General features: G+C 47.2%; 5 protein-coding genes, 1 long non-coding RNA gene and 2 pseudogenes across 11 annotated transcripts; 7 read left to right on the top strand and 1 right to left on the bottom strand.

Annotated features, from left to right (window-relative positions):
- The first annotated feature begins 1,990 nt into the window (after window positions 1-1,990).
- On the top strand, window positions 1,991-4,267 carry LOC136464802 (putative F-box protein PP2-B12). The gene is made up of 3 exons (XM_066463754.1): window positions 1,991-2,371; window positions 2,477-2,598; window positions 3,286-4,267. The coding sequence occupies exons 1-3, from the start codon at window positions 2,081-2,083 to the stop codon at window positions 3,887-3,889; spliced, it is 1,017 nt and encodes a 338-aa protein (XP_066319851.1). The 5' UTR covers window positions 1,991-2,080; the 3' UTR covers window positions 3,890-4,267.
- A 2,662-nt stretch (window positions 4,268-6,929) lies between these two features.
- On the bottom strand, window positions 6,930-8,318 carry LOC136464801 (uncharacterized). Its single transcript, XR_010761278.1, has 3 exons — window positions 8,045-8,318; window positions 7,791-7,888; window positions 6,930-7,017 (listed from the first exon to the last, which is right to left on the bottom strand). It is a non-coding gene; the product is annotated as an uncharacterized lncRNA (long non-coding RNA).
- A 14,066-nt stretch (window positions 8,319-22,384) lies between these two features.
- Window positions 22,385-29,228, top strand: LOC136464799 (F-box protein PP2-B11-like). 6 transcript variants are annotated; one of them, XM_066463752.1, is made up of 5 exons: window positions 22,385-22,569; window positions 27,241-27,310; window positions 27,398-27,783; window positions 27,894-28,012; window positions 28,504-29,228. In XM_066463752.1, the coding sequence occupies exons 3-5, from the start codon at window positions 27,454-27,456 to the stop codon at window positions 28,964-28,966; spliced, it is 912 nt and encodes a 303-aa protein (XP_066319849.1). In that variant the 5' UTR covers window positions 22,385-22,569; window positions 27,241-27,310; window positions 27,398-27,453; the 3' UTR covers window positions 28,967-29,228. The 6 variants fall into 6 exon arrangements, with proteins under 6 accessions (XP_066319849.1, XP_066319850.1, XP_066319847.1 ...); XM_066463753.1 differs by having other exon boundaries at window positions 27,241-27,315; window positions 27,419-27,783; XM_066463750.1 differs by having other exon boundaries at window positions 27,241-27,315.
- A 3,041-nt stretch (window positions 29,229-32,269) lies between these two features.
- On the top strand, window positions 32,270-34,522 carry LOC136466282 (putative F-box protein PP2-B12). The gene is made up of 4 exons (XM_066464673.1): window positions 32,270-32,306; window positions 32,415-32,560; window positions 32,653-32,795; window positions 34,063-34,522. Exons 1-4 carry the CDS (start codon window positions 32,270-32,272, stop codon window positions 34,520-34,522), a joined length of 786 nt encoding a protein of 261 aa, XP_066320770.1.
- Window positions 34,523-42,884: 8,362 nt separating this feature from the next.
- On the top strand, window positions 42,885-44,053 carry LOC136466280 (glutathione S-transferase T3-like; annotated as a pseudogene).
- Window positions 44,054-46,911: 2,858 nt separating this feature from the next.
- LOC136464800 (F-box protein PP2-B10-like) lies at window positions 46,912-48,336 on the top strand (annotated as a pseudogene).
- Window positions 48,337-51,196: 2,860 nt separating this feature from the next.
- On the top strand, window positions 51,197-53,469 carry LOC136464797 (putative F-box protein PP2-B12). The gene is made up of 5 exons (XM_066463746.1): window positions 51,197-51,545; window positions 51,643-51,770; window positions 51,920-52,412; window positions 52,512-52,630; window positions 53,219-53,469. The coding sequence occupies exons 1-5, from the start codon at window positions 51,252-51,254 to the stop codon at window positions 53,376-53,378; spliced, it is 1,194 nt and encodes a 397-aa protein (XP_066319843.1). The 5' UTR covers window positions 51,197-51,251; the 3' UTR covers window positions 53,379-53,469.
- A 996-nt stretch (window positions 53,470-54,465) lies between these two features.
- Window positions 54,466-56,506, top strand: LOC136464798 (putative F-box protein PP2-B12). The gene is made up of 3 exons (XM_066463747.1): window positions 54,466-54,955; window positions 55,075-55,193; window positions 55,723-56,506. Exons 1-3 carry the CDS (start codon window positions 54,662-54,664, stop codon window positions 56,216-56,218), a joined length of 909 nt encoding a protein of 302 aa, XP_066319844.1. The 5' UTR covers window positions 54,466-54,661; the 3' UTR covers window positions 56,219-56,506.
- The last annotated feature ends 13,155 nt before the right edge of the window (window positions 56,507-69,661 follow it).

Genomic DNA, 69,661 nt, shown 5'->3' with positions numbered 1-69,661 from the left:
TGGTGGAGGCGCTGGAGCAAGGAGGGCTTGTGTTGCTGCTGTTCGTGGCTTGGAGATGTCCATCTCCCTGAGCACAGCCATCACCTCCTCCCCGAGGCTGAGCTCCTCGAAGCTCTCGGCGGCCTCGACCCTCTTCCCCTTCCCCTGCTGTGAGCTTCACTCCGCGGCCCTCGAGGCGGGCCTCGGGACGCCAGGGGACGAGGCGTCCTTGAGGTGGTGGAGGCGGAGGCGCTCGAGGAGGAGCTCGTGCCGCGGAGGGGGAGCGGGAGTGGAGGTGGGGCCGAGGGTGGGGGCGGCGGTGGAGAGGGCGGCGCGGAGGAGGCGGAGCTGGAAAGGGGACGGACGGTAGAGGAGGAGGCAGCGACCCGCGGCGGCGGCGCCGACCATCGCTCGACCCGCGGAGGCAGAGACCCGCGGCAGCCTGGCGCTCGGGATGGAGGGAGAGAACCGGAGAGGGAGATTCGGAGAAGAGGAGGAAGAAGATGACATATGGGGCCCGCGTGTCAGTGACAGGGGAGATGAAGTATACGTTTTCATATACGTCTGCAGCTGGGCCCAGGCTATGTCCATACGTAATCATTGGCATATTTGTGGGAAACGAAGAATTGTAATGACATGCTTCAAAATAGACGAATAGTAATGGCGTTCTTAAGAAACGACAAAGTTATAATGGCACAGATCCAATTAACCCATTTATAAATTGTTTATCCTGCATATTGTGACTAGTATGCATTGTTTAATGTTTCGAGATGGTTTTACTTTGACCATGAGAAAGCATGTTTTTATCAACAGACTACCTAATATTGTTTGACCTTTTCCTAATCTGCTGGTCATAAAGAGTTACCGCGGAATCACACTTGGCAATAAGATATAAGATGCAGATAACATAGGCTGAACAGGAATCACGTACATTTTGGACTTGGAAGCACGATATATTCTGTGCGGATAAGAGGAATCCATCTTTAGTTCTAGTTCTGACTCGACAACCACGCTGCTCCATCGAGATCATATCGTCATATTGGGAAAGACTGATCGCATTTCGATACCAAAAAAAAAAAAACATTTCGTCTGCCGTTTCGTTTGCACCGTCCTTTTTTTGCAGTCAGACGACAATTTGTGTTAAATGTGAGGTCTTGTTTGGATGCACATGTATTCATCTTCATCCATGTGAGTTGAAGTGGAATTGAACTAAATTATATTTCATTTCAACACATATGGATTAGGTGGATACGCATGCATCCAAATAAGAGCTAAGTAAAGAAGAGTTGCCATTTTTTTTTGACTATACTAGAATAGAATTGCTGCTCTGAAATATCCACGTATATGTGCTGAGGTGTGAGGTCTGAAGCCAAGCATGGCCCATGGGAACTTTTTTTTCTTATCTTGAACTGGAGGAGCAGGATCTAGCAAATACGTGTTTGGTTGAGGGGTCAGAAAAAAGTGCCTTTCTTGGAAGTTGTATAATAAACGGAGAAACAATACGGTCGAAATAAGCTGATCTAATTTCTGCGGTTTAGTGGTTATAAATGAGATGAGAGTAGTTGTGGAGAGAAGCGCGGCTAGAAGAAGAAAAAAGCAAAAATATATGTTCTTTTTAGATTCAGCTTATTTTTGACCATAAACTGCTTACGGTATGTAACAAACAGACCTATATACACTGGATAAAATCGGCGACCAGATTATATTACCACGTGTCAGCAACCCATGGAGCAAGAAGGTCTCTGGCCTGCAGATCGAAGACGGTGTGGGGCCGACGAGATCTCGGGCCGGAAAACCCACACGCTGAAAAAGGAGGTCACATTTCCGGTTTAACAAACGGCGATCCGAGTCAGCACGTACACAGCGCAGCCGGCAACGCCCCCGAGCGGACTGGACCCAGCGAAGCAACGGTTCAAGTCGACTCCACCCGCTCGCGCCCTGCTGGTGAGCCTTAGCCCTTAAGCTTGCCCCTTATAAGAAGCTAGCCTCGAGACCCGACGTACGTGTGATCACGGTTCACACCACCTCGGCGACAAACGGTTCACCGACGTGATCATTGATCACGGACACATCATCGTACGAGCTAGGAGGAGTTGTGTGCATGGCGACGGCGGAAACGGCGGAGATCTACCGGCTGCCGGAGGAGTGCGTGGCGTACGCCATCTCGATGACGACGCCCAGCGACGCGTGCCACTCGTCCGTGGTGTCGCCGACCTTCAGGGCCGCCGCGGACTCCGACGCCGTCTGGGCGCGGTTCCTGCCGCCGGACCACGCCGACGTCCTGGCGCGCGCCGACGAGCCGGTCGCCGTCGCCGGCTGCGTTGGTGCGTCGAAGAAGGAGCTCTTCTTGCGCCTCTGCGACAGCCCTGTCCTCCTCGACGGCGCCACCATGGTACGTACCAGTACCACCACTACGATCTATCTAGATTCTGCGCCATGCATGCATTCGATCGATCGCATTGTTGCTAATTGCGTGCGTGTACGTGTGTGCAAGCAGAGCTTTGGGCTGGAGAGGCGGAGCGGCGCCAAGTGCTTCATGCTGTCGGCGAGGGCGCTCAGCATTGCGTGGGGAGACGATCCTTCGTACTGGACGTGGACCGCTAGCCCACCAGGATCCAGGTGCATCTCATGCCCATGCACATCCCCGGGCCCCTTTTTCTTTCTTCCTTCTCGCAGTGTATGCTTACTTGCCTCGTAAGTAGCTTAGCATGGCACGACGCACGCTGCATGCGTGCTGCTCTCTCTACGCACAGTTCATCTCGATTCCACACCCACTTATGGCCTTTGTTTCGATGTATGTGTATTCACTTCGATCCATATATATTGAAGTGGAATAGAATGAAATTTAGTTCACTCATATGCACTTTAACACACGTGGATTAAGATGGATACATGCGCATCTAAACATGGCCGGAATGTGACTGTCGTAACTCGTAAACTTTACTCTAGTACATTTTTAAAACTTGACCAGTATAGATATCGCATCCTTCGGATGTGATGCTGTATACGCATACGCCACGGTTTAGTTTAGATTGGTATACTTTTGGTTTTACACACACGTGTCACCATGCATGCCTGCACACGCACACTATTCCAAAGGTCCTGACAAAGCACGTACGTACTCCTAGCTCGGCAAGCGACACGAACATAGCTGCATAGGAGTTACTTTGGACGACTGCGCGCATGCATGGTTGCATCATCATCACAAAATAGAAGCCTAGTTAGCTAGTACGTACGTACGTTCTGCACACAAACTATCAAACTATGTGACCGACTGACCGTGTGTCCGTGTGATCAATCGATCAGGTTCCCGGAGGTGGTGGAGCTCGTGGACGTGTGCTGGCTGGAGATCACCGGGAAGCTCAGCCTGTCGCTGCTGACTCCGGGGACCACCTACGCGGCCTACCTCGTCTTCGCCATGGCCGACGACGCGTACGGCCTCGAGTGCCACGTCGGGATGCCGCCACCCAAGGCCACGGTCACCGTCTCCTCTGGCGGCGGGACGACTGCCAGCAGCAGCGGCAGCAAGACGGCGACGGCGACGCCGGCGCAGGAGCACGCAATCTGCCTGCACCACATGCAGGGGGAGGAGGAGGCCGCGGCGCACCGGCGGAAGCAGCAGTACGTGCGCCTCCGCAGGGGTTACGGGATCAGCGGCGGTGCCCGGAAGACGACGGTGCTGACGACGACGCGGGAGGCCGACCCTGACATCAGGTGCCCCCGGCGGAGGGGCGACGGGTGGGCCGAGGTCGAGATGGGCGAGTTCGACGTGGCGGGCGACGAGGGCGACGCGGTGGTGGTGGAGGTGACGGTGCAGGAGGTGGATAGCCGCCGGTGGAAGAGGGGACTCGTCGTGCTGGGCATCGAGATCAGGCCCAAGCAGCACACGGCGGGGATGCTAGCGCTATAGCTGAAGTGGAATTCATCTTTTTTTTTTCCGGCAACGCTATACGTCAACCGTATGATTTATTTGCCACTGGTCAACCGAATTTTTCAGCGTTGGATCGGACTCCGGCCCGAGAGCTGCCGCCCGATCTACCGCCTGCGTCACGCCGCGCCCGCCCTTCGAGCGTTAGATCTGGCCCGAGAGCTGCCGCCCGATCTACCGCCTGCGTCACGCCGCGCCCGCCCTTCGAGCGTTAGATCTGATCGATCACGTTTTGTCTCGGGTGGACTCACAGATGCCACAGCACGTGTGCAGCCCGGGGTACGGCCCGCGTGTCGGCCTCCCCGCCGCGACCTTGTCGGCGATGATGATAAAGCAGCTGCAGCAACTCATGCCGACGCAGCCGCAACAGCAACATATGTGGCAGTACCATATCTCGCAGTACCATAGAAATTTGTAAAGAATTTATGAATAATTTGACATATATTTCTTTGATGTCTGGAATCCATAGAAATAATTTATAATTTTTTTAAAAAATTTTGACATATATTTGTGTTATTCCTAACTTACATCACTCTGTCGAATAAATTACACTGCAGAAATCATTGTAAATATAGTAATAAGACTGTGTAAATATACCTAGAAGACGGTGTAAGTGTATGAAAAAAGTTCAGTTAACAGGAGAGACCAAAATAACTGAATGTCACCTAAACAGATTTTTTTTTTAATCTCTACTAGGGAGAAATTAATTGACAAATGCCGATCAATTAGGTCCAGATAGGAACAGCTGCTAGCCGATGTGCCTAATCAGCATCAGGGTAGCTTTCGAACCTGTTTTCTTTTCTGGACAGACAGCGTGCATGCAAGTGCAATTTTAAAATGACCGTCCATTTAGCTTCTCTGATTAATGCGCATGGTGTATTTGCGTCAGTTGCTTGTATGCAGGCTACGTAGCTCCTGCTGTCATGCTGCGTAGTCTCCGGTTCTCTAAAGCAGGTCGTTTTGAACATTGATATGATCTTTAAGAAATGATTTTAACTATAACTTTTTGTTATAAAATATTTATAAAATATAGTCAATATATATTTTTATGAAACTACATTTCGAGATGAATCTACTTACATCACTTTTATATTTTTAAACTCAACCCAAAAAAGTTATTTGTAGTCAAAGTTTAAAATGTTTGACTTAAGACAACCTCAAAACGACTTGCTTTAGAGAACCAGAGGGAGTATACCTTTTGCATTTGTTGGGCCCATAAGCCGGTGATAAACTTAATAATTAACTAGGTTTATTGTCGTGCGTTGCTATGGAACAGCTAAACTTTTGTACTAAATCCAAGAGTTTGGTTCATGCTTTGGCATCTCAAAGAACTGCACAGTTGTTTGACAGCCAACAGGGAAACATGAAGCATAAGTAGAAATAGCTCAGTGCAACATACACAAATTCCTACTTCTTTGAAGATTAATGTACCTTGTCAACAAGGTTGATAATTCCATCATTTATTGCACAATAAATTTTGAAGCTTTCTTTAAGAACCTATACAGAAGCAGGATTCACTCAAATTGTGTAAGATTTCTTTATACATTGAATATGTTGGAGCTTAGGGACCTGAGAGAGTAGGGGTGGAAGACGAGAGGTCTGGGCTTGAAACCCTGGCGACGAACTGGCGGCGTCGTGCTCGGCGCCTGGCTGGAAGCTTGATGACAATAGGAGATCGTGAATAGTAACGCCCGAGGGCCCAAGGTGAGATAAACTCAATCTCAGGCTATCCTTTATTCCTTTAGATTGTTTGATACTTATAACAACTTAATAACAAACCTTTCCTAAATCTAAGGGCTGACAGCCCTGACTTAACAAACTCCAAACCAACTAGGACTCTTAATAACTAACTCCTATAGACCCGGCTGGGGCCCAAACTGGCTCCCACGCCTTGCCCTGGTGGCTGGCCGCACCCTAGTGCCTGGCCCGGCCCTTGCTACCTTAGCCACTCATCTTGTTACGGCGGTGGTACACCTTTTCCACCATAACAGAATAGGTCATAAAGTGCAAGACATAGCCAGACATATTCATAAGGCCAGTCTCAATGGAGTTTCATCAGAGTTTCATGGGCATTAAATAGGCTGATGTGGCACCGTATTGATGAAGAGAGAGATGATAAGAGTTTCATGGGAGTAGAGAGAGTTTCATGGGGATGAAACTCTTCTACACTATTTCCAAAATATGGATGCATTGGTAACAGGACCATGAAATCCCCATTGAGACTGGCATAAATGACCAGCTGGCCCGTTAAACTAAATGTAAAAATCACCTTGTACAAGTTGAAGCAAAAAATGACAGAAAAAACAGAGCTTACCTGAGCCAGAGCATATTGCACCAGATAATTGTTATTTGCAGTTTCTTTTGCCTAAATACAAAAGGAAAAGCAGTGCCATGTTGGCTTAGTTAAAAAAGAAAAATACAGACCAAAAACCTAAATATGTTTAAAAAATCGGTTTCTTTCACTAATCCAACTTATTTGTTGCAAGGATAAGAAAGAATCACCCGACAGCCAATAAATCGATATAATAATTGCTGCAGTGCTGGCAATTGGTCCGGCAAGTCCTGAGAATTCAATTCCCTAGTTCTACTGTGGTCCTGAAAACAAAAAGTTTAATTACATGATGAAGTATCATCAGCAAGTAATATAGCTACAAATAATGGATAACACCGCAGAGCTTTGGTAAAGTGTTAATAAAATGAAATAAAAATACTTGATGAGCATGTCAGAGTCCAGACCTTTTCAGGTCCTTGAGCTTGCTTTGATAAACGCTCAGCTTCAATGTCACACTTCAAGGCCCTAAAACATTCTAGTTTTTTCCTCCAAAAATAAACCGTATGTGTGAACCCATAAAAAATAATCCCAAGCTAGATATAATTCCAAAATATAAAGGCAATAGATTAGAAGGAAATATGGAAGAATATTAACGATCCAAATAAAACATCAGGTTAAATTTAAATTGAAGAAATACAGACCAACTGGGCTAGAATCATCCTTGAAGTTTGACAACTATAAAATCCACTCTCTGAGTAAATGTTAGAAACTCTTCGCGGAATGCAGGATCACCTTCCCGAAGAAGCCTATGGATCACTACAAGTGTCTTCAGAGCAACCTAAATAACACAAGAAGAACTCATTGTTCAAATTAGACCTATTCAAGCATTGGGTTGTGCCATCTCAACTGAACTCCATCATACAATTCAGGCAAGACCAAGAATTAACCATTAAAAAAAGAGTTTAGTCTAAGGACATAACACTACAAGGTGTCAAACGGGCTTCAGACAATCAACAGAAAAGAAGGAACCCTACAATTTAAATCATCAATTCTTAAGCGACCACAAAAAGTGAAGAATTGTGTTAAATGTAGAATTTTCACTCTGCTTTTGTAAACAAGCTTATTATGCTATGCAAAGAAAATCCTCAGTTGCGTCTCTTTCTGTTTTTTTTTCCCACGTCCAAATTAACTGGTACATATACACTAAGCCACCAAAAGCACAGATTATAAACGTCTAACTTGTTTTGCGATTCCGGACTCAACATGATATACTATTATATAACTATACATATGAGCTCGAGCTCTCAAGTGTGCAATGACCAAGGTTCGGGTGCCCAAATCAATAGCACTGTACCCTCACTAACTGCGCATGAAACTTGGGCATTTGACGATTGAGCATTTGTCAGCATTCAATTACACAGTGTGATTATGTTCAAAAAAAAATTACACAGTGTGTTCACATTTTTTAACAAACGAAATTACATTCGAGACTCATCGACCACCCAATACCATTACAAGATTGGCACCAATTTAGCAGCTAAAGCAACCATCAGAGCATCGAATACATAGAGCAAATCAAAATAATCTGAACCGGAGTGCAACAGTGCTTACAATCTAGTTCTTGGTTTTAGCGAGTCGCCAGGCAAGCGCATGGATGCAGTAGGCGACATCCGCCCGTGGCTTCGCGATGGACGTCGCCGCCACAATCTCTGCAACACCGGCACCGACAAACCCATCAGACAACAAACTCAAACCGAGCAATGCTGGAGAAACCATAGCACTCGACGATCTAGCTAGTTCTAGAAATCAAATTAAGCGAAACAAAAAAAAAAAAAGTGAGAATATAGGAGGAATCCACGACGCACTGCGCAGGTGGCGCTCCTTACGGGCTCTCCACGTGGTTGGTGGTCCTCACGATCAACGGCGCCGATGGTGGGTGGCACGCGACGTCGGGTGCCAGGTATCTGCGACGATGGTGCGAGGACGCGGGCCGGTGGCGGCGGCGCGGCCTGACGGCACCGGTCGACGTGGTTGCGGCGGCGCAGTGACGTCCCGTACGGTGGCGTCGGAGACGTGTGGCGGCGCAGGGACGTCGCTTGGTTTTCGGCGAGGCTGAGGGATCGGGAAGGAAGGAGAGCGCGGCGCACCAGGTGCATGATTGACGTCCCTGTTTTTTTTCTATAGATATTTTAGGGTACTTGGGAGGAACCGGTGGTTCCTTCCGTCAAAACTAATTGCCGCAGATATTAATTAGGGAAATTAATTAATTGTAATTAAGGATAGTTTAGTACTTTCCTGATCTCTAACTGCGTCGCGACTCCAGATATCGCTGCTCCATGCGCCGCTACCTCGCCGCCCGCCTCCCAGGTCGCCCTCACCGCCAATCGAGTCGTCGCCGCCCTCACTACTGCATCTCCCTAGGGTCGCCGCCCGCCTCGCCCTAGGCTCGCCGCCGCTTAGAGTACAAGACAGACGTCTCTTACTAACAGCTGCTGGTGGAGGCGAAGGAGCAGCGGCTGCGACTGGGCGTGGAGGAGTTCGCGGTGGTGGAGAGGGAGAGGGCCGGAGACGAGGTCGTTGCCATTGCTGGGGTGCGCGAGGGTGAAGCGGCGCGAGCGAGATGGCTGGAGGCGGGCCGGCGCTGTTGTAGGGCAATGCAGCGACGGCGCTGCTACGGGACCGTGCCACAGCCCACAGCGATCCTGCTGGCCGAACACCCGCCCGACAGCGCGTAGCACCGGCGGCACGGCGCGCACTGCAGCTACACCACGTCGCTGCCGGTGTCCAGCACCAGCAGCGCGGGCGTCGGCGGCGTGCCCACGCCCACCCAAGCGAAGTACTGGCCGCTGCCCTGCGCAAGGCCGGACACCACGGCGTACTCCGTGCTGTCGCCGACGGCCTGGGATGTTTCTGGCAGAGGTGCAGAGCGGCAGCAGAAAACCAATCCATGGCCACGGCTGCCCACGAGACGACAGACGGTGGCAGCAGAGGCTCCGGCCACAGCCAAACGCGGGCCGAGCAACAGCTGCGTTACCTCCGACCACGGATGCGCGCAGACTGAAATGACACGGCAACGAGAAGGCCAAGGACGCGGTGACCAAGCGGCGGCGGCAACTGAATGTCGAGACCACGGCCACGACGCGCTGATATAGCAGGCTAGCTGCAGGTGCATGCATCGTTGTTCCGTTGGCCGCTCATGCCGGTGACGGCGTTCTTGACAGCCTCGACGTCGGCTTGCCGCGCGACATGCTGTGCCTGTGCACCGGCCCTGGTCGGCTTGCCGCGTGACATGCTGTGCCTGTCCTTACGCCGTTGCGCGTGGCCCAGGCCTTACCTGCTGCGCGGCCTGCATGGCGCACGGCGAGGCCGCGAGGAGGAACACGTCCAAGAGGCCGAGGCACGCCTACTCCGGGAGGAGCATGCATGTTCGCGTCAAGGAGAAGCTCGCACGGGAGAAAGGGGCGGGAAGTACAATTCTACCCTTTTAATTTATTTTGTAAATAATTTCTGACCTATGTGTTTTTTTATTCCGGACCCACATCATTCTGGTCCTGGCCTACCACTTAAGTTCCTCCATGTTGGTTCTTTTTATTTAATAGCCATTCGATCTATCCAAATGAATGGCTCTACTTTTTCCGAGCACCATAAAATTTCACTATTTTTTTCCTACCTGGGAATGGAGCGCGCGTTGAAATATTTTTTTCGCATGAACAGCGGCAGGCTGACGTCGCGATTTTTTTATCGCACAAAGATGTGTCCACAGTTTTACTCTTTTTAGTTGCCATATATATAGAGGGTTGCAGTACTCCTATTCGCATGCGCAGTTGATGTTATAAGTCATTTTAACTTTCTCAGAGAATCAAAGCATCTTGAGTTTAACCAAATTTATATAATATAAAATAATAATATTTATAATATCAAATAAGTATAATTAGACTCTTTATTGATTATATTTTCATAGTATATCTATTTGATGTTATAAATCTTTGTAATTTTTTCTATAGTTTGGTCAAACTTGAGATTCTTTGGCTCTCAAAGAAAGTTGAAATAACTTATAATTTTGGACCGAGGGAGTACCTCCACCTAAAAAAAATCAATTTCTACCAAGTGCTTATCTTGATTCAGGCATATAGTTAGAAATTCATTTATGTTTTTTGTGACTGAAATTAATTTATGTTAGGACAAAAGGAGTACTACCTTGTTTACCTATGTGCTCCCTATGTACGAAGGTGGTCCCTGGTGATGATCTCCGTGGAGACCAAAATGAGAGATTAATGTTTTACTAATCGAATAATCTTTGTAATAATCTCACTATTTCTTACTCCATCTATTCCTTTTCATACCAATACTATAAATTTCCGTAGTAACGTGTGGGATATCATTTAGTTTTCTAATATGGAAGTCACAAGCGTGGTAGCTTTGGAGTGAAGGGTGTTGGAGTTGGTTGACCTGAATCTAGGCGACATTATTAAGGAGTCGGGCATCACTAGCTACGTGAAGGTGCTGCTGCTCTGTGTCTAGGACAACGACACTAATCGGCTGACGATGGATGGAGCCATTACAATGCTGCCAACCAAACACACCTCCACAGCACTCCAGACCTGAGCCATTACAATTGCCCCTGTGAGCACGCCTTGTAGGTTAGAGGTTCGGACGTGCGGCCACACCACGAACATCAATGGCATAACTGATCAGTAGCATGTAGGAGGGTCGCTAATAATGTGATGAAAGTTACCAATACTATATGATATGGCCTATGCTTAATTGGTCATATACACGACATAGTTAGCACTTCTAGGAGACATACCTAGTTAAAAGCAAAGGGTTGAGGAGTGGTAGATCTAGCGATGGGGCGCAAGCCCCCCTCCCATAGAAGTCACAAGTATCTCAGCTCTGGAGTGAGGAGCCAACACAGGCATCAGTCGGACGATCATGTCGGGGAGGAGCCCGACAGATCCGTCCCTAGCCACCTACGAGTTCAAGCTCTTCCGGGGCGGGCTGCCGGAATTCGCCCTCGTCTAGGGCGGTGTCGACAAGTTGTACACGAGCGTCCCATAGAACGCCAAGATCCACACTGGCGTGCCGTATCTCAAATCGAACGATGACATCACATTTAAGGTCCGTAAAGATGTAAAATTTACTTTAAAAAAGTTACTAATACTGTAACTCCTCAAAAAAAGTTACTAATACTGTATGAATAGAATAATCACAACTGCAGACGCCCTCTTTGCCGAGTGCTGGGGCACTCGGCAAAGCCAGCCAAGCACTCGGCAAAGGCTTTGCCGAGTGCCGCACTCGGCAAAGGTCTCTCGGCAAAGATTTTATCGGAAAAAATTTCTTTGCCGAGTGCCAAAAATTGACACTCAGCAAAGTCTTTGCCGAGTGCCAAGCCCGCACTCGGCAAAAAAATAACTGCCGTCAACATTTGACGCCGGCTTTGTCGAGTGCCTAGGGACTGGTGAAAGGTCCTTGTTTGGTTTTGGTAATTGAGTGACAACCTAGGTGGACTAATTGTGTTTATGTGAGATACACAGGTGATTAGTCCACAGGTATATGTGTGTGAGCAACATATGCCATAAAGGTGAAAATGGCTTGGAGATGTTGCAAAGCTCACACATGTGATGATGAAGGAGCTTATTGCACATGAAACATGACATTGAGTCATGTGATCAAGGTGGAGAAGATCAAGACAAGACTTGGCTTGATGGACCGGTTGCAAGCGTGAAGGGCAAGTCGAAGGAGTGATGGATCGCGTGGCGGTGAAGCTTGAGCAAGACTTGGCGCCGATGGACGATGGCAACGGTGAAGAGCAAGTAAAGTCAAGATCGATGAACCAATATGATCATGTGATGATATGAAGTGGATCATATCATTGTTGATCGTGTTGGTGCATGTGTTGCATCGACATTGGAGAAGATGGAATGGAATGCGCAAGGCAAAGGTATAACCTAGGGCATTTCATTTCACCGGTCATAGGTGTGTAGAGAAGTTTATGACCGGGTTTAGGATAGATGGCCGTACTATCAAGAGGGGCAAACTTGTTTGCATATCGGTCATCTAGTGCCACTCGAGTGATCTAACTTTGCATTGTTGCTAGGATCGAGTGGCGTGGCAAGTTGAGTGGCTAACATCCTTTGGGAAATGATTGTGAAAATGCTAACACACATACACATGTTGGTGTACACTTGGTAGTGTTGGCACATTTACAAAGGAGGTGGTGTTTACAGGGGTGAGATGGGTTTGGGTCCCTCTCTCCCTCTCGCTGAGCTTGCAAGGCGGGATTCGGCGCTTTTGGGAAAATGGAATGCCTATTTTCTATTGCGCCGGATGCAAATTCTGGTGGTTAGCACATTGGTGCAAGGGTAAAGAAGTTAGAAGTGAAAACGTGTTGGTCGCGAAGATGCCGGCGTCGGTCAACTGACCGGACGCTGGATCTGAATGCACCAGACGCTGGCAGGCTGCGTCCGGTCGCACTGACGTGGAGTGTAGCAGTAGCTGGAGAGTGACCGGACGCTGGCTGCGTCCGATCGCGTTCGACCGGACGCGTCTGGTCATGCTCGGGAGCTTACTGGAAACGACCAGACGCTGGGGGTTCAGCGTCCGGTCAGTTGAAGCTAGAGCGTCCGGTCAAGTCAAATGACCGTTGGAACCGGGACACGTGGTCGTCTGCGAGCGACCGGACGCTGAGGTCCAGCGTCCGGTCAACACGACCGGAGCGTCCGGTCGGCCCGACCGTTGCCCAGTGAAGGGGTAACGGCTAGTTTAGCCCTTGGGGCTATAAATAGAAGTGGCCTTCGGTCATGGCTGGTGTGGAGCACCTTAGGGGACTTTGTGTCCATGCTTGAGAGTGCTTGGGAGCCCTCCATCACACATATACTTGATAGTGATCATTTGATTGTGTGAGTGAGCGATTCTAGTGCGATTGCATCGTGAGGTTGCATCGAGTGGCACTAGGTGATCGAGTTGCAAGCCGGTGGTGCTTGTTACTCTTGGAGGTTGCCACCTCCTAGACGGCTTGGTGGTGGTCTCCGTCGAAGCGCGCAAGAAGCTTGTGCGGCGCTCCGGAGAAGTGCTTGTGAGGGGCATTGTGCTCGCCCCGCGGGAGCCGCGAAGAGCAACTCTAGTAAAGCGTGTCATTGAGCTACCCTCACTCAAGGGGTAGGTTCTTGCGGCGCCCGACGTGCGGGCTTAGCGGATGATGCTAATTAGCCGCCGAACCACCAAGTGAGCGGTCGACACAACGGGGACTAGCGTGTTGGCAAACACGTGAACCTCGGGAGAAAAATCATCGTGTCAACCTTATTCTTCCCTTTGGTTTGCATCCCCGTTACACAAGCTTGCAATTACTTTTATACATATTAAGGTTGTGTAGTTGCTCTTGTAATTAGATAGCTTGTGTAGCTTGCTAATTACCTTCTTGCTTGTGTAGCATAGAAGTAGCTCTCTTGCGTAGCTAATTTGGTTTTAGTAACCTTGTTAGTCACATTGCTTAGTTTGTGTAGCTAAGTATTTGCGCTCTCTAATTAGGCATTGGTTGCCTTGTTATTGAGCATTGCTAGTGAGCATCGTTAGCTTTGTGCTTTTGCTTACTAGCATGTGTAGGAGCTCCCTTGTCGCTTAAAGTACTAGTGGCCTAGGTTTGTGTAACCTTGCTCCTAGAATTATTTAGGAGAGCTCTAGCTAGCCCGGCACCTTTGTTGCATAATTGTTATCTTTGCAAGGTGCTAGTGAACATATATAGTGGGGTATAGTCTTGGCTAGACCGATAGTTTTAATTCCGCATTTGTATCGGTTAGCCGACGCAATTAAGTTTTAGAAAAGACTATTCACCCCCACTCTAGTCACCATCTCGACCCTTCAACTGGCACTCGGCAAAATTTGAATTTTTGCCGAGAGCCAGGGCTCAGCACTCGGCAAAGAAACCATTTTTTTTAAAAAAATCTTTTTAAAAATAGTCTTTGCCGAGTGGTACCATCTGGCACTCAGCAAAATTGACCTCTTTGCCGAGTGCCAGGCTGTGGCACTCGGCAAAACTAGGGAAGTGGATGTTTTTGCAGCATTTTTTTCCAGCTTTGCCGAGTGCCACACCCCTGGCACTCGGCAAAGACTTCTTTGCCCAGTGTTGGCACTCGGCAAAGCTGGGAAATTTGCAATTTTTTTTGTTTGTTGCTTTCCTTCGAAAGCAAACACACAAAACTCATATATAATACATGAGACAACACACAGGCATTTAGCATCACACAAAACGCATACATAACCCATCACATACATCCATAATACATCACAAGCACATCCAACATCCATCACAAGCACATCCTCCTGCATAATCCATCACACGCACATTCAATGTGCAAATCCATGACAACATCTAAGAAGTCTTCATCCAACACAAGTCCTAGATCAAGAAAAGTCAATAAAACATGAAGGGGCACCACCTACTGCCACTGATCCCAATGGGAGCCTGAAGGGGCACCTCCGTGCAGTGGTGGACCTGTCCAGCCAGGGTGTGTGTGTTGAGGCGAAGGAGTCGGGTTCGAACCCGACGACTGTTGCACAAAGGAGAATTGAATTCATTAGTATCTACACAAGCTAAAGGACTTGATCAACCATATATATATACTCACCGGAGTGCCTAGAGCCAGAGGAGTAGAAGGCACAACTGGAGCGAGCAGCGACTGGGGCACCACCACACCCGGGAGAGTGGTGCCGAGGCTCGACATGAATGAGAACATGTCCTGCATCCTCTACGCCTCGGCCGCCCTCTCAGCCCTCAGGACCTCCCACTCGGCCCTCTCGGCCTCCCTCTGGGCCCTCTCCCTCTCCCTCTCGACCCTCTCGGCCTCCATCTCGGCCTCCATCCTCTCCACAGTGGCCTGCAATATTCAATCACCAATGTTTAAACAATGCAAATGCAAGGTACATGTGTAAAAGTAATGAACGGCGAATGAAATAGAACTAACTTGGAGTGCCACCATCTGTTGTAGTGTGCTCGCCTGCCGAGGTCGAATGGGGACGGAGGAGCTCGTGCTCTGTGCTCGGATCTGGGCGAGGTTGGGCACAGAGGTCGAGTCGACCATGTTGGAGGCCATCTAGTACCGGCCGTGCTGCTTCCCTCCTCCAAGCCTCATCACGAGGTCGGTATCAAGGGGCTGGGTGGCGGGGTCGAAGTCCTCCCCATGCCGCTTGCGGGCCGACGAGGCATAGTCGGTGAACTTGTTGTGGACGCTCGTGTTGCTGTACGCCTCGGGCCCGTCCTCCGGATTGTAGATGGTGTCCGGGGCTGTCGCCTTGCCCTTGTGTGCCATGGCGTACGCCATGAACTCGTTGTATTCCTGGCCATCATGCGACTGGGACTGCGAGGAAAACACAAAGACGATTAGAAGTAATGAGAATTGAGCGTTAGAACAAATAAATAAATAAGTGCGTAGCGTGTACCCAGGCCTGGGCGTACAAACTAAGGGGCGGTTGCCTTGGTGGTGCGCCGGCCCACCCATCTGTAGGCGGCACTCCTGACGGAGGGCGTGCCTCTCCCTCCACTCAACGGAGACCCACTTGTCCACGATGGCCACCCAACAGTCTCTGTGGGTGGCGCACCAAGAAGGGCACATCTACATGCCATCAAATATTGTATTAGAAATGTTAGAATATAAAATGAAGGCTACCTATTCTTCATGGAATGAGTTAGTAACAATGTTTTATAACTTACTACGAGGTACTGCTCCTTGGTGAGTGTCATGGTCCTGGCCTCGCTCTTCCCCGGGTACCGACCAAGGACGTCGCACGAGTGGTTGATGTGGCACTGCAGCCTCGCCTCGTAGTACAGGTCTGTGACTCGGCCCCTGCATGCCCTGTCCTGCACCTTCGTCACCCAGGCGGGGTCATGCCCCTCCTCCAACATGAAGAAGTCCTGCATACAGACATCATGTGTCCTTTCATTATTTCAAGAACATCTAATGATTTCATAGTATTGAGCAGTGTAGTGTGATGTAGACTCACCTAGAACTCACGCCTGATCCGCTCCTGTATGGTGCCGTACACGGCGTCCACGGTGGAGTTGAAGTGGTCCCACGTCCAGGGAGGCGACTCAACCTAGGCATGGGTGACCAAACCAGGGTAGTGCAGGCGGATTAGGCCACCAAGGATCCCATTGCACTGCCGATGATCGCCCCCGGACACAAGTTCCCAGTTCCTACAGGAGTCAGTAAGAAGAATTGTTAGTCCGTAGTTCGGTTTTCAGCATATGAACAAGAAGAGATGCAAAATGAACGGATACTTACTTGTCGCCCTTGGGATGAATCACCGGCCTCCTCTGAAACGAGATCAGCCACGTCGGGAGCTGTGAGGACCCACGCAAGTACGGTGCAAGGGCTTCTGCGCTGAAGACATCATATCATAGAACGCCTTTGCGCTTTCCTCTGGCTTCTCCTCCAATCCTTCACCGAACCGTGCCTGCTGAATGTCATCCATCTAGTCTGCTACCCCGCCATCTCCATCATAATCCTCGAGACGCTGTCTCACCACCTCCTCTCTAATACGATCGGCTTCACCATGGTGGATCCAGCGGGTATAGTTTGCCGTGAATCCATACTTGATAAGATCTTCCCCCACGAGCCTCTTAATTTTTCTTTTCTTGTTGCCACATCTGCTGCACGGACACGACATCCAGGCTGACCCTTTAGCAGCCTCGCCAAATGCATGCTCCAGGAAAGCATTGGTCTTGGTCATCCATTCTGGGGTCATACTTGCGTGGCCCGTGTACATCCACTCGGTTATCCATCCTCTAGCACATGCATATGTAAGCGAGTAATAAAAACTACAGGTAAATCCACAAGGCGTTCCTACTATACATCTAATAGGTGAAGGATAGGTCCTAATCCCACCCGAGGATGCGTAGATGAGGTTGGCTTCTATGGTCCGCTCCTATCCAAGACAGAATATCGACAGCACCTCCCCGCTGTTCTCTCGATACACGTCCTGGCAGGGAGATTGTGTATCAGGAGAACAACGAGGAGGTGGTGCCGAAACTCTGTCTCGGACAGGAGTGGGCCATGGAAACCAACCCATCTATGCATCCGTGAGCTGTCCAAAAAATGTGGACAATCCAAAACAGGTACGGAATTTGGTATGCAAAGATCTGCATACCAACGATCGTATCTCTTTCGGACGGAAGACGCCTAACTGGGGTTACACGAGATACAAGTATGGAAGATGGGTTATACCTAGGGTGTCGGTGAGGTCAGGCTAGTGGGGTGGTGGCGAGTCGCTGCAGTGGCAAGGCGACGCGGTGCAGGCAGAACCGCAACGCCAACGAAGACGATCGGGGTCGCCGAGTGCCTCCCAACGGTCCTCGTCCTGCAAAGAAAAGGCAAATGGTTAGACTCCATTGAAAATTTCGGCAGCACCTCCCCTGCACGGAGAGGTTCCCAAAACCTGCAGAAAACATTGGCACGAAGGCCAACAACAACATGTATACCAAACATAGGCACGAAGGCCATCAACCACATACATACAACAATAACTACTACTAACACTAAAACTATGAACAACAACTACAACTACTACTGTCACTACGACTTACTAACTAATACTAACACTACTAATTAACTACTACTACTAACACTACTACTTACTAACTAATACTAACATTAGGGCATACCTTGCCAGCGAGAATGCGAAGACCGAGGGTCGGCGACGACAACGGGGACGACCGCTACGGCGTGAGGGTCGACGAACCGTGGCGGCACCTTTCTTCTCCTCTCTTCTCCTCTTCTCCTCTTCTCCCCTTCTCCTTCTCTCCTCCCTTCTCTTTCTTCTTCTTCCTCCTCCCCTTATTCTCCTTCCTCCTTTCCTTCCTCCTCTTCCTCCTACCTCCTCCTTCCTACTGCAGGCGCGCGGGCCGGGGAGCCGGCGGCTGCGGCGCGGCGGCTGCGGCGGCGGCGGCGCAGCGGCTACGGCGTGGCGGCGGGATGGCTACGGCGCGCGTGTGTGTGCGTGTGTGGTGTGTGCGTGGTGTGTGTGCGTGTTTCCGTTTTTTTTAATATTTCAAACCTCTTTGCCGAGTGCCAGATCCGGGGCACTCGGCAAAGAAAGTATTTTGCCGAGTGCCCCCGATCTGGCACTCGGCGAAATAAAAAATTAAAAAAAAATCCTATCCTGGCTTTGCCGAGTGCCTAGGGCTAGCACTCGGCAAAATATTCACTTTGCCGAGTGCCAAACCTTGGCACTCGGCAAATTTTTTTTTGTTTTTTGCCACCAACTTTTTTTCTTAGATTTGTATTTGTACCATGAACAACATGTTCAAATTTGGCATAATTTCATTGTTGTTTGCTATATTTCTTCACTTTATTTTGTTTTCTTGCAATTTTCCGGAAAATGTAGGTTTGAACTGCAGGTGCATCGAATAATAGTTTTGATCCATTCCAAAAATGTTATTCTTGTTTGTTAGTGTCACTTTATGCTAAATCTAGGAACTGTCTCCAAATTTCGATCAACGTGCTCACGGGGCAACGTCGCGAACTTGCGTGTGAGTGGTTATTTAATTCTATAAAATTCAAATGAATCCTGAAAATCATGAAACTTGACGGGATGTCGTGATATCACATGCATATGTGGTGGTAAAAATTTGAAAACGTTTGGAGGACGTCATCACGTATGGTGTCCTGGTTTGTGAACACCATACGTGATGACGTCCTCCAAACGTTTTCAAATTTTTACCACCACATATGCATGTGATATCACGACATCTCGTCAAGTTTCATGATTTTTGGGATTCGTTTGAATTTTATAGAATTAAATAACCACTCGCACGCAAGTTCGCGACGTTGCCCCGTGAGCACGTTGATCAAAATTTGGAGACAGTTTCTAGATTTAGCATAAAGTGACACTAACAAATAAGAATAACATTTTTGGAATGGATCAAAATTATTATTCGATGCACCTGCAGTTCAAACCTACATTTTCCGAAAAATTGCAAGAAAACGAAATAAAGTGAAGAAATATAGCAAACAGCAGTGAAATTGTGCCAAATTTGAACATGTTGTTCATGGTACAAATACAAATCTAAGAAAAAAAAGTTGGTGGCAAAAAACAAAACAAAAAAAAATTATTTTGCCGAGTGCCAAGGTTTGGCACTCGGCAAAGTGAATATTTTGCCGAGTGCTAGCCCTAGGCACTCAGCAAAGCCAATATTTTGCCGAGTGCCAAACAGAAGGCACTCGGCAAAGAGGACGGCGTTGGGTACCGTTATCCCCGAGCGCCTCTTTGCCGAGTGCCCAACTTTGCCGAGTGCTGGCACTGGGCAAAGTTTGGCTTTGCCGAGTGCCTTATTTAGCCGAGTGCCAGACACTCGGCAAAGCCCTATTTGCCGAGTGCCAAGTTTCGCCGAGTGCGGCACTCGGCAAAGGTGACCTTTGCCGAGTGCCCGATATTTGGCACTCGGTAAAGATTTGAGCACTGGACAAAATCCCGGTTTCCTATAGTGAATATGATTTGTGATTGATTGGGCACAATACAATTAGCACCTGTAGAGGTGGGGGCACAAGCCCCCCACACGTCCACAATAATTATGGAGCCCCTTCTATTTTTAGATATGAAAAAGATTAAGAAGAAACTCTAGAGGCCGAAGATGACTTAAGCGCTTATATTCTATAGGTTTCTAGATCACGTAATACATGTCGGTGATTATTAACACGTTTATGTTCTGCAATTTATCGGAGGCTAGAAATGGCATGCATGTTCAAGACATAAGTAAATAATAATTACCTTTTGTTTTTACGAGTTTCATGACCTATCTAATCATGTGATGTGAATTACGTGTCAGAATATCACAAGACCCCCCAAACAATACAGAAGCACTTACTTGCAAAATACTAATTAGATTGGAAAGACACGTATGCATCAAACTAGTATCTTCATTCGTCAATATGGAGTGCTTCGTTGTGCAGAAAATTCTATCTCTAATAATAAAAGGCAAAATTTTAGGCATTTTTTTCGTCCAGCTCATTCAATTTAGCCCGAACAGTCCGGTCCACTCGGTCACGCGCCAGCCTTGTTGCTCCCCCCGTTGGCCTATTCCTCTCCTCGCACTTTGGAACGGTCCGCTCCGTACCGCGCAGACGCAGAAGATGGAGGAGTCCGCCACCACCGGGATGCGCCATCTGTTCGAGGGGGTCCATGCTGCCGCCTTCTTCGAAGAAGCCGGCATCACTGTGTTGACTGTAGTACATGGCGTGGCCGTAAGCTTCATCCGTACAGCGAAGGCGCCGCTCCGCCGATCTACGTTGGTGTCGTTGCCCCGTCGCCCCGCTCCCGCGGAAATTGTCTGCGTCGTTGCCCCGCTCCTCACGCAGAACCGAGTCGGTAATGGGGCTCCTCCCGCACAGCCTGCGTATTCTGCATCTCGGGCGCCAACCACGACGTGTCCCGCGCGGACGCTCCCATGGAGTCCTCGTCGCGGTTCCGTCTCCACACCCCCCCCCCCCCCCCCCCCCCCCCCCCCCCCTCCCCCTCCCCGATCACAGAGGAACAGAAGCAGCATCCGCGTCCACGTCGGGGATGAACTCGACAATGAAACGAAAGCAGAGTCCGCGTCGGGGGCAAGCTCGAAATTCCTCCGCCAATGTCTCAACACCATAAATCCCTCGAGTCCTTTGCCTCATATACAATCACGGTTTCAATCTGCGCATGTTGGTTTTTGGTTTTCAATTTGAATTATGTAGGAGAGAGTCGCGCGCGAGGTCGGACCTCGCGTGGGACTGGATGGCCGCTCCTGGTGGTGGCCTACTGCGGCGGCGAAGCAGCAGCAGCAGACCAAGGCGCTGACAATGTGACGGTGGCGCCGACAGCTGGGAATTGAACGCGCGAGGAGCGGAAACCTGTAGCGGCCATGGCAGATGGCGGTAGACTAGGAGCGGATCTAGCACCATGGCGGAGAGGGCTCGAGCCCTTCCTAGCCCTTGGAGGCCCCCTCAACCCTTTCTATAAGTTTAGGAGGGGCTCCAGCGCGTTCCGGAGGTTCAAGACGGGGAAGAGTTGCAACTTGGGCCAGCGAATCAGCGGTTGGGCCAACGAGGCCTCTATTCTGGCCCATTAGGGAGTAACCCTCAAGCCCAAAGCTCACGTGCTCCCTCCTAGCCAGCCGATTCCAGAGTCCCCACCGAGGCACCCAGCTGCTCCGTACGCCTTCTTGTGTTTAGCTCTCTTTTTATTCACATTTTAATTCTTCTGTATTTACCACAATTTTTGTGCACAATTTATGATTTTAATTCTTTTGTGAAGGACTCAAAAATTAAAAAAACTCACACTTTTTTTATATAAAAAATGCATAATTTGCAAGTTGCACAAACATCTCTTACGCCTAATTATTTATTAATTCATACACACTTATATTCTATTTTATTGTAATTTTTCATATATATGAGGTAGAGTGGGGGAATTCTCTCTCGTATCTTTGTCGCTCTGTTTTATGAGTTAGAGTGGGGAATTCTCTCTCATATCAGGGCCACGTTGAAATTTGAAATGCATTGCATTGGATTTATAAAGGATTGACGATTAAAAGACTATGCTAATAATCTCTCTGTTGTAAATTATAAGTCATTTTTGTCTTTTTTAGGTAGGAGATTAAAATTCTAACTACCTTTGCCTCAAACTCATGAGCCGTACTCATACGATTTATAGATAGCATATATCCAACCAACAAACGTAGTCTTATTCTAAAGCGTATTATAACAAATAATACAAGATATAAATCCCGTTGCAACGCACGGGCATATTTACTACTAAAATAAAAAGACTCCAAGCATGGGTGACCGGCATACAGTTCAGCTTGGTGATGTCTACCGCCTCGCTTGGTGAGTTGCCCGATTTCCTCCGTCCCCAGCTTCATACGTCGCCCCTATATTTCCTCGTCCGCGCGCTTTATACCCATCCGACGAGTTCTTCCACTCACTCACCCGAACATCTCCATCTACGATGACTACGCAGTCGCAAACCTCGTCCACACCTCCACCTTGGCATCAGAGCGGACGATCGCGCAATAGCAACTTGATCCCGCAGACCACCGCCGGCACGTTCGTTGGCGGATCGATCAGCGTCCAGCAACACCAGGCCCGGCCCTGGGGGGTTTGAGCTGTGCCCCTGCACTAGGCCCTCGAACCAAAGGGGCCCAACTCCGTGCGTGAGAATGGAAGCCTGGGAAGGGAAGCCTGAAGCCGTCCGCTAGATCCAGTGTCCGTGAAGCCGCATCGTTGCGCCCTCGCCGTCGCCACAACCTCGCCGCTCCATGCGGCCTCGTCGCGAGTCGCCACCTCGCTGACAGCCGGCCGCAGCCACATGATTCCGGACGACGCGAGTGACGAGTCCATACGTGAGGTGTTTCAGACTTCCCATTCAGGTACGTATGTTTGCCCAATCGCTCCTAATCCTTTTGTTGATCTCAATTTCATATATTTAATCAATGTTTAATTTGCTTTTTCCTTCAATTTCTATTCTTTGGAACACAAGATTTGAGACGCTTGTGCACACGCTGTAGCTAGGGCAGTGTGTGACCTTACACTATTTAGTGAATAATCGTTATCTCAATTTCTCAACTAGGTAATGTACTAACTCTGTTGATTTTAAAGTTGAATCTAGCACGGCATAATTTTGGTAAATTACTTGCTAATTGTTCTAAAATTTCAGTGGCCTCATGTTTCTTGAAAGCAAACATTTGGCAGTGAGAGAAGAGAAATGAAGAAATGCATAGAAGAGTTGATACAATGATAGAGACGGTATATATTATAGCTATATTAGAGGGCCCATCTTTATGGCTCCGCTCCAGGTCACCGATTTGACAGGACCGGGCCTGAGCAACACATCCATTCAGACCCATGTAATTTGTAACCATTTCAATCATTTAGATCCATGCAAATGACTTTTAGTTAGATTGAAATTTTCACAACTAGAAAGAGCTAGAATTCAGACCCATGTAACATAGTGCTTAGGATGGCTTTCAAACCTTGTTTGGCTTTGTGAGCGTGAGCACTAAACTATTAAGGGATATGAAATTAGAATACTCTAGATACATGTGAACACATGCCATTCAGGGGAGGACAACGCCAGTAATGAAAATTCTTTAGCAACAAGTGCTATAATACTGACCAACCATTGTTTGTATAGGACATTTCTGAACATCTATTAGAGTGCGTAATGAAATCTGGCCCAGCTCGCTATACCCACGAACCGACGCCCCTCGGGTCTAGGTCCAACAAAGCCCGCAACATATCCCGGCCTTAGGCCTAACTCAACCCAAAAGACTAGCCTGATAGGTGATGGCTGCCCTGCCTTATAATGTTGTGCCCCCACCATCAATTACCGATGTGGGACTAAACCTAACAATCTCCCCCGTCACACATTGGACCCAACTCTTCACATCACACAACTAAAAGGTCTTTGTTTGGTTTTGATAATTGAGTGACAACCTTAGGTGGATTAATATGTGTTTGAGTGAGATATACAGGTGATTAGTCCACAAGTACATGTGTGTGAGCAACATATGCCATGACGGTGAAAATGGCTCGAAGATGTTGCAAAGCACACACATGTGATGATGAAGGAGTTCATTGCACATGAGACATGGCATCGAGTCATGTGATCAAGGTGGAGACGATCAAGATATGACTTGGCTCGACGGACCGGTTGCAAGTGTGAAGGGCAAGTTGAGTGATGACTTGGCGCCGATGGACCGAAGCAACGGTGAAGAGCAAGTGAAGTCAAGATCGATGAACCAATATGGCCACGTGATGATATGGAGTGGATCATATCATTGTCGATCATGTTGGTGCATGTGTTGTATCAACATCGGAGGAGTTGGAATAGAATGCGCAAGGCAAAGGTATAGCCTAGGGCATTTCATTTCACCGGTCATAGGTGTGTAGAGAAGTTGATGACCGGGTTTATGATAGATGGTCGTACTATCAAGAGGGGTAAACTTGTTTGCATATCGATCATCTAGTGCCACTTGAGTGACCTAACTTTGCATCGTTGCTAGAATCGAGTGGCGTAGCAAGTTGAGTAGCTAACACCTTACAAATGATTGTGAAAATGCTAACACACATATACATGGTGATGTACACTTGCTGGTGTTGGCACATTTGCAAAGGAGAGAAATTAGTGAAGAAAAGGAGTTAAAAGCGCTGGTCACAGGGTGACCGGACGCATTCGGTATTTACCCATGCTCGGGCTCTGTTGGTGGAGTGACCGGACGTTGGGTCACTTTGTGACATGACGCACAGGCGGTGAGTTCGGTCGTGTCTGACGATAGATGACGTGAGCAGTTTCACGAGCGCAGCTAGGATCTGACGCGGTGGCACGTCCGGTCGCGTGCACCTAACGCGTTAGGTCGTGAAAGTCCCGCTCGGCGAGCTTACTGAAAATGACCTGATGCGCACCCGCGCAGCGTCAGGTGTTCTAGCGCCGTGTCCGGTTAGGAGTTGGCTGCGTGGGGGGAGGGGGGGGGGGGGGGGGGGGGGGGGAGGGGGCAATCTGACATGGCTCGGGTGCGTCAGGTCATGGGCTTGGCGTGTCTGGTCGTCTTTGACTATTGGCACGTGAAGTTACCGTTGAAGATTGGGTGGCTCTGGTTGAACGCAGAGCAACATGTGGACGATTGGGAGTGATTGGATGCTAGCTAGGTGCGTCCGGTCATTATGACCGACGCGTCCGGTCATGTCGAAAAACGCCCAGTGAAGGGGTAACGACTATTTTAGCCCTTGGGATTATAAATAGAGCACTTGGCCAGCCTTGGGCTGGCAGCTAAGCACCCTTGAGCCTTGGTGGCTTGTGTAGGTGTGTTTGGAAGCCCTCTAACTCACTCTTGCTTGATAGTGTTCATCCGATTGAGTGAGTGAGCGATTCTAGTGCGATTGCATCGTGTGGCACTAGGTGATCGAGTTGCAAGCCGGTGGTGCTTGTTACTCTTGGAGGTTGCCACCTACTAGATGGCTTGGTGGCTTGTGACTCCGTTGAAGCATGCGAGAAGATTGTACGGTGCTTCGGAGCACCCATGGGATTGCGAAGAGCAACTCTAGTTAAGCGTGTTATTGAGCTACCCTTACTTTCGAGGTAGATTCTTACGGTGCCCAACATGCGGGCTTGGCGGGTGATGCCAATTAGCCGTCGAACCACCAAGTGAGCGGTCGACACAATGGTGATGTAGCTTGGTGGCAACCAAGTGAACCTCGGGAGAAAATCACCGTGTCAACATTGTCTTCTTCATCTTCTCGGGGGTTTGCTTTCCGTGAAACACAAGCCTGTGTTACTTTCACTTACATTGTGCTTGTGTAGTTACTCTTGTGGCTAGCTTAGCTTTAGTAGCTTGCTAGTTGCCTTCTTGCTTGTGTGTCATAAAAGTAATTCCCTTGAGCGGCTAATTTGATTTTAGTAACCTTGTTAGTCACATTGTTTAGTTTATGTAGCTAAGTAATTTATGCTCTTTAATTTGGCTTGTGTAGCCTTGTTATTGAGCATTGCTAGTGAGCTTAGGGGCTTTGTGCTTTTGCTTCACTAGTTATGTAGGAGCTCCCTCGGTTGTGTAAAGTACTAGTGCATAGATTTGTGTGACCTTGCTCTAGAATTGATTAGGTGAGCTCTAACTAGCCCGACACTTTTGTTGACTAATTATGATCTTTTTAAGGTGCTTGTGAACTTAGATAGATGTGTGTAGTCTTGGCTAGACCAATAGTTTTAATTCCGCATTTGTTTCGGTTGGGCGACACGATTAATTTTAGAAAAGGACTATTCACCTCCTCTCTAGTATGCCATCTCGACCCTACAACAACCCCGTGTAATCTCCGGAAGACGTTATCCACGTCCCGAGTCCAACGCTCATATCACACACAACCCGTGTGACCTCCGAGACGTTAATGGGCTCCCCCGTCACCATGTGACCCGTGAGATTTTTCAGGTTTTTTTTTGACTATGGGCTTCGATACCACTTGTTAGAGTGCGCAGCGGAATCTGGCCCAACTCGCTATACCCACGAGCCGGCACCCCTCGGGCCTAGGTCCAACGGAGCCCACAGCATATGTAGGCGTTAGGTCTAACTCAACCCAAAAGACTAGCCTGATAGGTGAGGGCTGCTCCCCACCTTATAATGTTGTGCTCCCTCACCATCAATTACCGATGTAGGACTAAACTTAACAATCTCAAACTAATTTGAGGCATCCCCTTGTCACTGGTCATGAAAGAATCTACACACATATGTTTCATAAAGGATAAAGTTGGTCATGGGAATGGAAACTTCATAAAATGGCAGATGAGTGGCCACAACTCCAGCACAACTTGTGCTGCGCAAGGCTGCCTCCCTTGAACCCTCACGAGCCCTTGTCCTACATCCTTCCGCTGATCGACCACCATGACTCCAGCAATGTCTGGACTACTAGCTAACACATATATATGATTGCTTATTAGCTACTTGCACACAAACTGGAAACGGACTAATCAACTTGTGTGTATGCATGGATATGACACATGGGGGCTCTTCTTTTGTAGCTGCTCGGTCAGTGAGATGCCAAAGAAGCCCCATCCTTGCTAATAACCGAGAACATTGAAAATTTTGGTCTAGCCTTGCTCAGGAATATTAAGTACTATACACGCTGAGCATTATGTTATAGGCAGTTCTTAATTATGTTTCTATTTTGTTCTTCATGGTTCTTTCTTAGAGCTTAATTATTTCTTACCGTAGGTAGACACTTAGGGATTAGAAGTGAAAATAACTGCAGACAAGTACATAGGGGTGAGAACGTCCCGAATCTTGGAAGAATATTCTCTAACCTTGCTGCCCTCAAACCAAACACTTGTAAAAATATGATCGTCCAATTCTTGACCCAAATGTCAGCTAAGAAGATGGGATACGATCAATATCTCCAGACCTAGACAACCAACACAATCATATACAGGGTGAGCCCTTTAGGTCACTTTGGAATGCAGTAATTTTCTTTTCTGGATCTTATATTTTTCATATAAAATCAAGCTAATTTATGTGAAATTACTTCGCTATTTTTTCTACAAAATTTCTGTGTTCCAGAGAGTGCCGAGACAATATTGGGCCTAAACTGACGGCGCGGGCGAGACGGCCCAACTTTTTCATCTAGTCGGTGAAGTACAAAACCCGCCCCACGTCTGGTTCTTGCTGGTTTCATTTCAATCTTCCCCACCCCCTGATTTTTTGTAGCGATCCGTAGCAATCCCCGTCTCGCTCGCAGAATCCGTTTCTCAAATCCAGCAGAGAAGTCAGTCGATGGGGTCGGCGACGGGCACCTGCGAGATCGCGCGCCTGCCGGAGGACCTCCTTTCGGCGGCGCTCGCCCTCACCACGCCGCGGGACGCCTGCCGCGCCGTCGTGGTCTCCCGCGCCTTCCGCGACGCCGCTGGATCCGATGCCGTGTGGGCCCGCTTCGTCCCACGGGACCTCCCGCCGATCGCTGCCGGGGAGCTTGCGGGCCCCGCGCCGCCGTCCAAGAAGGAGCAGTTCCTTCGCCTCTCCGACCGCCGTTTCCCCCTCTTACTCGCCGATGGCCTCAGGATACAGCCGGTTCCCAAAAATCCTCTGCTCGCCTATGGCCTCAAGGTACGGCCCGGCCCTGGACAGGCCACATGTAGCAGTAGGGTTTCCTTCTCTTGTAATCTAGTTCTTCAATTGATCATCTGATCGGCTAACCGGCCTGTTGTTGTGTCCAGAGCATGTGGTTGGACAGGGGGAGCGGCGCCAAGTGCTACATGCTGCTAGCGAGGGGCCTGCACATCTCGTGGGGCGACACGCCGTGCTACTGGCGCTGGACCAATCTCCCCGACTCCAGGTTCGCATGGCACAACCAATTTCTTCTGTATCTTGATTCCAATTCTCACGCAAATTGTTCGAGCATATATATGTCATGTGGCGAATGCCATTGCATTGTACTGAAAATTCACCCTGTTGCTGTTGGTGGTTTTGGCTTGCAATTTGGATTAGAGACTTGTTGTGAGGTAAAGTGCTAATTGTTTTCGAGGATTTAGAAAAAAAAAATCAAGTTCTAGGGCATGGGGCTTTTACAGATCTAGATAGAAAAATCTGATTATGAAAAGGTTGGCCTCATAGCTATGTATTGACTGGGTAGCAGTCTGTTCTTACTTCTTAGCAGCAGCAGCAGCATGGATGGTGCATAGGCCCGGCAACTTAGTGTCCAGGGTTCAGGATTTATCCCAAGTTTTGCATATGCACCATCCTTGTTATATAATTGTACTTGATTATCAATCATCTTATATCGATTGCTCTTTCTTTGAAACTAAGTCCTTTGTTAATCTGGCACAGGTTCGAAGTTGCTGTACTCCTGTCTGTTTGCTGGTTCGAAATACGTGGTAAGATACACAGCAAAATGCTTTCTCGAGACACAGCTTATGCAGCTTACATTGTGTTCAAGATACCCGTTGGATCCTATGGGCTGGATTATCCACCCCAGAAGGCATCAATTGACACGGTTGCGGGAAAGAAAATAATTCGCAAAGTCTGCCTCCAAAGCTATGAAGCTAGGCATGTGAACCGTCAGCTGCCCTTGACGCCAGAATACAACAAGAGCTACCAGCTTGGGCATGGTAGAAACCCGGTGCTCCCTCAGGAAAGGACTGATGGTTGGATGGAGTTGGAGATGGGCGTGTTCTACAACAAGGAAGGTGATGATGGCGAGGTGCACTTTAGCCTCCTGCAGACATCAGGTACTTCGAAGGAGGGTCTTATTGTCCAGGGCATTGAGATTAGACCCAAGAAACTAGGCTAACGATTTGTAGGTGTAAGAGCCATCTTGTGGGAATAAATAAATGGACAGAAGAAAGCATGTAATCAGTACTCAGTGTTCACCATATGGCTAGATGGTATTGATTGTATCATCTTCATCTAACCATAAACATATTATGCGGTTTAAGGATTCAATACTGTGGCACACTAACTATAGCTTGATCTTTGATCTGTTTGTTGCAAAGATCGTAGCTCTTCCTTGTTTTTTTACGACACATATAGATAACTCAAATTTAGAGCTGTAAAAAAAAAGATAAGTGACGTGTATCAGAGATTGAGCATGCCATTGCATTTCCTACTTTGTGGTTGTGGCTGCTGTTGCTGTGTTGCATCATGTTTGCTGCTACCGGTTAGAAAGAAAGAAAACTGAACATGTGTGCATATTGCAATACATCTCAGAGCTTGTGGTGGTACCGTGATAGTGATATTTGCCGGAGCTGAGGCCGTTTTTTCATCAAGGTGAGACCGTTTGTTTCATCAAGCAAGTGTTTCAGAGTTTGTGGGAAAACGAGAATAAAACACATATATGCTCTTATCATCGAAATCCTAGGGAGAGTAGCATCGTGGCAGATTGCCTACTAGAGCCCTCCGGCCTCCTCCCTTGGCCAGCCTATAGAACCTACAGCCTACAGGCTTCGAGTTCCCCGATGCCCATGCATGGTCGACACACTGAGGCCAAACAGGAGAAGCCATCTCTAAATTCCTCTATGTATTTCTTCCTCAAGCAAAGACCAGATGGTTAAGATTCACATCACAAAATGCCGAAGTTAAAGGCTGGTAATAAGCTGGCGCTGTCACTGGCATAGTACAAATGGTGTGTATTTCTCTCTACATGGAAAATTGTAAACGCATTATGCATTACGCAAGATTTCTAGTGGCTTGGTCGATTTGGAAACACAGGTGGCGTTGCCTCTTTACTGGCACCAACCCTCTTCAATCGATAATACTCTCGTATGGACGTCTGTCCTTATCTACTTATCCCGACACCGCACACCACACACGCCCACGACGCTCTCCCAACAACTCACTGTCGTGACGTGCTTGCTCCAGCCCGTGACGCGCTTGACGGACGCCGCGCCAGCGCCAGCTCGCTGCCACCCCGCCCGCCCGCGCTCCCTCCCTCCCCCCTCAGCGACCTCCATTGCGACCCCGCGCTCCCCAGCGACCCAGCTCCCGCTCCCTCACCAGAGACAAGGACGACAGCGGCGGCGGCTGCTTCAACGAGGTAGGTAGTTCCTCCTCTAGATCTGAGCCTCCTCCTCCTCCTTTGGATCTGAGGGACGCGGCGGTAACTAGGGTTCCGGCGAGCTCTGGGGTCCTATTCCCTCCTCCCTCTAGCAAGCTCAAAGGTGATGGGCCAGGGCTGGAGCAGCCTGCACCTCGAACTCATCCCCTTGCTGTTTGTACGTCCTTGCTGTTTCTCCGTGTTGCAATGGGATTTTTGTGTTGTTGCAACAGATGATTTTCGAATGTTGGAATGTGATTTTTGGGTTGTTGCAACAGATGATTTTCGAATGTTTCCATTTCCACGTTTTAGGGTTGATTTTGCAATGTTGCAGTACTACTGTTTGAGATGTTGCATTACATAATTTTCGATGTTGCAGTACATATTTTTCGATATTGCAGTACATGTTTTTCGATGTTGCACCATATAATTTTGCGATGTTGCAGTATTTATATTTCGATGTTGCACAACATAGTTTTCCCATATGTTTGCGATGTTGCACTTGAAGTGTTTCGTGTTCTTTGGGACAGAGGCGCGGTGGGGGAATGGGGACCGGGGCGAGGTGGGGAACAAGAACAGGGGCGCGGTGGGGAACGGAGATAGGGGCGCGGTGGGGAACGAAGACAGGGACACGGTGAGGAATAGGGTGCTGTGGGGGGGGGGGGCAGGGGTGCTATCTGGGACCTGCGTCCGGACGCCGCCAGGGGGGCGAATGTCTGGGCGCTAGGTATGCCATTCTTCAATTGGTTTGGTGCTCCAAGAGGTAGATAACATCAGAGCTGACTATGGAGCCAGTGTGAGGGGTGGTCCGGTTACAGGCGCCTAACCACATTTGGTGATCTAGGCCAGAAGATGAGCTACCAAGTGGCATCGGCGCATGCATAGCTGTTGGCGGAGGTGGGACACAACGGTGCTTGGACCTCACGACGACCTTGGGGGAGGCAGGCGACGGCTCGATGCTTCAGTAGAGAGAGAGGAGAGAGAGATGACAAGCTTGTGACTTGTGAGTGAGACTGAGAAGGGAGAGGGGGGGTTCGTAAAGTGGGCAACGAGCCCGCGTCCAGTCTCCATGGTGGCATGGCCATGTCGGTTCTTGGCACACGTGCATGGCATGTTTTGGACCAATGGTGCACGAGACAAGTAGATTTAGGACCTAGATGGTAATTTTTTAGTTCGAGGACCTAGATGGAAATTCACCAAAAGTTTAAGAACCCACAGTGCAATTTACTCAAGAAAAAACCTTCCCAACAGAAAGAAAAAGTGCCCCTGAGAGTATGGGCTTGGAAAAGTAGGGGCCACACCTAAAATGGAGTAGTGGCCCCATCGGAGTTCTTCTAAGTGCATGTTTGGTTGACCTTTGCTAAGGGCCTATACAGGCTTTCCTAATGTAGCGTGGGCTTGTTTGGTTACCTAGTGGAGGTCTGAAGCCTTACCTGTTGGGTTTGTTTCCAAAGAGCACCACAAGGGCAGCCCACTTCAACGCAAATTAAGTGGGCCCATATACATAGTGTCGTGAACAAAACTAAGGTTTGGTGCTAGGGTTACCATATTCTTCTCCTCACTGCACTGTCTTGTCTCCTCTCGCTCACTTTACCCATTGTCGCTGCCACTCTAGGGTTTGTCACCTCACCGCAACCTAGAACAAGTCGGTTGTCAAGGCGCCGCCTCCATTGCAGGTAGGGTAACCAAGGGTTGGTGGAGCACTCTACCCCTTCCTCATATATCTTTTGGTTCTTGCTTGGTAGACTTGTTTGCAGTACTATAGATAGTATGGTGGCTTTTGTTTTGCGGTACTACAAATGGTATGGCGTTGATGTTTTGGATGTAAAATTGATTTGGTCTGTTGTTGTGCGCATGGATTGAACTGGCATTCATTCATTCTTGTTTGTTGTTTCGTAAAATGTCGTATGAATCATATCCTCCTCCGTCTATAAAATTCGCTCTATGATTTCTAACTCACTTTTTACTTTTGCGTTTTTAATCCCTATACGGCCCATTCCCCCAAATCGAATTTATCGAACACGGAAACAAAGCAAGTAAGTAGTGGAATTGATGGACACGATGACGGAATCAGTCGCCACCGCCACTACCATTGCCTGTGAGATTGTGCGCCGGCCAGTGGACCTCATCTCGGCGTCGATTGCCCTTACTGGGCCATAGGACGCATGCCGCATTGCGGTTGTCTCACCGGCCTTCCGCACTGCAGCGGACTCTGACATTGACTGGAACTCCTTCCTGCCGTCCAACCTCCCACTGTTGGCCCTTAGGGAGCTCTCTCCACTGGCACCGTCCAAGAAGGCATTGTTCATGCGGCTCTCCGATGGCCCAGTCCTCCTTGTCGATGGCCTCACAGTACTACAAGAACCACTTTTGTTCACGTCTAAGTTTTATGCAGTATGTGATTCTAGGATGACTGACTAATCTTTGGTGTGGTGTGTGTTCAGAACATCTGGCTAGACAAGGAAACCGGCGCCATGTGCTACATGCTGTCTGCAAGGAAGCTAAGCATTGATTGGAGCGAGGTCCCTATCGCTGGCTATGGTTGGATCCCTATCAACTATCGCTGGATCCCTATCACTGGCTCTAGGTTTGCTCTCTCTCAAGGTTGCTTGCCATTTCTGAAGTTTTGATGTGAATTGTGAGTGGTTGATTTAGTTATTATTTAGTACTTGTTCGCACTCAAAGTTGGCCAACTAAGGCTAATTCTGGGAAAATTGGCTTATGGGGTTTTGGACTGTCTGAAAATGCAAACTGGACTTCACTATTGCATTCATCTTGCCAAGACAATCAAAATCCATATATAGAAAGTTTTTGGAGTCTAGATTTGGGATGTTCCACTCCACGAACTCTAACATGGAGCAGCTCTATAAAAATATGGAGTTTCTGGAGTACCCCTTTAGGTGCTGCACAAAACACCTGGAGTTGGCCCACGACTTCACTTTTTTTCTGGAGAAGAGTTTGTGGAGTTGTCCCTGTTTGGCTAGTAAAGTTGGGAGCGAGCATTTCCAAACATGTCCTAAGAGCTTCCTCCAACAGTTTCCAAAATATCACTCCTAAAAAATAGAAAGTATTTTTACATCAGAAATCCCAAACTATTTTCTAAATCACATCAACCACTTTTATACTTTCTTTCTCTATTGTACATTAATTTGCATTAGGAATCTTGTCCTACTTATTTTTCTTCCCCACCTCCTTCCACCTTTAGATTGGTGTGATGATATACACACGCGTATATATCCACATGTGGGGGTCTTTTTTCCCAAGTGCCAAGATATTGGAGGTGGCTTTGGGAGTTGTTAGAGATGAGTTTTTTTTCAATATTGCCAAAATTTCTGAATTGGGAGACTATTTTGGTTACTCTTGGAGATGCTCTAAGTTTGAATTGTATTTCTCATGGATTTTATAGGAATTTTTACTCCCCACTAGATAAGACCACCCAACCTATAAATATAAAGGGCCACGATCGATTGAGGGATCCAATCACACCAAATCAACCTATGTTTTAACTTCTTTACTCATTATGGCTTTTATCCCTTAAACCCTAATATTGCTCTAGTTCTCGATTACTCCCTTAGTCCTAAAATATAAGGCACGATTTGACTTGGTGTCGTCTTCAAAATCATACTTTATACTTTGATTGCTAATTTCTATTATAATATATAATTTATGGCAATAATGGTTTGAACATTAGAAAGTATTTATCAATATAAATCAATGTAATCATTTCTGTAGTATAAACTTCCATATGATTAGATTAATTGTTCGTCAAAGATAACAAAGTTTAAATATTCAAATACGTGCATGGCTTATATTTTGTGATAAGAGAATTTTAAGCTCTGTTGATTTGTGAACAGGATATTCTCGGATGCGGGCAAGTGCTGGCGTGGCAGTCCGTTGGAAATACATGGCAAGATCAACAGTAGCATGCTGTCCAAGCACACAACGTATACTGCTTACATTGTGCTGGGGGTAGACGACGGGTGCTGCTGTTTTGGTTCATGCCAGAAGACGCCTGTCACTATCAGCCTCGGAGGACGCACGCGCGACGTTCTCCTGGATAGCCACGACCTCGAGCATCTGCATTCATGGCAGATGAGGCGTGGTGGTATTTCCAGGGCGTGTGGTGCACTCCTTGGTGATCCAAGGTTCTCTAGCCAAAGGGCTGATGGGTGGATGGAGCTGGAGTTGGGTGACTTCCACAATGGTGAAGGTGACGACGGCGAGGTATCCATCAGCCTTGTGGACACGTCATTCAGGAGAAGTGGTCTCATTGTCCTAGGCATTGAGATCATTGCTAAGGGGCAAGAGGCTTGAGGGAATTGAGATCACTGCTAAGGGGCAAGAGGCTTGAGAACTTTATGCAGTCAAATAATCGGTAGTAGAGAGGAGTCAGACTTTGTAATTCTTAATAATCTTTATTCACAGCAGGGTGTTGGAGCTGGTCACATAATTGCGGAGGTTAAGAATAATAATGGCACTAGTTGGAACCCTTTTTCTCTCGCTGCAGAAACAAACATATGGTTTTATTTGGAAGATATTCATTTAACAATTAGCCTTTTCAGTGGATGTTTTTTTTTATATTCTTTCAACAATCTTGTATTCTTAGCAACTCCAACATATGTGGTATCCTTGTTCTGTATGCTATATTTGGAATTTTACAACAAAAATTGAGCTCCAACGGGTGTGCTATATGGATAGCAAACGTGCTATCCCTGGAATTTCGCTCAGCATAGATAGCACGCCGCGCTCGCTAGCCATCTGCCGAAATCGCTCGCCATGGTGCCTGCCCGCGCGCGCAATCCTTCACACGCTCATGCTGAACTTTCCCATCGCACGCGCAATCCTTCCCGCGCTCGTCCTCGATTCGGTCCTCAGCTCCATCGCCCCCTCCCCCTCCCCCGTAGCCACTTTCCCATTGTGGGGATCACAGGCCCGGCCTGCTTGATTCGGTTCCCAGTCGTCCATCGCCTCCTCCCCTCCCCTTCCGCCGCCGCCGCCGCCCCATTAACCGCCGGAGCTGTTGTTTGCTTCTGTTAGATTGATCTCCTGACCAATAAGCCCAACGGCCTATTGGGCCTTGGTCTCGCGCCCTGATCGGGGCGCCCAACCCTACATGGTTGGTGGGCCCCCGTCGCACTGCGCTATATAAAGAGGTGGGGGTCGACGGCTCAAAGCACGAGGTTCGCCGTGAGCCGCAAACCCCACCGACAAACCCTAATTCCGATCTCGAAGAGGGCGTGCAGCCAGCGACGGGAAGCCGCCACCGTCATCACCGTCATCCCATCGTCACTGCACTGCATCACCGTCTCCACTGCGTCGCCTCTCTTCACCGACCGTCGCTGCCCGTGCGCAGCCTACATCGACGAACCTGATGGAGGCTACTGGATCCTCCACCCCTGCGGTCTCAGGTTCGGTACCCTTCTCTTTCTCTCCGTAGACCGTTCTACATGTCCTAGGATCTACCGTTTTACATGTTATACCGAATAGAACAGTCAAAGTCTAGATCTATGATCCTACAGTCATTACAATGGTACCAAAGCCACGGTTTAGGTATTGATATGGCTAGGGTTTTGATCTAGAACGGATAAATCGATTAGAAAAGGAAAAGATGAAAAGATCCAGTGCGGATCTAGAAAGTAGAAGGGGCTTCGGCCGACAAAGGGTTCGGTTGAACCCTAAAAACTTGGTCCTATCGGATCTAAGAAAAGCAGTGGGTTCGGTTGAACCCTAAACTCGAGGTTAAAGAAGAACCCGAAGTCGATTTGGGGAAAAAGAAGAAAACAGTTTCATCCCCAATCCTAACGCTAATCGGGAAATCGTGCAAAATCCGAATTAAAGAAACCAGAAAAGGATCCCAATCTCGGATCGGATCAGAAAGAACCCTAACCCTAGAAATGAAACCCTAAACCTAGATCGGGTTTTGGGGAAGGAGAAAGATGAAGAGGGGAACCTACCTGGTCCTCCCGACATCGCCGTCGCGCGGAAAGCCACCACCGTGCGGGCGGTGATCACCGCCGCCATGGTTGGTGAGCGGACAGAGGCCCGGCTCGGCCGTGGCTCAGGACAGCGGTCCAAAGCCGCTCGACGGTGGCACGCTCTGCCATGGGCGAGCGCGCGCACCGGCGAGGGGCTTGGCACCGGTGTCGTCTTCCCTTCTTCTCCGGTGACGAGGTGGCCGCGCGCTTCCTTTCGTCCTCGCTACCATCGCCATGGGAGAGGAGAGGAGAAAGAGAAATGGTCTAGGGTTTTTCGGGGGGGGGGGGGGCGGCCGGCCGGGTTTTTGATGCCCCGAGCTGTGCGCTCCACCGCTCGATCGAGACGGACGGCCACGAGCGACTGGGCCAGCGCCGTAGCCTAGGCGGGATAGGGCGCAAGGCCGAAATCCCAGCCCAGGCCCAGGTTGCGGCCTGGGCGTGGGGGAGAGAGCGCGCGCGGCTGGGCGCGGGGGTGCGCTGGAGCGCGCGGATGGGCCGTGGCAGCTGGGCCGTTTTCGCTGGCGCGCGCGCGTGTGCAGGCCGTGGGCCGCGTGTGTGTTGGCTGGGCCGAAATGGTCAAATGAATAGAAAAGTCACAGTTTTTGTTTTTCTTATTTTCCAGAAAACAGTTTGATCAATTTGAATTGATTTTTTTATGATAATTTTCTGTACAAAATTTATCCAACGATATTTTTTGTTCAGTAAATAGTAAATTTGCTTCTGGAAAATAGGAAAAAGATTATTAAATGTTAAAGTTTCCGCTGCGTATTTAAAGATGTAATTTTCATTATTAAATTCGAACCAACGGGAGAATTTAATTTTGAAAATGGATATGTTTTAAATTGATTATAATATTGTTGTTATTTTGACCAACGTTGATTAATGGCAATATTATAATGTTTTTGTTATACATTAATTCTATTTCTGCCCAACGGTGATATAGAATTAGTGTAGAAAATAATTGTATGTTTTAATTTTGACCAACGTTAAACTAAGGCATGCAATTATTGTTGTTATTTCTATTCTCACCCTATTTGAATTATGTTTTCAGGAGGATACAACTTGATGAGTTGTATCAAAGAGATCCCCACTCTAAAAGGTGATAACTATATTGAGTGAAAGAAAAAGATAGACCTGGCCTTTATCCTCGCTGAGGTGGACTGGGTTGTCACCACACCGTGCCCCAAAGAACCTATGGCACCGGTGAGGGAGACAGATGAGACTGATACTGCATGGCAGAACAGAGAGCGGGATTTTGCTCCCGTAAAGATGTCCTATGACCTTGAGCATAAAAAATGGGTCACTGCCAACAAGAAGTGTTTGGCAGTGATAAAGAACACGATTGAGCTTGCCATTGTGGGCTCAATTCCAGACTGTGACACGGTCACAGAGTACCTAGATAGAATAAAGAGTCAGTTCACTGGCTCTTCAAAGACATATGCAACCCAGCTAATCAAGCAGCTGGTTATAGAAAGGTACTCTGTTGGCGGCAGTGGCATTAGAGAGCACATACTGAGAATGATCAATCTGGCATCTAAGCTCAAACCAATGAATTTGGCACTCAAGGATGAGTTCCTTATTCATTTGATTTTTGCTTCTTTGCCCAAAGAATTTGACACATTTGTTGTTAATTACAACATACAGCCTGAAAAATGGGATTTAGAAAAGCTCATTGCCATGTGTGTGCAGGAGGAGGAAAGAATAAAAGTTTCACAAGGTGGTTCTGTCAACTACCTAAAAGATAAGAAAAAGAACTATAATAACAGCTCTTCCTCCAAATCATCTGGAAAAGGTCCCATGCAACAGTCTCAGAACCAGCAATTCCCAGTGGCTAAAGACCAGTGTCTCCACTGCAAGAAGACGGGACATTATAAAAAGAATTGTCCTGATTTCTTAAAGATGATAATGAAGAATAAAGGTGAGAACATTATTACGTTCGTAAATGAATCCTTGTATGTAAAGTTTTCAAAATCTACTTAGTGGATTGATTCAGGTGCAACTATTTATGTTGCTAATTTATTACAGGAATTCCGTTCGATGAGAACTTTGCAAAGAAGCAAAAGTTTCATTAAAGTCGCAAATGGAGAACAAGCAGATGTTGAGGCCGTTGGTGATCTTCCATTAGAGCTTGCTGATGGCTTCATAATTATTCTTAGAGATGTTCTTTATGTACCTTCTTTGCAAATAAATTTGATTAGTGTATCAAAGTTGGACCATGATGGTTATGATTGTCATTTTGGAAATGGCAAATGTCAGATATTGTTTAATAATAAATGTATTGGTCTTGCCTTCCGACAAGACGAGCTTTATTTGTTATTACTTCGTGAAAATGTTAATTCCGTATGTGATGTGAATGAAAATGTATCCTCATCGAACAATGGAAACAGAAAACGAAAGAGAGCTCAAGATGCGTTGTCGAAATTATGGCACTGTCGTTTAGGCCATATTTCGAGGGAGAGAATAGAAAGACTAGTTAAGAATGATATTCTTCCTCCATTAGAGCTCTCAGAGTTAGAACAATGTAGAGATTGCATAAAAGGAAAGTATGTAAAGAAAATTAAGAAAGATGCCAAACGAAGCGCAGGAATTCTATAGATTATTCACACAGACATATGTGGCCCTTTTCCTGTGAAAAGTGTGGATGGTTATGATTCATTCATAACATTCACAGACGATTACTCTCGGTTTGGCTACATTTATCCAATTAAAGAAAGAACAGAAGCGTTGGATAAATTTAAAATATTTAAAGCAGAAGTTGAAAATCAGCATGATTTAAAGATTAAGATAGTCAGGTCTGACCGTGGAGGAGAGTACTACGGTCGGCATACCCCATATGGATAAGTTCCTGGACCTTTTGCAAGGTTCTTACAGGAGAATGGTATAGTCGCCCAGTATTCAACACCGGGCGAACCTCAGCAGAATGGAGTAGCTGAAAGGCATAACCGTACCCTAATGGATATGGTGCGTAGTATGATAAGTTACTCCACTTTACCCACGAGTCTGTGGATGGAGGCGTTAAAAACCGCCATTCATATTCTCAATAGAGTACCAAGTAAGTCGGTGCCCAAAACACCGTATGAGTTGTGGACAGGAAGAGTACCCTCACTTAACCACTTGCGTGTGTGGAGAAGCTCTGCTGAGGCTAAAGTTTTTAACCCAAACATTGGGAAGCTAGATCCCAAAACAGTGAGTTGCCATTTCATTGGCTACCCAGAAAAATCAAAAGGTTTTCGTTTCTACTGTCTTAATAGACATACAAAGTTCGTGGAAACGAGACATGATGTCTTCCTAGAGGATGAAATGATTAGGGGGAGCATGGCAGCTCGAGAAATTGACCTTGAAGAGAAGCGGGTATATGCACCCACTCCGATTATTCATGAGCCATTTTTTGAACTACCTGCTGTTGCTGCACCAACAGTACAAGACACTGTAGTGCCAGCACCTGTTGTTATCCCGCCTGTGGCAACAATGAATGATGATGAGGAACCTGTGGCTCAGGATCCTATAGAACCTATTGCCACACATGAGGGGGAGCAACAACAGTCTCAAACAGAAAATGTGCCAATTGAGGAGGCCCCTAGAAGGTCTCAAAGAGTTAGAAAATCAGCTATTCCTGCTGATTATGAAGTGTACAACACTGAAGAATTTCAAATGGAGGGTGATCCCACCTCACTTGAAGAAGCCATGAAAAGTGATCATTCATCAAAGTGGCTTGAGGCCATGGAAGATGAGATGAGATCAATGAATGCAAATAAAGTTTGGGATTTGGAGATAATTTATAAAGGAGCCAAAACAGTAGGCTATAAATGGGTCTACAAAACAAAACTTGACTCTCAAAGGAATATAGAGAGATATAAAGCCCGACTTGTGGCAAAAGGCTTTACATAAAGAGAAGGGATTGATTACAATGAGACCTTTTCTCTAGTCTCATGTAAGGATTCCTTCAGAATTATAATGGTATTAGTGGCACATTACGATTTGGAATTACATCAGATGGATGTAAAGACGGCATTTCTCAACGGAGACTTAGAGGAAAATGTTTACATGGCACAACCGAAAGGTTTTGTCATGGAAGGAAAAGAACGTTTGGGATGCCGCCTAAAGAAATTTATTTATGGATTAAAACAAGCTTCAATACAGTGGTACTTGAAGTTTGATCAGACAATAAAGAATTTTGGGTTTAAAGATAATGTTGAGGACAATTGTGTCTACGCAAAGTTTAAGAATGGGAAGTTTATCTTCCTTGTCCTGTATGTGGATGATATCTTACTTGCTAGTAGTGATGTCAGTCTACTACTGGAGACAAAGAAGTTTTTGTCCTCAAAATTTGATATGAAAGATCTTGGTAAAGCTTCGTTCGTTCTAGGGATCGAGATTTACCGAGATAGAAGTAAAGGGGTATTAGGACTGTCACAAAAGGCATACATAGAAAAAGTCTTAAAGAAATTCAGTATGCACAAATGTAGTCCCTCACCTGCTCCCATAGTCAAGGGCGACAGATATGGGGATTTTCAATGCCCCAGGAACCAATATGAGATCGATCAAATAAAAGTGGTTCCATATGCTTCAGCTGTCGGAAGCTTGCAATATGCTCAAGTGTGTACGCGCCCTGACTTGGCATTTGTTACCGGGTTACTTGGCAGATTCCAGAGCAATCCTAGAATAGAACACTGGAAATTGGTAAAGAAAGTCTTGCGTTATTTGCAAGGAACGAAAGGTCTCATGATGACATATAGAAGATCTGATTCACTCCATATAGTGGGATATTCAGATTCTGATTATGCGGGAGATAATAGAAAATCCACGTCTAGATATGTGTTTACTCTCGCAGGGGGAGCTATTTCATGGAAAAGCTCAAAGCAAACCATCACTACATCGTCCACAATGTATGCCGAGTTTGTAGCGTGTTATGAGGCAACGGGGCAGGTGAACTGGCTGAAGAAGTTCATACCCGGTTTGAAGGTGGTTGACGACATCAATAGACCACTGAAATTATACTGCGATAATAATCCAGCAGTACAGTATGCTCACAACAATAGGTCAAGTGGTGCTGCCAAACACATTGACATAAAGTATTATGTTGTGAAGGATAAAGTCCGGGATCAAATGATAAGTCTTGAGCATATAAGTACCGAAAAGATGCTCGTGGATCCGCATACAAAAGGCTTACCACCCAACGTGTTCAGAGAACATGTAGCCGACATGGGTTTAAGGGAAAGCCTATGATTCCTGGACTATAAAGGGCCCAAAAGTTAAAGTAACTATTTCAGATCAGAGACGTGCATTGTAGCTGTTAAATCTATCGGCGATTGACCGTGACGATGAGACATGCTCTATGCATCATCTGTGAAGAAATGAGTAAGGATAAAAGGATTAAAGTTTAAAGTTTAAAGATAAAAGTAATAGTGAGATCAAGGGGGAGAATGTTAGATTGATCTCCTGACCAATAAGCCCAATGGCCTATTGGGCCTTGGTCTCGCGCCCTGATCGGGGGCGCCCAACCCTACATGGTTGGTGGGCCCCCATCGCACTGCGCTATATAAAGAGGTGGGGGCCGGCGGCTCAAAGCACGAGGTTCGCCGTGAGCCGCAAACCCCACCGACAAACCCTAATTCCGATCTCGAAGAGGGCGCACAGCCAGCGACGGGAAGCCGCCACCGTCATCACCGTCATCCCATCGTCACTGCACTGCATCACCGTCTCCACTGCGTCGCCTCTCTTCACCGACCGTCGCTGCCCGTGCGCAGCCTACATCGACGAACCTGATGGAGGCTACTGGATCCTCCACCCCTGCGGTCTCAGGTTCGGTACCCTTCTCTTTCTCTCCGTAGACCGTTCTACATGTCCTAGGATCTACCGTTTTACATGTTATACCGAATAGAACAGTCAAAGTCTAGATCTATGATCCTACAGTCATTACAGCTTCCCCTCGGAATCGGCCTTTTCCTCTTCATCGTGATGTCGCAGCATCCTCATGGAGAGATTCCGCCGTACGTGCGCCGGGGAGATCCCAACTGCGCTGCCCTATATTCACTCCCCATTGCTCCGTACATGCGCCGGGGAGCAGGACTCACCGGTGTTGCCTTGGTTGGAGAATGCGACGCAAGCAAGCCAGCGACAACGAGTCCTTCCACCCAACAGTGCTGCTGCTGCATCGAATCCATTCCTCGACGTGTGCTCTGGTGAGTCAAGTTTGCAGTCTGTGTTGAAATCATGAGTTCGTCAGCTGAACGTTCTAAATCGTTCTGTCATCAGTAAGGAATTAGAGCTAAAGTGCGTCTGTTCAACTGAAAAATTTGTGCAATTTTCATATAGTAGTACAGCGTCTTTATGATCACTCATCTAATTGGCAGTGCATGAGAAGAAAAAATTGCTTATGACTGTTTTTTACACAATATATTAAGCTGCTTGTTTACAGAAGAGTCAGGCAACGATCTGGTCACACACCTTCTCAGACTGCAGAAAATTATTAGCCTATAATTTGTAGTACATCTGGGCAAGCACATCTTCTCAGTCTGTAGAAAATTATTAGGCTATAATTTGTAGTACATCTGGGCAAGCACACCCTCTCAGTCTGCAAAAAATTATTAGGCAATAATTTTTACTACATCTGGACAATGCACCTTGTGTTTTGTTCCTTGTTCAGTTCATTGTGTTTTGCTTTTACAGCCGAAATAGATTCAGGGAGACCTTTGACCAACATGATTATGGAAGGTTTCACTTCAGGTGTAGTGTCTAACAATATCCCACCTCATAATGAAATACAACCACACGATGAGGTCCCTGCTGCGGTCAAAGGAATTAAAAAAGGTCAAAAAATTTTACTGTTAAAGAGGACGAGATGTTGGTGTCAGCATGGCTAAATGTGAGTTTGGATCCTGTGAGAAGAGTCAATCAATCAAAAGATACCTATTGGAAAAGAATACATGATTACTTTTATTCACACAAGGATTTTGAATCTGATCGCACACAAAGCTCTCTAATGAATCGGTGGTCTAGTATACTACATGAGTGCAATATATTTGCCGGCTGTGTTTCGAAGGTAGAGGCCCGAAATCAGAGTGGTGCATCTGTTGATGACAAGGTTAGATGACCTACCTTCACATGCTAATTTCCTATATGTACAAGAATGACGACCCATTGCACATGACTTTTCAGTACATACATTGCTGGAAAAAGCTCAAAGACCACTCGAAGTGGACGGATAGGCGCCAGCCAACTGGACCTCAGAAACCATTCAACAAAAAACAAAAGACCACTGCCAGTTCAACTCCTGCTACTGATGCACCAGACCCTGTCACTGGTACTGTAGCTGAGACTCAAACCACAATAACCACAGTGGAGAGGCCTATAGGGACTAAGAAAGAAAAGCAGAAATTAAAGCAACGTTCGAGCATTGAAGCTTTGGATTATTTATTGACAAAGAAGAAAGAGGTGGATGGTGAGATGGAGTTGAAGAAAGAGGAGAGGGAGTTGAAGAAACAAGAGATGTGCCAAAAAGCCCTTGCCTTGCAGGAAAAAAGGATAAAACTTGACAAAGAAACATTTTATTTCGAGTGAGACCAAGAAGAAAAAAGAATTATGAATATTGATATGGGCACCATGTCAACAAGACTGCAACACTTCTACGATGATCAACAGAAGAAAATAGTTGCAAGACGGCTTGGAAATTAGTAGTACCATGATCTTCAATTTTTAGATTTGGGCATAGTGTGAGACATGTCTAATTTTCTAAAACGTTTTAGTTCACAGCATATCGGATTGATTAATGTTCTTGCATGAACCTTGTTATCTATATTATTCTGTAAAGGAGTTGCTTTTGACGTTTGTACCATCACATATATATGTTGATACATGAACAATGTATCTACTCATCTGATATCAAGCAAAGCAACATACACGATGATGGGTCGGAACACTTACAGGGTAGCAGTAGCCTGTCACCACCAAGATCAACGTCTCGTGCTGGTGACGCATGCAATGGCGATGTTGCCGCCAGGAGCCCAGAACGCACGGAGTCTTCTATTCACGCGAAGGAGCATAGCCGCCAGGATGTTGCTGCGGACGAGTCCGAAGGAATAGGTCCGTGGAAAGTTTCAAGCGTCAGGAATAGGTCCGTGGTAGTTGGTGACATGGCAATTTTTTAATATACAAGATGAGAAATAGCAAGTCCGTTGGAAAACTTTTTTTTAAGTTCTATATTTTACAAAAGAATTAAACTATGAAATTTGGCTATTTATTTGAGCACATCTGTTGCATTGTTAACTGGTGGCGCTTCTGCATTCTTTTTTTTTTTTAAAACAAAAAAGATGATGAGAATGAGAAGGGGCGCGGCTCTTGCTGCCGCGAGTGAGCGACCAGAAGTAGTGGTATTGTGCCCCAACGATTCCCAGTGCTGCTTGCACTCGTCAAGAGTGCACATCGGTTGCATTTTCTTTCAACAATCTTGTACCGTTGCAGAAACTTGTTAGCATGCGTCTGCAACACAGTAGTAGTACTAGTTAGCATCTGCTTGCAGGCGTTGCTCCTGGTGGCCATGGACCAGGTGACTCAGTGAGCCGCTATAGATGCCCCTTCTTGGCCGACGATGATTACGTCCTGGTGTCATTCGTCTTTTTGGAGGCATCGTCGAAGAAGCTCTCGTGCCTTAGTGTTGGGTCTTCTCACTTTTCATTGTAATTAGTGGTTGTGCTGTGCCACCTCTCGCCCTTGTGATAGGGTGTCTTGTTGTTATTGTTGTTGTTGTTGTCATTGTCATCCCTCTTTCTCATGGATTTGCCACGATCTCACCCTTGTGGTGGGGCTGCTGTTTTGGTTTAGTCTGGTTTTCTAAAATTAATTGGACAAAATGGTTTTGCCTCGTTTTCCCTGAGGCTGTTGATATCAATATTTCAGGTGGGGATTATCTCCTCCCGCGGTGACAGTTAAAAAAAAAACAGGTGGGCCTGAACTGATGGACGGGGATTTTTTTAGACCAACCAAAGCCCTTGGCCCTGCTTATATTGAAAGCATAACGTTTTGCTGAGATTACCATCTTACAAAGTTTAGCACTTACACAACCATAAGAAACAACGAAAGATAAGCAAAAAGCAGTAGTAAGGAACTAAAGAAAAAGCCACTCTAAACAGATAGCTAGACGAGAAGGTTCACCACGCATTCCACATGTCTGTCTTGCGTTCACTCAGACAATCAGGTTCACCACGCCTGCAGGCCTTCTTTGGAGCTTCTTCATAGTATCCTCCATCTTCAGCATCTCCTCTGGCTTCAGAAGCTTCTTCCACTGTGACATGAAACCCATTATCTTGAGAGCAACGACTTTAGGAGATTTTATTAGTTGGTTGTTAAAAACCCAGCCATTCCTTGTTTTCCACAAACTCCAAACCACACTAGCTAACATAAAGAAAATAGAACTATCTCTAATAGGGCCTAAACCAATCCCCATCATATCTTCAAAGTGTTGAATCAAAGCTGGTCTCTCAGACCACCTTATGCTAACCCTAACTCCGACCCAGATAACTTGGGCAATATGGCAGTTGAAAAACAAGTGATTTCTTGTTTCCAATCCCACAATACTAACCGTTGCCCTTCCTGATTTTGAGTTGATCATATTGTGCCAAAGCACGCATAAGAAATCCTGATTTTTAGGGGAAGTTTAGTTTTCCACAACTCTATCATTCTTAGATCAATTTCACCACTGTTCTTCATAAGCCTGTACAAAGATTTAGTTGTGAATTCTCCGGAAGCCTCCAAGGCCCAGCCCAGATCACCTCATCTTCCTCTCCTGGGAAAAAAGCTAACTCCAGAGCCTCCTGAAGATCATCCCACTCAACCACTTCTTCATTACCTAATCTTCTTCTTAGATCAAGATTCCAGTCCACCTCTCTCAGGTCTGAAACAGAAAAATCTTGTTGTCTGCTGATTCTGTACAGTCTTGGAAATTCAATTTAGAGAGGACAGTTGCCTAGCCAGATGTCATGCCAGAATCTAACCTTCTTTCCACTACCCACCTTCCATCTAGCTCCTTTCTCATACCACTCTCTAGCTTTTTCCGAACCTTGCCAAAATTGAGAACTTCCTCTTTGTTTACTTTGACAGAAACTCTTGTCCTCAAGATACTTTCTGCGCACCACCTCTAGAGCCATGTTGTTTCCACCTTTGTCCAGTTTGAAGATCCATTTAGCCAACAACACATTGTTCATGGCTCTGGTATAAAAAAAAAAACTAACCCATTTTACCATGTGGTAGATGGACGGGGATTTGATCGGCAAACAGCGGTGTGGGCCGAAACTCGTATCAGAAATGACACAAATCGAACGGCCCGCAGCATGGTGGGCGTAGCTCTGCTTCGGCGTGATGGACGAGACGACGACGCTTCTAGCTCCAGAGTCCAGACGTGTGCAGCGGAAATCCGCTCGGGCGATCGACGAGTCGGCGAGCACGCGTGCATCCCGAGAGCCCTGACGGCGACGGGCAAGACGACTTCCGCTCGGGACCCCACATGTCAGCGCCTCACGCCCTGCATGAACATATTTCCCCTCCGATTCGAATTTGGCTGCTGTTGTGTTGTACGTCCTATAATCGAATTCCTTCGCCATGCCCGAAGCTAGCGTTTGTCTGCGTCCGGCCGGCCCAACTATATTCTTCCATTCCATTAGCTAGCTGTAGCTGCAGCCCTGTCCTGAGTTCCCTCACATCGTTCAGGACTCACGAGTCGCGTCGGGGGAACCGATGGAGTCGACGGCGCCCGCCCGCTGCGAGATCGCGCGGCTGCCGGATGACCTCCTATCGGCGACGCTCGCCGGCCTTCCGCGCCGCGGCCGACGCCGACGTCGTCTGGTCCAGCGTCCTGCCGCGCGACCTGCCCCCGCTCGCCGACGGGGAGCTGGAGCTCCCCGCCGATCCGCAGTCCACCAAGAAGCAGCTCTTCGGACCCCGGCAGCCCCGTCCTCCTCACCGACGGCCTCATGGTAACTGCAACTCCTCTACTCTACTACGTCTTAACTAGGTGCTCGATGGATGGACTTGTTTGATCGGTTATTGTGGTGCGTTGCAGAGCATGTGGCTGGACAGGGCCACCGGCGCCAAGTGCTACATGCTGTCCGCCAGGAAGCTGGGCATTGCTTGGGGCGAAACTCCGCAGTACTGGCGCTGGATCCCCATCAACCTCTACAGGTTTGCATGCTATATATCTCGCTCACAAATCACATGTATGTCAGCTTTCCATATTTCTGAAATTCTGAAACGCACTGTCAGTAGGCGTTTAGTTCGCCAGTGCTTCTTCTACGGAGTATATGTTCGCTTGGCTTATAAGCCGTACTTTTTCAGCCAGCAAACAGTATTTTTCTCTCACAGTAAATCAGTCAATAGTACTTTCAGCCATGACTTATCAGCCGAGCGAACAGGGCATCGATGAATGAACTAGGTATGCTTTTCTTTGTGCTAAGCTACAAAAGCAAAGTGTACTTCTATTCACTCACAGTCACAATAGAGCAGTTAAAGTTGTGTTACTGAATTGCACTGTCCATGCTTTTGTTCTAGCCAATTTTTTGGGGGATAATTGCATTGATTGATAAAATTTAAATAGTTGAACAAGCTCGGCTAGTGCCATGCCATGCCATGGAATCACTCGTTTGCATCCATTGCTTTAGCCAACAATGATGTTGCTGCTAATCTGTGACAGGTTCTCGGAAGCTGCTGAACTCCAGTATGTCTGGTGGCTGGAAATACGTGGCAACATCGATAGCAAGATGCTCTCCCAACACACAACATAGAGTGCTTACATCGTGTTCAGAGTAGCTAAAGGGCGCCGCGGGCTTCATTTCCCATGCCTGGAGACGTCTGTCAGCCTCGAAGGAAACAGCAGCAGGTCGACGCGCCGCGTTTGTCTCGACGATGGCCACGATCGCGTGGATACTTGGCCATCGATGCGTGGCGACATTCCTCAACAAGACGCACTCTTTCCTCGAGAGAGAGGTGATGGTTGGACGGAGGTGGAGGTAGGTGAGTTCCGCAACGGTGAAGGCGACGATGGTGAGGTTTCCATCAGCCTTATGGAGACGTCGGTCGTGAAGAGGGGCCTTGTTGTCCTGGGCATTGAGATTAGACGCAAGGAGCAAGTGGTCTGATGAGAACCTTGATTTTGCGAGTAAATAATGGATTGAGAAATCAACTATGTAACGTCGTTATTATTCGCAGCGGTGTGGAGCTAGCTGATCACATTGTCGAGGTTAAGAACTACTAGTACACCAGAACTAAGGTGTTTCTATTATGTTTGTCTACGCTTTGTCTCGCCGCCAAAACAAATGTAAATAGTCATGGTCTAAGAGATATTCATTGAGCAATTAGCCGTTTGCCATTGATGTTTTTACACATTTTCTTTCAACAATGTCTAGCGTTGCAGTAACTTGTTAGCAACCAATGCGTCTGTAGCACAATAATTAGCATATGCTTACAGGGGCCGCTCACTGGTTGCAGTGGATCAGTGACTCAGTGAGGGGCCAGAGCCCGGAAGTGGGCTGAAACTGATGGGGATTTAGGTGAGCAAAAGGCCTTTTGACCCCTCAATTTTTATCGTCCGATTTAAATACATCTCCCCTCTATAGCCATCTGTAAAACCGGTTTTTCCTACCTCTTTTAACTTTTAAAATTATCTGTTTTCAACCCAGAATGGTTTTGATGATGGTTTTTTCCGACGTGACGCCACATCAGCCGTCCTATGTGGGTCACATTAATTAAGACAGAGATGAATCGGCGCTGATAGTTCAAGCGCTAAATCAGACTTTTTTTTTGCCAACAAATATTTAAAAAAGTTAAACTTTCATTATCATTCTGATTAGTGTATGTTGACGACCATGTGAATTTGAGGACAACACAGACATCATGTAACCACATCGTATTTAATACTCCTTTCATTCTAAATTATAAGATCTTTTGATTTTTTTAATACATTGCTTTACTTTATATCTAGAGTTTATATCTAAGTGCATAGTAAAATATCTGAAAAAGTCAAAACATCTTATAATCTAAAATGGATGGAGTACTATTTAGTATGAACATAAGTGTCAACTCACTCGGTCATGTTTGTGTCACTTGATCCTAACCGTAAAAATGTCATGTTCGTGGTCATTTCAAGGTTGGAGTTAGACTTTGTTAGGCAAATTGGTTCTCCTTGTTTCAAAGCACACCACTTTGTGTTGGTGCCCACAAACTATTTCACAAAATAGACCGAAGAAGCGTCTTTGAAGAATATGACGCACAAGGAGATTTATATTTTTTTTATTGAACATATTATTTATAGATTCAACATACCTTAGCTTTAACTATGGATCAAGATACTTTGTTTCGAAATAGGTGTATGAGTTTTCCAAACCATACAAAATTAAGTTGCTCAATTCATTTCCATATTACACTCAGGCGGTCAGGCCAATGGTCCGTCTCGACGATGGCCAGAATCATGCGGAGACATGGCTGTCATTGTGCGTCGACATTCCTCAAGATGCACTTTTTTCCTCGAGCAAGAGGAGATGACTGGATGGAGGTGTAGGTAGGTAGTTCCACAACGGTGAAGGCGTGGTGAGGTTTCCATCAACCCTTATGGAGACGTCAGTCGTGAAGGCTGGCCTTATTGTCCTAGGCATTAAGATTAGACCCAAGGAACAAGTAGTCTGATGAGACCCTTGTTTGAGCCATGACAGGCTGTGGCGGGCGGGTTGTTTGAGGTTGGGGCTAATGCCCGGATGGCAACGTCTGCAGACGCCACTTCCTCCTTGGAAGCATCCTCTTCGTGCCTCTTTTTTCTGCCTTGATTGTGTTTGCGGGTGAAAACCATTACATGTTGGTCTAGCGTCGTCGGTGTCTTTGGTGTCGTCTCCTTCGTGAAGGTTTCGCTATGCTACTCCAGCTCTGCCATCCAACTCTTGCTCGACCATGGTGGTGCATTTGTGCGACAACCGGCTTTGTTAGTGGTGCTCTACATCTTGTTGAGTGGTGTCGTTGTGGCTCTAGTTGTTAGCCAGTTGTTGGTGTTGTTGAGTTGCTAGTTGGGTCGTTTTTTTTTTACCAAGTTGAGGTGCTAGTTGTCCGGTCAGTGTATCAAGTTGTATGGGGATGAGTGGCGCACTCTTCTCAGTCGTGTGGTTTTTGTCCGGTCAATGTATGCATTTAAGACCCTGGTTCGAGAACTCATGCTAGAATAGATAGAAAAAAAAAATCCATACCCTTAATAGTAGGTGGGCCCTTAAATCAAAAGATAGAGCCTGATTTAAGGGCACCTATTGGAGGCGCACTATACTATTGGTTTAGGTCCAGTTTTCATATAGTGGAGTTTCTCCAAAGTTTGGCATTCAGTTCAATGCTCTTAAATGACATGAGTTCAGCCCTATGCATAGTCTTTATTTCATCTTATAACCGCAATAATTTATACCGAAACATTTATGATGCATTTCAATAGACCATATTCAAATTCATAAATTCAATGCGACAACTAAAATTTAAAAATTGCAACAAACAAATCACACCAAGTTGTCCATCACAGCACAAGCAAATTGCACACGCCGCGCACATAGTCCTAGACACCACCGGTGCCATGCCTCATCCACAAATGCTCCACACTCGACCTAGCAATAAACCGACTGTCAATAGCGTTCCTCCACAATCCACGTTGTTTATTCGCGCAACACCTTAATTAATTAGCCTAGTGCCTTTGCATTGCTTAGCAGGGAGGGCATGACGACATCGCAAGAACTCCAACGGATTAGCCGTGAACTGGAACGTGATGAGCCGACCACGCGTTCTCCTGTATGAGGATCTGACGATCGAATATTTTTTCCCCGCCTTGGAATTCCTTTCTTTGGGTCTCCATTCTCCAACGCGTCTCGCGTTCGTCGGCGTCGTCGCAATTCAAGTTCCAAAAGCCGTGAGCAAAGCGTGGAAGCCCGCATGTTAATTTCAACTATAAATCCGCCTTCTGTAGTTCTGTGCAATCCATTCGATGCATCCCACGAGACCACGACCACCCACATCGCTCACCCCAACCGAAATCGACCCAAAGCGGAAGGAAGAACCGATCCATGGAGACAACGGTGGCGGCACCGGGCGCCCCCGCCAGCTGCGAGATCACACGACTGCCGGAGGACCTCCTGTTGGCGTCGTTCTCGCGCGCCGGGCCGGTGGCCGCCTGCCGCGCCGCCGCTGTCTGCCAAGCTTTCCACGCCGCGTCCGACACGGACGCGCTCTGGGCCTGCTTCCTGCCGCGCGACCTCCCTCCGTTCGCTGACAAGGAGCTCTCCCCACCGCCGGCGTCGAAGAAGGCGCTGTTCATGCGGCTCTCCGACGGCCCCGTCCTCCTCGCCGACGGCCTCACGGTACGCAAGTCCGCCGAGCTTCTATTGGCATATATATAAGGAGTACATATACACATATATTCGTTGATCGGCTGCTGGTGTGGTGTGGTGGGTTCAGAGCATGTGCCTGCACAGGGAGACAGGTGCCTTGTGCTACATGCTGTCTGCGAGGAAGCTGAGCATCGCTTTGGGTGACAGTTTTCTTACTCCGGCCCACTGTCGCTGGATTCCCGTCACCGGTTCCAGGTTTGCTATTGATCTCCCTCACATGTTGGATCGATCCGCACAATTTTTTTTAACAACCTTCGATTGATGCGATATTCATGCATGGATCAGAACCAATTGATCTAACTAGTTCTTGATTGCAAATCTTATCCCGTGTTAATTTATGACAGATTCTCAGAAGCTGCTGAACTCCGACATTTCCGGTGGTTGGAAATAGGTGGCAAGATTGATAGCACGATGCTCTCCCAACACACGACATATGCTGATAATATTGTGTACAAGGTAGAGGAGAATAGGTGGTATGAACGGTTTGCTAACATTTTTGGTGCCTCAAAGTTTCCTAAAGAAAGAGATGATGGTTGGATGGAGGCGGAGATGGGGGAGTTCCATAATGATGAAGGTGAATACGGTGAGGTTTCCATCAGCCTTAGGAAGTTGCCATATGTGAATATTGATCTTGTTGCTCTGGGCATTGAGATTAGACCTAAGGGCCTCCTCTCCACATCGATCGACCGCAATCGTCCGGCTATGTGGCCAGCCTTCCACGCCCCATGTCATCTCCCACTACTTGCTGACGGGGAGGTCTTTGAACCGCTGACGTCCAAGAAGGCGTTGTTCTTGCGGCTCTTGGACGGCCCCGTACTCCTCGCGGATGGCCTCACGGTATGGGCCTTCGCTTCTGCTTGTATCTATTAGTTTTATGTAGTAGACGATTCTGGGACAATCAGCTCAACACTGATGCATTGCATGTGGTGTGTGTAGAGCTTATGGTTTGACAAGGAGACCGGTGGCATATGCTACAAGTTGTCCGCGAGGAAGTTGAGCATTGCATGGGGTGATAATCCGACCTATTGGCACTGGATCCCTATTGACGGCTTTAGGTTGGTTATCTTGCTCACACAGTCATATGTTAGCTTGCCAAATCTGAAATTTTGATATGAATCATTAGTGAGCATTTAGTTATTACTCCTTCAGTTTCGGAATGATAAATGTAGCTTGTAGAATGAAATCAACATATAGTTTAATAAGGACATAAAATTGTATAAATATATTTGCATTCAAAGTGTTTCTGAAATGATATTGATTCTTTTGCAAACGACGACATACTGTACGAGAAATTACGGGTCAAATCCTATTATGTATGACTTTTGTCTAATCAAATGCGCTCATTATTCTAGGGTAGAATCAAGTATAGTTTTGGTACTTCCTCCAGTAAGTATGTCAAATGATGTGGCGCTGGTGAACTAAGAACATGTTATTGTACTTTGTTCAGTAACAATGGAGTAGTTTGGTTGGTGTCATTGAATCATACTGTTCATGAGTTTGTTCTACCCAATTATTTTGGACATTTTATATCCACACAAAAAATAGTTAGAGAAGCTTGAATGATGCCACGTTATGGAATCAATTGTTTGCATCTATTGCTCTAGTTCTTAATGACATATTTTAACCTGATTAGTTTGTAACAGATTCTCGGAAGCGGCTGAACTCCAGGAGGCTAAGTGGTTGGAAATACGTGGCAACATCGATAGCAAGATGCTCTCCCAACACACAACATACAGTGCTTACATTGTGTACATGCTAGCTATCGAGTACTACGGGCTTTCGAGCCCTAAAGACATCTGTTAGCCTCGGAGGAAGTAGCAAGTCGACAGGCCACGTTTGTCTCGTCGATGGCTATAACTACTCGGAACATTGGCAGGCGATGCGAGAGTACCTTCCTGAAGACACGCACTTTCCTCGAGACAGAGGTGGTGGCGGGATGATGGAGGCGGAGCTAGGCGAGTTCCGCATCGGTGAAGGCGACGATGGTGAGGTTTCCATCAGCCTTATGGATACATTCGGCTCTAAGTGTGGTCTTGTTGTCCTAGGCATTGAGATTCGACCCAAGAAACAAAGGGTTTGATGAGAAGAACATTGTTTGTGCGGGTAAATAGAAATCAACTATGTAAAGTTTTTATTATTCGCAGTGGTGCAGCGTGGTGTGGAGTGATTGCCGAGGTTAAGAACTGTACCTGAAGTCCATAACTAAGGTGTTTTCATTATTCTCGTGTACATATATATATGCTTTGTCTCGCAGCAAAAAGAAAAAAAACGAATATATGGTCCACGAGATATCCATTCTACAATTAGACGTTTATCACTGATGTTCTTTTTCCACATTTTCTTTCAACAATTTCCTACTGTTGCAGTAATTTATTAGCATGCATATGCACAGTTATAGTTAATTAGCATCATCTTTACAGCCGCCGCTCCTGGTGGCAGTGGATTAGTGACTCTGTGAATGCCGACAAGTGAGCCGAAACTAATGGGGGTTTTGATCGGCAAAACGGACGTGTGGGTGCGCGGAAAAAGGAAAATGGGCCTTTTCAGCGGGCACTGTTCAAAGAATTAGAAGCCAACAGGCCGAATATCTTCTCGTAAAAGAAGGAATGGCACACATCGAGCCCATCTACGGCCCGCAACAGGACGGGCGAGCAAGCCGAGCCAGGTGGCAGCCACTCCAACGGATTCGGCCGCTGACCCCGCTTTGCTGCTCGCAGGAGCCGCAGCTCGCCAGCTCCAGAGTCCAGACGCTCGGCGAACGCGTGTGCAGCGGAGATCCGCTCGGCCCATCCACGGCGTACACGGTACATCGAATTCCTTCGCCATGCCCAAAGCTTAGCCTCGAAGCGTCTGGCTGCGTCCGCCCCCGCGCCTCTTCCACCTCAACCCCCCCCCAACCACAACCCTATTAAAATCCGCCTTCCATTCCATTAGCTGTACAGTGTCCTGCCCTTGCCCTGTGATGTGTTCATCCCCACATCGTTGATCGTTCCCCAATCGCATCGAGTCAATCGAGAGCGGAAGAGGAGAGATCCCGCAAGCGCATCGAATCGACCGAGAGCGGAACAGGCGCGGGGGAACCGACGATGGAGTCCACGGCGACGGCGCCCGCCACCTGCGAGATCGCGCGCCTGCCGGACGACCTCCTATCGGCGTCGCTGGCCCGGACGGGTCCGCTGGACGCCTGCCGCGCCGCCGCGGTCTCGCCGGCCTTCCGCGCCGCGGCCGACGCCGACGCCGTCTGGTCCAGCCTCCTGCCGCGCGACCTGCCCCCGCTCGCCGACGGGGAGCTCCCCAACGACCCGCAGCCCACCAAGAAGCTGCTCTTCATGCGCCTCTCCGACTCGGCCAGACCCGTCCTCCTAGCCGACGGCCTCACGGTACGGGACCTCGAGCCCCCGCTTCTGTCTGTCTGCGCCCTACGGAGGTGGTTATCTTCTCGATCGATCCATCAACTGATGTGATCACTCACCCGGTTGTGTTGTGTGGTGCCGCGCAGAGCATGTGGCTGGACAGGGCCACCGCCGCGAAGTGCTACATGCTGTCCGCCAGGAAGCTGGGCATCGTGTGGGGCGACACGCCGCAGTACTGGCGCTGGATCCCTCTCACGAACTCCAGGTCTGTGAAATCAAAACCTCCTTTTATCCGTTTATTATCGGCTCCTCAGCTCTGATGCGAATGTGAACTAAGTACTAGTAGTCTAGATACAAGTCAATAGTTGGCTAGTTGTGCGTTCGTGGAAATGTCTAATGGCTATTTCTTTTACATCACATTGTTTTGGGAGCAATCGAAGCAGCTTGATGGTGTTAAAGACTCTTAGGTTTGCTGTTAATAATTTGTACTAAAGCAGAATCGTACCCCTGTCCATACTGCTTTCCACATGCGCATGACCAAATGTTTTTTTTCCCCCTAGCTTTCAAGAGCAAAGATTCATGGCCTTTTTTACTTTGATTCTCTAACATGACTGGATACAACACAATTCGCTCAAGGAAAACTAATGCTGAATGAATGTCACTTTACATAAACAAACTAATGCTGAATGAATGGCACTTTAGATAAACAAATGCACTATTCCATGTACCTTGTCATATGAATTTTAGGCTCATATAGTAGTATATTGCAAATTCCAATGCCGTGTTTGTGACAGGTTCCCCGAAGGTGCAGAACTCCTGGACGTTTGCTGGTTGGAAATCCGTGGCAAGATACATTGCAACATGCTCTCCCAGAACACCACTTACGCAGCCTACATGGTGTTCAAAATGTCCAATGAATCCTATGGGCTGGACTATCCACTCCAGTTGGCTGAAGTTAGCATTGGGGCAACCAAATCCACTCGTCAGGTTTGCCTAGGATATGACAACGAGGGCGAGGACGGGGAAGAGGTGCCTCAGAATTACCGATCATTCAGACCAATTGGATTATTCAGACCAAGGGTAGGGAGAAGAAACCGCCGCGTGCCTCCTGGAGTGCAAGTACAACATCCTCAGACAAGAGCTGATGGCTGGATGGAGATGGAGATGGGTGAGTTCAACAATGAAGAAGGTGAAGATGGCGAGGTGTCCATCAGTCTCATGGAGATCAGGGGCGGCGACTGGAAGAAAGGTCTTATTTTGCAAGGCATTGAGATCCGGGTGAAGAAATAAGGCTGGGATGGTTGCAGGAATCGGGCTTTGCGCATCCAAGTAAATAAGGATCTTAGATTTATAGTGCGTGTTTTGCAGCACTTGCGTTGTTACGCAATGCGTGTGTGTTTTGTCAAGGCCCAGCAAAAACTAATTGTGTTCCCGAGGTTCTTGAGGCCAAAGAACTGCAGTTTTGTACAGGTTATGTTTGTATCCCAGATCACTCAGTGCTCGATGACTCTCAATGTTGCTTTTAAAGTGTATAAGCTAGGCGTGCTGGTTCTTTTCGAGTTACGTACTGCGTGTGGTTGGATATTGTGAGATACAGCTAGGAATCAAATGCTTGGCAAGGAAGAAGTACAGTACGATAAGTGCTATGCGGTTCACCGGTTCCCCCATTTCGTTCACGGCTCTCTGCTAGATATACTCAGCTACGCTTGCCACATGGGCCCGAACACCTTGGAGTTGGGCCGCGCCTGTCTCTTGGGCCTCGGTGAAGGAGGGGCAACGTCGCTGGGGTAGCCTTCTGGGTCATCAGCGGCATCAGCTGTTGTAGTATTAGGGGTGTTGCTGACAATCCCCCCTCCTTGAGTGCCGGCGTGCCCCACGCCGATGACCGAGGAAACTGGCGACGAAGCTCTTCAACCGACTCTCAGGTGGCGAGGGAAGCCGGCATGTGCGACCACTTGACGAGGACTTAATGAACTGGCCGCTCACCAGATGACCAGCGCCACTACAACAGCTTCTCAGGAACCTGAAATTCAGTAGGTGCAGAAGAAATGGATGGACTCACCGCCTGGAGACCGCTTGAGCAGCGAGACATGGAACACTGGATGCACAGATGTAGACGCTGGTAAGTCTAGGTGATAGGCAACCTTTCCAACTCGTTTGAGGATGCGTGTAACACCCCGGTGTTATGCCTACATATAGGCACTGCTAATCATACATGTCATGCATCATCAAGCATCCTAATCCTACATGCATGATCCTGCATATAACAACTGAAACATTACTTCGAAACATACGAAACATGTTTGTGAAAAGAAAATGATGCATACACTTATTAGAGTTGTTTTGCTCTGATTCTTGCTTGCTAGTTGAGTAGAAATTGTTGGTTATGCTTGTAAATCATCTAGAATTGTTTAGCACAATTTTTGGAGCAAGGTTTGTATTTAAATTAATTCAAAATTTTGCTTCCAAAGTAAATTCCCAAAATTAGGGTTTTGAGTTAAAATTTAACTTTGATTCTATAATTTAAAATCTAGATAGAATTGGACTTTGGTCATAAAAGCAAAGTTGTAGGGAATTAAATTCTAAGCAACTTTCATTTTTGGTATATTTTCAAAAGAGGTCATTTTCTTGCTCAAAATAATATGTGAAAACTGTTATTTGAAAATTTATTGAAAATGGAAATTGAAAAGAATATTTCTGTTTTCGCGGGCCGCCGCCTCCTTTCCGGCCCAGCCCCGCAAGCCGGCCCAGCGAAGCCCCCGCGCGCCTCGCGCTTCCACCGCGCCCCGGCCCAGCCCAGCGCCGCGCTGGCCTGCCTCCGCGCGCCTGCTCGCTGACGCGCCGCGCCGCGCGTCCCGACCGCGACAGAGGAATCCCGCCGCGTGGCGACTCCGCGCCGGCGTCGCCCGCCGCGCGGCAGCCGTGGCCTGGCACCGCGCCCACGCGCCCGCCTTCACCTGCTGGTGCCCGCGCACTCGCTCACTCGCGCCCGCACTTCCTCCCCTTCTCCTCCAAAGCCGCGAGCTCCGAGCTCCGCCATCGCTGCGCTCGAGCTCCGCCGGCGTCCAACTCCCGAACCACCGCGCCATTCTCCAATTCCTCGTGCCCCGAGCTCCGCCTCGCCTTCCTCGAAGTCGTGCTCGAGCTTGCTCCGCCTTCCGAGCACAGGTCGGGCCTCCCCGCGTCTCGCCGCCGACGGCCATGGCGCCGCTGTGCACGGCCGCCATGGAATCCGTTTTCTTTTCCACCTCCAGCCTCGCATAGCTACCCTACTGAGCTCGCTTTCTCCTCGCACGTCTCCTGCGCTCGCTCGCTGGCATTGCCGTGGCCGGAGACGGCCGCTGGCCGAGCCGCGCCGCCGCGCCAGCGCGCGCCCCGGCGAGGCGCCTCGCCTCGGCTGGCCAGGCCGAGCCAGGCCGGGGGCTGACGCCTGTTGGGCCGTTTCCCCCTCCCTCGCGCTCGGGCCGCGCAGGCCGGTGATGGCCATGGGCCAGCTGCTCCCTTCGGGCCGGCCCAGTAGAGTTTTGAAGAATTGTTTTCAGTTTATTCTTTATTATTTGAAAATAGAAATGGTTTGAAAAATGTTTGGATGATCAAACTTGCTCCAAATTTGTTGAAACAAATTTTGCTAGATTCCTTATCATCAGATCTACTTGGGAAAATTTTTGCATGTCATTTTTGGGATACTTTTCTGTAGGATTTTATTTAATCATGTAAATTGCTGATAACTTGAAAAATGTGTATAAAAATATATAGGCTTCAGAAAAATATGATTTCAAGTTTGTTCATCTTCTTATGTCATGTACTTCCTAAGTAAAATATGTTTCATGCATGTGCTGTGGAAAACTTTGGAGGTGTAGTTCAAGTGCCTTTAATGGCTGATTTTTGTTATTTTTGCTAGAGAGCAAAATTTGTATAAAACATGCATGTGGTAATTTTTGTACAGTCATTGTATGCTATGAATAACCTAGGAAAAATATTAATTCTGTTGTTTGACACTTTTCATAGTACAAAGTAATTTCATGCTCATTTTCATGCTATAGCTTGTCATTTTTGTGTAGGATAGTTTACTTATCCAAATGCCATGAAATTTTTATGGTAGTATGTTTAGGGTAGTAGTATGCTACTGCAATTTTCTCAGATTTTTAGGAGCATCAGAAATATAGGTTGCTATTCAAACCTATTAGTAACTAGGGTTTAAGCCAGTGTCGCTTTAAGTGTGATTAAGAAAGTCGTAAAGCTTTGGTGTATCTTTGAAGCATTTCATAAGATAGGTTAACTTAACATATTAGTAGTAGAAGAGAATGCAGTAGATGACATGTGCTTGTAGTATAGTTCTTAGATGATGTTGACTACCTTGCATTTCAACATATCCATTGCATTCATCTCCTTCGATGCACCGTTTGCATAATCACTTACGCGCATTGCATCATACAGGATCGCAAACCGAGAACCCGGTCGTCATACCCGAGGAGCCAGAGGAGCAGCTCGAGGTGCAGCCGCAGGAAGTGCCAGAAGCCGACGAGGAGGACGTTGAGGAACTTCCGGAGTGCCCCGATCACCGTCCGAGCTCCTTCGAGAGAGGCAAGCCCCGGAGCATTTTTCTCCCGGTTTGCAATGATTTAATTAAATGCTTTACTTTAATTGATGCATTACGTTCAGGAGTTGTTTGCAACCGTTGCTGCATTATACCTTGTTTACCTTTGTTATACTATATCCTTGTTACCCTGGTATCCGCAGTCGAGTCAATGCTTAGCTGGCTTAGACCGGTAGAAGTCGGGTGATTTCCTGTCACCTGCGAGCTATAGGTGGTTACCTGGATCTGCTTGGATGACTATGAAGTCATGGTATAACTAAGTGTTAAATGAAGTTGAGACCGGACGGAGACTTGCAGAGTTCTGGACTGTAGTGTTTCCGTCTGTGTCGATTAAGGACCGACCGTTGTTGGGCCTCGAGTCATGTTGAACGCATGCCTTACATTTAGCTGGCCGGATAAAGTACCTTCCGACCGCGAAGCTGGGAGATTTTTCGGGCCGAGTAGATTGCCCGCAACGCACTGTACCGGAGCAGGTGTGGTAGGACACGGGGGCGGGATGATAAGACCAAAGTGCAGTCGGTCGGCCCCCGGGTACATGTGGTTCCTGGCAAACTCGAGATTCCTGGAAAGTTGACTCGGTGATCAATATCTCACTTTAGCGGGTGAGTGAGGTTTGTGTAAGGAATAAATCACCAGCTGGTTAGGAATCGATTCGAATCGCCATCGCTCCTGGATAGTGAGCACTTGACTTGAGTTACTTCATCGTAGTAAATGTTATGGAACACTTGGACAGTTATAGTGAATATGACAGTATGGAAGTTGTTTAATGATCATTGGTTATCATTATCTGCTTAATCACATGTTTACTCTAGCATAGGTGCAAACCTAGTTGACAGGTTAATAATAATTAACTTGGCAATAATGCTTTTGGACAGGTTCTTGAAATGCTAAAAATGCTTCTTTTTGCAAATGAGTCAGCTACCCTACTATAAAGCCATTCATAATCCTTGGTGTCATTATTTTCGGTTATGTCGGGTAAGTCTGGCTGAGTACCTTCTCGTACTCAGGGTTTTATTCCCACTTGTTGCAGATGGGCAGATGTACTATGGCTACTGTATCAACTGCCTGTATCCTGCGATGGGTGATGCTTAGGACCATGGGCATGGTCATTCCTTACGTCTCATCTAATGCTTTTGTTGGAGATGATCATCCGCTGGCACTATATTTCAACTCTGTGTGTGTGTGTGATTTGAACAAAAGACTTCCGCTACTTTTTTTTCGAACTGGTTTGTAATAACTATGTTGAAACTCTGATGTATCTGTTATGTGAACTTTTATGTAATATGTGATGGTGACCGCTAAACTTATTACGATCACGGCTGGGACACGAGTTGGTTTGAAATCCTTCGTGATTTCACGGACTACCGGGTTATACGGGCTTAAGTTTGCTCAATCGTCTGCTCTGGTGGATGATTTTCTTACTTAATTTCGTATAATTGGTCGGTTCTGTCACAGCTGGTATCAGAGCATGGTTTAGCGTGTTACTGTTCACAAGTGTATTTAAAACAAAAAGGCATTGGAAAACGTGATTTTAAACTATAAAGTGTGCCAGTGATCATATCCTTTATGCCCAGTTAAGGACTTTAGGTGGCTTAATTAAGTACTGACTGGGGTTCTTGCATCATATTTCTCTTTCGTCGCTCATACGGCGTGCTATTGTATGAGTGCCACTTGTTTGAGTGGTAATGAATGGATCAATTGCCTCTACGCCTCGGTAAGTGTGAGTTGTGAGAGCATGATCGGATACACCGCCGATCTATGGTGAATGCTTATATGATGCTGGAGTAATTACATGTTCTACGCATGTTTTACCAAGGTATCTCATGTGAGGGTCTTCCGTCTGTGGAGGCGATGCCATCATTAGGATGATGATTCGGGTAGTTACTACCGTTGTACACGTATCTGGGGATTCGTGTAGAGCGTGTAGATAAAATTTTACTGCTTTTATGCGTTCATTGGGAATTGGGCTGAAATGAATCTTCTGCAGGTACATAACAACGCTATCGTGTAGAACGTATTAGCTACGTAATTGAGAGATCGTTGTTATGCCACCGAATTCGTCGTTAGAAATTATTTATTTCCTAAGTTTGTGAGAACGTACGACACGTACATACATCATGTTACTTGTGCATCTCATTCATCCCATGCATACCTCCCCTTATAAATTGATTATCTCATTTTGATAAAAGTGTATCACCAAAAATATATTTTCCCGAAGTAATAAGAGAACTTTTGCTACAGATGGCCCGCACGAAGCAGACCGCCCGTAAGTCCACCGGAGGAAGAGCACCTCGACGTCCGTTGGCCCTGAGGGAGCACCGCACCATGGACACCTTCTTGAGCGAGTTTGGCATGCCAACTTTGCTTTGGAGAGTGCTCCATGATGTGGGGTACCCAGAGGGTCAAGAGCCGGTGTACTCTTGGAATGAGAGCCAGTTAGCAGATGATGGACTTGCAGTGGTGGAGATCACGGTTCCTGCTCTTGGTGATGCTCCAGATTGGGATGGTTGGCATTTGGAGTTTGAGGGTCGCACTCCAGCTGAGGGTGCAGAGGGAGCAGCCTTCCGTGTCATCAGGGACATTATGAGCAGATTTCCCAGTGAGCTTGCTGCAGCTCTAGCTGGTACTTTTCCTAGGGATGATCCTCGTGATGCCATTTGGGTTCAGCCTCAAGGAAGCGCATTGGTCAGAGGTCCAGCTGAGGGACAGGCTAGCGACAACCAGGCAATGAGTGCTATGTTCGCCGCCATCAGAGCGTATGAGGGTCTCGAGAGTACCTACTGGACTTTGACTGGCTTGCGCAGTGAGGATAAGCTCAAAGGGAAGAAGCAGAAGAAGAGACAGGCACGAGCTATAGCTAGCTTGCAGGAGCAATTGGCTGATATGAACTTACAGCGGGATCAAGCGGTTGAGAGAGGTGATAGAGCTATGCAGCGAGTGCATACGTTGACTCAAGCCAACAACAATGCAGACCGCATGATTGGACAGCTGGTTCAAGAAAGGAATGAAGCCTGGAACGCAAGAAACCTTCTGCTGCAGAGGGTCGATGAGCTAGAGGAATACAACGGCTACTTGCACGAGGAGTTTCACGCGCTCTACAATGGGGTTGGCCCATATGCTCCACCGAACGTCGCTGGCATGGACGTTGACAACGACAACGAGAACGAGCCTGCAGTTTCACCTGGGGGCGATGGTGACGTCTCCGATCCCGATGATGGCCCTGAGGAGTAGGCTAGTTGCTTCACGCTTGTATCTATGCCTTGTCGCGATGACCTTTCTTTTGTTGGCATGTAACCTATCGTATGTTGCTTCGAACGTATGAGACTTGGCATATAGTTGGAACTTGATTTTCGAATGCGATATCTGAACGCATAAAAAGTCCAGTGTATGTATGCTGGCAATGTGATTGTATGGACGCGATGTTTGCCGTTTAAGTAATTCAATTGAGTGCTGTCGTTGTAATTGGAATGCGATTGTTGTGCCTCTGTTTTTATTGTATGAATTTATTCTCTCTAGTAAATTCAGTATGGCATAATTTTTCCTTCACTCGCAATTATTACAGCTTCACTCAATCATACTTGTTGCTGAAATATGCAGATGACAAACACTCGCCGAACCACGTATGAGGCCGCTGAGCCCGGTGCCAACGGTGCAGGGACCGGTGGTGGTGGTGGTGGTGGAAACCACAGCAACAACAATGAACCTCCCCATGAACCGCATTTACCACCTCCTCCCCCGTTTACCCCCGAAATGTTCCTCGCACAGCTGCTCGGGAGTCAGCGCAACACAGAACAATCTCAGAAGAACATGGAGGATCTTCTCAGAACCATCGCCAACAATGTTCAACGTGGTAACAATCAAGGTGGTGGCATAGGAGTGAACCAATATAGCAGCTTCAAAGATTTCATGGACACCAGGCCACCAGTATTCAAGGAGGCAACAGAGCCACTCGATGCTGAGGAATGGATCAACACGATGGAAGATAAATTCCGTGTGTTGAGAATGACTGAGGTGCTGAAAACGGAATATGCTGCACTTCAATTGCAAGGACCGGCGGGAATGTGGTGGAAGCACCATCGCACCACCTTCCCTCCAAATGCTCAGATTTCTTGGAGAGAGTTTGCTGAGGCCTTCCGTGGAGTCTATATTCCACCCGGGCTGACTGAAATGAAATTGGGAGAGTTTCTGGCATTGAACCAGGGCACCAAGACCGTGACGCAATACCTACATGCTTTCAACAACTTATGTCGCTATGCTCCCGACATGGTTGACACAGATGCTAAGAGAATAGCCAGCTTTAAGAGGGGTCTCAATCCAAAAATGATGAAGCATGTTGGTACCAACAACCGCGTCAGATTCAATGACTTCATCAGCGACTGTCTGAAGCAGGAGAAGAATAACAACGCCAGCACCGCAGCCAAGACACGCAAGAGAGCCTTTGAAGGTGGGCCGTCTCAAGCTAGGGCACCTATGGGAGGTCGTCCTCCTTATCGCCCATCGGCACCTGGCGCTAGATTCCGGCCACCTCAGCCAAGAAGCCAGAATTTCCGTGGACCTCAAAAGCCGTACAAGATGGCAGTACAGCCCAACAAAGCAGTCGCAACTGCGGTGCAAGGCAGTTCTAAGGGAGCTGTGGGATCTGCCGGGACAGTAAGAGGACCCTGCTATAACTGTGATCAACCCGGTCATTTCTCGAGGTTTTGTCCGTACCCGCCTAAGAAGAAGCAGCAGACTTATAATGCTAGAGTGCATAGTACAACAGTGGATGAAATTCCAGAGGGAGAGCCCGTCACTGCTGGTAAGTTTCCTGTCAACGAAAACCCTACAGTTGTTCTATTTGATTCTGGATCATCGCATTCTTTTATGAGTCAAGCATTTGCACAGAAACATGGACAACTATACACAGAATTGGGTTATGGGTACCATATAAGTTCAGCAGGGGCTGATGTTTTGACCAACCGGATGGTTCGAGGGGCAACCCTTGAATTAGGTAGCAGGAAGTTCCGAGTGAACTTGATAGTTATGCCTGGGTTAGTCTTGGATGTCATTATAGGGATGAATTGGATGAAGGATTGGGGAGCAGTCATAGATACTGGAGGTCGAGTACTTACCCTTAAGGATCCCCTGGGTGAGGGTACTTTCCAAGTACCATTGCCTCGAAGAACAGACCTTATAAGTGTTACATGCGCTACGGCAGTCATTCCTATTCATCAGATTCCGGTAGTGTGTGAATTCCCGGACATATTCCCGGATGAGCTACCTGGTCTTCCGCCAGATAGGGAGATTGAGTTTGGAATTGAGTTAGTCCCCGGAACAGCTCCGATTTCAAGGAGGCCCTATCGGATGCCTCCCGACGAGTTAGCCGAGCTAAAGAAGCAATTAGAAGATTTGTCGAAAAAGGGGTTTATTCGGCCAAGCAAGTCTGAATGGGGATGTCCAGCTTTGTTTGTGAAGAAAAAGAAAGAGGGCACGTTGAGAATGTGCGTAGATTATAGGCCACTCAATGCTGTGACCGTCAAGAATAAATATCCCTTGCCACATATTGATGTTCTGTTTGACCAATTATCCAAGGCCAAGGTGTTCTCAAAAATAGATTTGAGATCCGGTTATCATCAGATCAAGATTAGGCCCCAGGATATACCAAAAACTGCATTTTCCACCAGATACGGGTTGTATGAGTATCTTGTCATGTCTTTTGGCTTGACAAATGCTCCCGCATATTTTATGTTCTTGATGAATACAGTTTTCATGCCAGAATTGGATAAGTTTGTGGTAGTGTTCATCGATGACATTCTGGTGTACTCCGAGAATGAGAAAGATCACGAAGAGCATATGAGAACTGTCTTGACCAGACTTAGAGATCATCAATTGTATGCTAAGTTTAGCAAATGCGAATTCTGGTTGAAGGAAGTTCCTTTCCTTGGTCACATTCTGTCAGAGAATGGAGTTTCAGTCGATCCAAGTAAGGTGCAAGAAGTTATGAATTGGAAAGCACCGACCTCAGTTCCTGAGATTAGAAGTTTCTTAGGACTAGCGGGTTATTACCGTCGCTTTATACCAGATTTCTCAAAGATCACCAAACCGATGACGAGTCTCCTACAGAAGGATCACAAGTTTGTGTGGACAGAGGAGTGTGAAGCAGCTTTCCACACTTTACGGAAACTATTGACCACTGCTCCTGTTCTAGCACAACCAGATATCGAGAAACCATTTGATGTGTTTTGCGACACATCTAAAACTGGATTGGGTTGTGTACTTATGCAAGAAAGGAGAGTCATAGCTTATGCATCACGTCAATTGAGGAAGCACGAGGTCAACTATCCAACACATGATCTGGAACTTGCTGCAGTTGTGCATGCCCTAAAAATTTGGAGACATTATCTACTTGGTAATGTGTGCAATATTTTCACGGATCACAAGAGTCTTAAGTATATCTTTACCCAACCAGAGCTAAACATGAGACAGCATAGATGGTTGGAATTGATCAAAGATTACAACTTGAATGTGCAATATCATCCTGGTAAAGCCAATGTAGTGGCAGATGCTTTGAGCAGAAAGTCACATTACTTGAATGTGCAGCCATTACTTGAAGATGGATTCGATCTAATGCATCCTGCTGTGTTACATAGTATTCAGATTAGTTGCTCGTTGGAGAGTAAGATAATAGAAGGTCAGAAAACTGACAAAGGGATATTCCACATCAAAGAGAAAATAAAAGAAAAGCCGTCTCAACACTTTAAAGTGGATGGACAGGGCGTGTTGTGGTTTGACAACCGTCTTGTGGTTCCCAAGGATCGAGAGCTTAGGAATAAACTCATAGATGAAGCTCACCTGTCTAAGCTATCTATCCATCCTGGAAGTAGTAAGATGTATCAAGAACTAAGATCTCGCTATTGGTGGACCAAAATGAAGAAAGAAATTACAGCATATGTTGTCAGATGTGACACATGTTGTCGAGTGAAAGCCATCCACATGAAACCTGCCGGTATGTTGCAACCCTTATCAGTCCCTAGTTGGAAGTGGGACGATATCAGTATGGATTTTATCATGGGTTTGCCCACTACTCAAAAAGGACATGATTCGATTTGGGTAATTGTGGACCGTCTTACCAAGACCGCTCATTTCTTGCCTGTCAAATCAGATTATCGACCACCTCAATATGCCGAGAAGTATATCGTAGAAATTGTGAGGTTGCATGGTATACCAAAGACCATAGTATCTGATAGAGGCTCACAGTTCACGGCTCATTTTTGGGAACATTTACACAAAGGCTTAGGAACTAGTTTGATTCGCAGTACCGCTTATCATCCTCAGACAGATGGTCAGACTGAACGAGTAAATGCTGTTTTGGAGGATATGTTGAGAGCCTGTGTATTGTCTTCTAAGGGATCATGGGAGTCATGGTTACCGTTAGCTGAGTTTTCTTATAATAATAGTTATCAAGAAAGCATCAAGATGGCCCCATTCGAAGCTTTATATGGCAGAAAATGTAGAACACCATTGAATTGGATCGAGCCTGGTGATAGAAGGTATTATGGCATTGACTTTGTAGAAGAAGCCGAGAAGAGAGTTCATATTATTCAGCAGAATATGAAAGCTGCCCAATCACGTCAGAAAAGCTATGCAGACAAAAGAAGGAGACCCCTTGTGTTTGAAGTTGGTGACTATGTTTATCTGAAAGTCACACCAATGAAGAAGAAAAGATTTGGAATCCGAAGAAAGCTTGCCGCAAGATTCGTAGGACCATACAAGATCTTGGAACAAAGAGGTCCGGTAGCCTACAAGTTAGAGTTACCTGAGACAATGAGTACAGTTTTCCCAGTTTTCCATGTATCACATCTCAAGAAATGCTTGCGTGTTCCGGAGGAAAGAATAGAACCTCGAGGTATTCAACTCAAATCAGATTTGGTGTATCGTGAGCAACCAGTCCGAGTGTTAGACACTAAGGAACGTGCTACTCGGAATAGTGTGGTAAAAACATACAAGATACAATGGGATCATCATGATGAGGGAGATGCAACTTGGGAAACAGGAGAGTATCTACAAAAAGCTTATGAAGAATTTTATAACAAATGGTTCGTAACCCAAATCTCGGGACGAGATTTTTATAAGGGGGGAGGGCTGTAACACCCCGGTGTTATGCCTACATATAGGCACTGCTAATCATACATGTCATGCATCATCAAGCATCCTAATCCTACATGCATGATCCTGCATATAACAACTGAAACATTACTTCGAAACATACGAAACATGTTTGTGAAAAGAAAATGATGCATACACTTATTAGAGTTGTTTTGCTCTGATTCTTGCTTGCTAGTTGAGTAGAAATTGTTGGTTATGCTTGTAAATCATCTAGAATTGTTTAGCACAATTTTTGGAGCAAGGTTTGTATTTAAATTAATTCAAAATTTTGCTTCCAAAGTAAATTCCCAAAATTAGGGTTTTGAGTTAAAATTTAACTTTGATTCTATAATTTAAAATCTAAATAGAATTGGACTTTGGTCATAAAAGCAAAGTTGTAGGGAATTAAATTCTAAGCAACTTTCATTTTTGGTACATTTTCAAAAGAGGTCATTTTCTTGCTCAAAATAATATGTGAAAACTGTTATTTGAAAATTTATTGAAAATGGAAATTGAAAAGAATATTTCTGTTTTCGCGGGCCGCCGCCTCCTTTCCGGCCCAGCCCCGCAAGCCGGCCCAGCGAAGCCCCCGCGCGCCTCGCGCTTCCACCGTGCCTCGGCCCAGCCCAGCGCCGCGCTGGCCTGCCTCCGCGCGCCTGCTCGCTGACGCGCCGCGCCGCGCGTCCCGACCGCGATAGAGGAATCCCGCCGCGTGGCGACTCCGCGCCGGCGTCGCCCGCCGCGCGGCAGCCATGGCCTGGCACCGCGCCCACGCGCCCGCCTTCACCTGCTGGTGCCCACGCACTCGCTCACTCGCGCCCGCACTTCCTCCCCTTCTCCTCCAAAGCCGCGAGCTCCGAGCTCCGCCATCGCTGCGCTCGAGCTCCGCCGGCGTCCAACTCCCGAACCACCGCGCCATTCTCCAATTCCTCGTGCCCCGAGCTCCGCCTCACCTTCCTCGAAGTCGTGCTCGAGCTTGCTCCGCCTTCCGAGCACAGGTCGGGCCTCCTCGCGTCTCGCCGCCGACGGCCATGGCGCCGCTGTGCACGGCCGCCATGGAATCCGTTTTCTTTTCCACCTCCAGCCTCGCATAGCTACCCTACCGAGCTCGCTTTCTCCTCGCACGTCTCCTGCACTCGCTCGCTGGTGTTGCCGTGGCCGGAGACGGCCGCTGGCCGCTGGCCGAGCCGCGCCGCCGCGCCAGCGCGCGCCCCGGCGAGGCGCCTCGCCTCGGCTGGCCAGGCCGAGCCAGGCCGGGGGCTGACGCCTGTTGGGCCGTTTCCCCCTCCCTCGCGCTCGGGCCGCGCAGGCCGGTGATGGCCATGGGCCAGCTGCTCCCTTCGGGCCGGCCCAGTAGAGTTTTGAAGAATTGTTTTCAGTTTATTCTTTATTATTTGAAAATAGAAATGGTTTGAAAAATGTTTGGATGATCAAACTTGCTCCAAATTTGTTGAAACAAATTTTGCTAGATTCCTTATCATCAGATCTACTTGGGAAAATTTTTGCATGTCATTTTTGGGATACTTTTCTGTAGGATTTTATTTAATCATGTAAATTGCTGATAACTTGAAAAATGTGTATAAAAATATATAGGCTTCAGAAAAATATGATTTCAAGTTTGTTCATCTTCTTATATCATGTACTTCCTAAGGAAAATATGTTTCATGCATGTGCTGTGGAAAACTTTGGAGGTGTAGTTCAAGTGCCTTTAATGGCTGATTTTTGTTATTTTTGCTAGAGAGCAAAATTTGTATAAAACATGCATGTGGTAATTTTTGTACAGTCATTGTATGCTATGAATAACCTAGGAAAAATATTAATTCTGTTGTTTGACACTTTTCATAGTACAAAGTAATTTCATGCTCATTTTCATGCTATAGCTTGTCATTTTTGTGTAGGATAGTTTACTTATCCAAATGCCATGAAATTTTTATGGTAGTATGTTTAGGGTAGTAGTATGCTACTGCAATTTTCTCAGATTTTTAGGAGCATCAGAAATATAGGTTGCTATT

The sequence above is a fragment of the Miscanthus floridulus genome, chromosome 7 (genome assembly GCF_019320115.1).
Source record: "Miscanthus floridulus cultivar M001 chromosome 7, ASM1932011v1, whole genome shotgun sequence".
NCBI lineage: Eukaryota > Viridiplantae > Streptophyta > Magnoliopsida > Poales > Poaceae > Miscanthus > Miscanthus floridulus.
Note: the sequence above shows the minus strand (reverse complement) of the source record. Positions and strands in the feature narration are given on the sequence as shown.

Bases quoted from the DNA above. Each gene is read 5' to 3' on its own strand.
- LOC136464798 (XM_066463747.1), top strand. From the start codon at position 54,662: ATGGAGTCCACGGCGACGGCGCCCGCCACCTGCGAGATCGCGCGCCTG. The intron at 54,956-55,074 runs GTACGGGACCTC...GGTGCCGCGCAG, and splicing joins TCCTAGCCGACGGCCTCACG to AGCATGTGGCTGGACAGGGC. The intron at 55,194-55,722 runs GTCTGTGAAATC...TGTTTGTGACAG, and splicing joins ATCCCTCTCACGAACTCCAG to GTTCCCCGAAGGTGCAGAAC.
- LOC136464797 (XM_066463746.1), top strand. From the start codon at position 51,252: ATGGAGACAACGGTGGCGGCACCGGGCGCCCCCGCCAGCTGCGAGATC. The intron at 51,771-51,919 runs GTTTGCTATTGA...AATTTATGACAG, and splicing joins ATTCCCGTCACCGGTTCCAG to ATTCTCAGAAGCTGCTGAAC. The intron at 52,631-53,218 runs GTTGGTTATCTT...AGTTTGTAACAG, and splicing joins ATCCCTATTGACGGCTTTAG to ATTCTCGGAAGCGGCTGAAC.
- LOC136464802 (XM_066463754.1), top strand. From the start codon at position 2,081: ATGGCGACGGCGGAAACGGCGGAGATCTACCGGCTGCCGGAGGAGTGC. The intron at 2,372-2,476 runs GTACGTACCAGT...GTGTGCAAGCAG, and splicing joins TCCTCGACGGCGCCACCATG to AGCTTTGGGCTGGAGAGGCG. The intron at 2,599-3,285 runs GTGCATCTCATG...TCAATCGATCAG, and splicing joins GCTAGCCCACCAGGATCCAG to GTTCCCGGAGGTGGTGGAGC.
- LOC136466282 (XM_066464673.1), top strand. From the start codon at position 32,270: ATGACGGAATCAGTCGCCACCGCCACTACCATTGCCT. The intron at 32,307-32,414 runs GTGAGATTGTGC...TCCGCACTGCAG, and splicing joins CACCGCCACTACCATTGCCT to CGGACTCTGACATTGACTGG. The intron at 32,796-34,062 runs GTTTGCTCTCTC...ATTTGTGAACAG, and splicing joins ATCCCTATCACTGGCTCTAG to GATATTCTCGGATGCGGGCA.
- LOC136464799 (XM_066463749.1), top strand. From the start codon at position 27,454: ATGGGGTCGGCGACGGGCACCTGCGAGATCGCGCGCCTGCCGGAGGAC. The intron at 27,784-27,893 runs GTACGGCCCGGC...TGTTGTGTCCAG, and splicing joins TGCTCGCCTATGGCCTCAAG to AGCATGTGGTTGGACAGGGG. The intron at 28,013-28,503 runs GTTCGCATGGCA...AATCTGGCACAG, and splicing joins ACCAATCTCCCCGACTCCAG to GTTCGAAGTTGCTGTACTCC.